At 35.9% G+C, this 72089-nt stretch overlaps 1 protein-coding gene across 2 annotated transcripts; it reads right to left on the bottom strand.

The window, feature by feature from the left end:
• Positions 1-19689: 19689 nt before the first annotated feature.
• LOC113228786 (neural/ectodermal development factor IMP-L2) lies at positions 19690-38470 on the bottom strand. Of its 2 annotated transcripts, none has more exons than XM_026462169.1 (7): positions 38390-38470; positions 28499-28668; positions 24981-25144; positions 24436-24601; positions 23180-23367; positions 21574-21710; positions 19690-20086 (listed from the first exon to the last, which is right to left on the bottom strand). In XM_026462169.1, the coding sequence occupies exons 2-6, from the start codon at positions 28617-28619 to the stop codon at positions 21579-21581; spliced, it is 771 nt and encodes a 256-aa protein (XP_026317954.1). In that variant the 5' UTR covers positions 28620-28668; positions 38390-38470; the 3' UTR covers positions 19690-20086; positions 21574-21578. The 2 variants fall into 2 exon arrangements, with proteins under 2 accessions (XP_026317954.1, XP_026317953.1); XM_026462168.1 differs by having other exon boundaries at positions 19692-20086; positions 23180-23370.
• Positions 38471-72089: the final 33619 nt, after the last annotated feature.

Raw genomic sequence — 72089 nt, 5'->3', positions numbered from 1 at the left:
AAGAACTGGTACCAGAAGCGTCGGCCACCAGAAGGCTACATAGACTCATGATTACTAGCAGTATATCTCCTAGTGAAAGAGTTCTTCCAAGGAAATATTGCTACCTTACCTATTTCAGACGCCAAACGATATGTGAGCGTTAATGCGTTCCTGTTTCGAAGGGTGCCTTTGTAATTACAGGCACATGGGACTTGTCAACTTATGTCTCAGAGTGACGAGCGCGTCTTAGTGATTTAAAGCTCTGAGTGTCACTGCAACTGTTATGGAAAGACGTGTCGCTTGCTTTCAGGAGCATGATTTATTCGTCCCGTTACTTGGTATCATAAAAAAAATCTTTTCCAACGTATATCAAACGGTGTTTTAATCATACAATGTTCATTTAAGACGCCATTTTGTTTTTTCTTACCCGAGACTGAATCGGGAGAAACCTGACGTCGTGCCCCCAATTGCACCACAACGCTAACAGTTGATGAGTAAAGGTTACTGTATGTAGGCCTAAGTGAGTGGCCCTTTGGTGAATGGTCCCGTTTTGATCCCTTTCTAAACGCAGCCTTCGCTTGTCTGCATTTGTACATTGTGATCTGGTTGAGTGCATTGATGACCAGTAAGAATCATCATTGCATATTTTGTTATATTTACTTTCGTCTGAAGAACATTACACATGAGAAGAGTCAGCGTTCAATGTTCAATATTATTTATTTCACCACAATACAACGAAACTATTTTTCTGGATTTAAATCGCGTGCATTTGTTATTTGAAACAAACCAATGTTTCAAATCACGGTTGACATGGGATTGTTTGAAATTACGAGCACATGTGACTTGTCAACTTATGTCTCAGGGTGACACAGTGCCAGTGACCCTGAGATCTTTGCGATTTAAAGCTCTGAATGGCACTGCAACGGTTATGGATAAACGGTAATGGAAATATGGATGTCACTGACCACCAGGTGCACGACTTATTCGTCCAAATGTAAAAAACAAATCAGGAAAAATAGTTTCATTTCCTATGTGTAACAATCGCGTAAGCAGAACTCGATATAATACAAGAAGCTATATGAATTAATCTATAGATATATTTTACCCATATCACCACAATACATCAGTATATTACAAGGAGGTATTTTCGCATTCTGTACAAGGTTCCTGCATCAACAATAAGGAGGGATCAGTACACACACAAATATGTATATATATTTTATTTAAAAAAGTGCACATTTATAATAGATCAATTTCTTTAGTCTTTGAGGGTCAAATAAGATCCCACTAACGAACATTGGTTACGATCCTGAAAGCGCCCATTTGCTTTATCAGGCCCTTGTCAAACAGTGAACGGTGTGCGTTGAATTATCGTCACCGGTCTCTGGTACATTAAATTCTAACGGCCGTATTAAAGGCTAATAATTAACATAAATGTCAATTTTAATAACAGGCCTACTAAAATCCGATAAACAATTTGCCTAGTACAGATTTAATCAACTGATCGTTTGATTTATTGATTAGATTGTTGATATGGCCACGTACGCGGTGGATGGTGTGAATTATGCCTTTAATTTGGTAACGGATAAATATTTATAAAAGTAATCCTAAACCAGAGAGAGGTCCTCAAACTTTTTTATCACGTGGACTACGCCATTTTTATTTTAGGTAATCTTCCTGCTTTTGTAATGTTGTTTCTCGTCGTGCCACTCTGGAACGTGATAGTTTTGCTTTTGAACAAAACTCTTATTGACATCGGACCAACTTGGCCAGCTGCAACGCACAAAAATTATTGCTCTTTTGTTACTTAGGTAAAAGCAGTTTGTTATTACATATAATATGTGGGATTGCTAGATTTTAACACATGCATCGTTATAATTTGGCGATTGGTGAACGTATCTAAACGTGGGAGTGAGAGAGAAGGAGTATGCAAGAGAGAGGGATGTTTCGAAATTATAGAATAGAACTGAGTTTCTCATTTGGTGGGTCGCGACCCGGTACCGGGCCATCAAAACAAAATATCGGGTCGCAACATTCCCACCTTGTTTCAGAATAATACTATCAACGCATCGTAAGTATTCGTAAACGGCGCCTGACTGACTGACAAGAGAGCGCCAGCAAGAGCGCCAGCCGAAGAAATATTTAACTTGATTAACGATTATATCAACAAAAATAACATTATTTTACTTAATGTAACCAGTTTGGGTTTTAAAGTATTGAGAAAATCTACAACAAATTATGCATTCATGTGTCACTTTCCTTGCTATATTCTACCACCTACGATGCAGTACTTATGACGCATAACTGATAGCAGCGACTGGGGTCCGCATGAACAACCTGTGATAGTGCTGGAACAATAACAGAGTTACATGATGAGCTGCATGCAGTAGAATGGGGTGTTTGATTTCATAGCATAGTTGGAGTTGCTTAATCTACCACCGACACGAATGACCTGCTCTTCAGCTAAGAATGGATTTAAATTTTGTATTTGGGATTTGCCTGAAAGCTGCCCTTTGTGAAAGAAACTATTATATTGTTTAGCGAAACAATCCATTTGAACGATTTAAGATGAGATTGGCGTGATTCAGTTCAAGCACCTTCAGATATCCTGCATTTCTATTTTCACTTTCTTTCATACTGACCCATCAGTATGAAAGTTACCGGGCCATGGCAGAACAATGTTTGGGAAACACTGGAATAGAAGACGAGCGCGATGGGATTTGTTTTATATTTTGTTTGATATGGACGACGACGAACGACGGAGTACGCAAGAATAAACGATTTCAGATCTTAACCTTTTCATTGATTATCCCGCATATATTAAATTTATTTTTGTTTGTCTGTTTTCACTGCTAATTTAAATTTTCGTTTTGTATCTGTTTTTTCTTTATCTATATTTATATCATATTCTTGTATGTGCTTGTAGGTAGACATTAAACGTTTTATCTGCCTATTTATCTTCATTCAAACATTATTTTATGTTATAAAAATGTTTACTTAGGCAATTTATATGTGTATTATAAGGAAATATTACGTAAGTACCTACTTAGGTTATGTGGATTATGCAATTTATGGATGTTCAAAATTTTGGCCACGACCTGCCTTAATGGGATCCACTCTCGCGGACCCCCTTTTTTCGCTGACATTGACCCTTGTACGTCTGAGGTCGATACCTATAGATCACTTTGAGAACCATCGTCCTATATTAAATAAAGCAATCCTGGAATCAGATTTAGGTCATGTAATAAAATTACCTAGTTTTTTGTATTTTTTTATAATACCTAGTGAGGGGTCGAACAAGTCGTGACCTGGTGGTAAGCGACACGTCTGCCACTGCGCCTGTCACCCTGAGACAAGTTGACAAGTCCCATGTGCCTGTAATTTCACCAGCACCCTTAGCAATTCTACATTACTGCTTGGCGGCAGGAATAGGTAAACTGGCAGTACTTCCCTGGACGAATTCGCTCACAAGGAGCTCTACGGCTGCTAATATAATATTGGTATAGCAACAAAAAGATTTTTTTTAATAAAAACTGTCCGTTTCCACGCAAAATAACGAAAACATAAAAAAATTAACTTATAATTAGTGTTAACTTGAATATGCTATGTGAAACCTAGTAGGACCTTTGTCTTTTTTTATTATTTTTATTATTAAAAAATAAGCGCGCATTTTACCTCCATCTCACCTGATGGAAAGTGACGATGAGGTCGACGATGTAGTATACATATCTAAATAATGCCTATTCACTCTTGGCTTAAAAAGGCCCAAGGTATACGATCAGGGAACAAATCTACAGGCAGGAAATTTCACTCTATAGCCGTTCGCCATATTTAAGTGAAAGCAAAACGCCTCTTGCGAATCCTTGAAATATATACATCATACGACATGAAACTCGGCCTACGTCTAGTCCCCTGATGACGGAAAGAGCAGAAGAAGAGATTTCTACTTGAGATAGTGGGTGAAAACTTAAAATAAATTGGTTCATGCCAAACTATATTTTTATAGTATCAAGTGACGGGACGAACAAGTCGTGCCCCTGGTGGTAAGCGACACGTCTATTCATTTTGCAGTGCCACTCAGAGCTTCAGATCGTCCCTGACACCCTGAGACATAAGTTGACAAGTCCCAGTTCCTGTAATTTCACCAACTGGTCTACCGATTTGTGTCATCGAAATAATCCAAAATATTTATGAACGAGTATAATTAGGCCACGAGAAATGTTTAATGCCAGTTAAATATAAAAGGTTTTTGTTAAATATAAAAGAACTTTGTTTTGTAAATCAGAATAAAACAATAAATTTAGATGAGAATGATTCAAATTTTTATTGTATTAAAAAGTAAGGTTTGGCAATTATGAATGAGAAATGATATCTGATAAATGTCCACCACGACCACAGTTACAAATGTCGATTCTGTCATCAAAGTTTTTAATCACTTTCTGGCAAAATGGTGAGTGTATTTAGTTAATCACTTCACGAATTTTGAGTTCTAAGGCTGCAATCGATTCGGTTGGCTCCGTATAGACTATGTCTTTAACATAACCCCAAGAATATAGTCTAGCGGTGCTAAATCACATGATCGACCACTTAACGCCTGAATTTCGTGAACACTTAATAAAATCCAGACAGATACAAAATACTACCTAACCAAACATGTTTACTAAATCTGCGCTGCACTACATGTTCGCTCCCACAAAACGGATTGAAACCACCCAACATTGAAAAAATGTACTGGTAAAATCATTAACTTACAAATAAATGGACGACGGGTCTAATACAAAAACCACGAAAAAAATGTCCCAAGTCAACTTGTTTAAACGTAGTGACATGTAAAGGAATATGAAAAAGCTAAAACGGTGAATTTAAATTGTAATGTCATCGCAGTACTATCTAATTTTGCTTGCTTCGCTGTCAGTCGAAGAAACGAAAACTGAAGCGTGAATGACGCTCTGTATACGATTTTAACGCCCTATAAGTTCGGACACTTTTTAGCACGGACCCGACGTCCATATAATTGTAAGTCAATGGGTAAAATCAACTAATTTTGTTCCAATCTTTAAATCTATCTCCTAAGAAATTGTCACTTTGCAGATACGGCCTTATTTCACAACTATAAAACAATATTTATTTATCCAGAATGTACGTACATACATACGATGATCTTTTAAAAGCCTTGACGCGTTGACATGTCAGTTCTCACATTTCAAAACAATAAGAACAATGGTATCGGCTCGAACAAATTCGACTATTGTCTTAGCGAATGTGGACCAGGAGAATTTCGACAATTCCAAACAATGCCTGAACGAAAGCTCTAACCTTGACATAATTTTTTGGGCTAATTTTTTAATCGTTGTTAGATTAAAATGGCGTATATTGTATTGTTTTCACGCTTCTCTATTGCTACGGTAAACGATGTGTGTTTCCTGTCTACCAGATGGTTCAATTCAGAATTAAGTATGTAGAATTAAGTATAACATATCGCACAGCTAACACAATAGTGTATTAACTCAAAATGTGTATTTTTTTCGGAATCAATGACTGAATTACCCACTTTCCGTGACAGATTATTATAAATTAAGTGTAAAGGCACTTACCGTCTCACCTGATGGAAAGTGATAATGAGGTCGACGACGTAGCATGCACACCTAAATAATGCCTATTCATTCTCGCCTTGAAAAGGTCCAAGTTATAGCGTTCGGGGAACAAGTCCGCCGGTAGGGAATTCCACTCTCTAGCCACTCACCATATAAATATGGAAGTGAAACGCTTCGAGCGAATCCTGGGAATATCCACAACATAGGGGTGGAATCCCAGCCCACGTCCAGTCTCCCGATGATGGAAAGGGGAAGGCGGAATCAAATTATGCAATTTCATTGCACACTCTCCGTAATATATCCTGTAGAATACCGATAAGCACCAATAAACAGGCAACTTTATGGTGGTGTTCAAGGCTCTGCAGCTTCGCCTCTAATAATTTCCAGTTACTTATAAGCCTCTTGGCATACTTGTCAATTGAATTCAAGGTGGCCAATTGGTGTTTAGCAGAGCCATCTCAAAGGTGGCAGTACTTCATACACGACCGGACTTGTGCTTGGTACAGCTGAAGAAACTGTCCCGGTGTGAAGTAACGCCTCACCTTGAAAAGGATGCCAAGTTTCCTGGCTGCTTTTTTGGCCATGGATTCAATGTATCTGCCAAAGTTCAGATTGAACGACAGGTCCATTCCAAGTAGTTGGAGACGGTCAGCTTTCGCTACAGCTGCACGGAACAAGGATCTCGTGCTCAGGTTCAATCATGTCCGGAAATTGTTAACCCACTAAGTACGCCTTCTTCCAGGTGGTCGTTTTCCCTGTATCTTCCCTTGCTTAATTAGTCGGAGTAGGTCGTATTTGTTATTACGCAGTATAAGACCAAAGTACTGTAGTTTGCGTTTTTTTACAGTACTCCTGTGACCTCTAATACAGGCATCTAAACAATTTGCTACTTGTCAAATATATTTAAAAATAAAAAGATAAAATATTTCATATTTTTGAATAAGGACCGTTTCGTACAGAACTGGCTCACAAAAAGTTAATTTTATTTTGAGTTAAGTGAATGTGTTTTAATTGTTTCTCACAATATTTTAACGATGATTGTATTGACGTCTAGAGATTGAAATGCTATGTTCAGCAATAGAATAATCTTGAATTTCACATATTTTAAGTTACAACACTATTGTAATAGCAGTGCGATAAGTAATGGATTGGCCAAAAAGTTGATGCGGTTATTGCCTCTAGGTAACATTAACAACATTTTTTTTTCTTTTGAAATATTTATATTGTCTATGATAATTTTAAAAATACTATTTTAGCGCGCATTTAAAAAAAAGGCGGGAAAGTTTAATCAATCAACATGGCCGATTTAAGTTATTTTTTTAATATTTTTTATGTATATTTTGATTGATATAAATAAAATATATGAATATTAGTTTAGTTTTGGTGATTACTGTACATTGACACGTGACATTGGGAGCTGTAAACTGCCTGAAATGTTGCTTTGTTAGAAAAACCAAATAGATGCAATTTTAGATCGGAGAAAAAACACACACACCGTTACATTAGTGGAAAAGTAGTAAAAAAAACCCTGGAATAATAAATCTTCTTTTTCAAATTATATAAAGGCAAAAAAATTATCGACTGTCAATTACTGTGACATTTTTTTCATTAATTTGTTTTAATTCTCGTACTTTAAAAAAAATATAATTGGGTCAACAAACAGTAGACGCAATTTAAACTTGGATTTTTACAGTAAATATGTAATGAATATGCCACCAACATCGGTAACCGCTAATTACTACAAAAAACTGAGAAGTGGTGCTGCGTTTCAAAATGGAAACAACTAAAAAATAATAATTAAAACATAGACATGTCAATTCAAACCAATAAACTTTCTTTTAAATTTTTTAAAAATTAGTTGAAAAAGTTTTATGTTTATTCAAATTTGATTTAATCATACCGTTTGTTACAATTTTTAAATTTTTGTCACAAGTTTCTGCTTAATGGCACATGGGACATGTCAACTTATGTCTCAGAGTGACAAACGCAGTGACTGTTAGATCTCAGATCTTTGCGATTTAAAGTTCAAAGTTTCACATATTAACAAGCCGTGATCCCGAAACGTCTGTTTGCAAAGAACAAATATATGCGAATTTAGATCCGAAAAAAATTGTTTCATTTTCCGTATGCTGAGATGACATAGTATACACTTGTATCCGTATATATAAACCCTTCAGAACCGGAATACTGTAATTCTCACATTACTGTTTGGCTGCATAAATAGGTAAGGTGGCAGTAATTTCCTAAACAAATTTTTTCACAAGGAGATTTGCTATGGATAATTTAGTAGCAAATTAAAACTGGTGGTACGGATATGCTATACGGCTAGGCAAATGTTAGTACGTCGAATCAACATTCATTGCATCCCGCCTTCGGCTCTTTAAGCTATAAACAAGCTACATTTGTAGCAAACTTAAGTTTTAAGATAATTCCTAGCACTGTAATCATTACATTTGGCATGCTCAAACTATGTAATGTTCCGTCGAATTATGTATTTTACTATGAACAGTATAATACACAATTTTGCATGAAAACATAGTGATGAAACTCGTATTGTGGGGTCGGTGACTCTCGATGTAATAAGGCAACAACTGAAAAATGACAACTTTTTAAGACGGATGTTTAAAGCGTCTACGAACCAAATTTGTAATTAATTAATTAAAAAATAATGACTTACTTTCTTTAACAGTCTGTACTACCTTAGTTCGTATCCAAATTTTTCCTGTATTCGAGCGGTAGGGACATTGGCTTTATTCTTTTACAAACTAAATTAAAACCATTTGAAAAATGTATATCGTATAGTACACGTGTACTATTTAGTTCAGATGATATAAAAAAAATCGTTGGTATATGTAAACTACCTAATAAATACATCGGTTTTTTTGTAAAATTTCTAATTATGTAATTAATGTAAGTAATTATGTAAGTTTGCGTTTTTTTTCAACTATGAAAATGTTTACGTGTTTTCACACCTGATTTTTATACTAATCAGTGTATATCTACAAATTTACTATATATTTTTTCCAAACTGATTGATTCAACAATTTCACTATTATGCAGAATCAACCAAAGCCATTCGAGGTTGTTCGTAAGCCCCTCTCCTCAAAAGTTGTCATTTTGGAGATGTGGCGTTGTTACACCAAGAACGCGAATTGTTCATCTAACGAAACTTTCGTGTGTTGTAGCGCCCATGAAGTATTAGATCTCACTGCTGGATACGGGTCTACTCAAAGGCCAGGCGTCTTTTTTAAATTTTGTTTTAAATCAAAACAAGTCGTGCGACTGATGGTAAGTTGCACGTCTATCTATAACGGTTGCAGTGTCACTCAGAGCTTTAAATTGCAAAGATCTAAGGGGGACTACCACGAAGCCTGTCACCTTGAGTCACAAATATGTATAATTTTACCAGCACTGTTTGGAGGCAGCAATAGGTAAGGTGGCAGTTCTGCCCTGGACGAACTATTGCACAAGGACTGCTACTAAAAATCTGCATCTTGAATAATATAGTAATAATATTATTATCTCATAGTCACGCACTAGGAAAACCCTGTATCGCGTTTGCCATGGATACACACATAGACAGCCACAAATGACACCCAAAATCACGAGAGAAATAAATGTAAGTCATATAAATATTTCTTTTTTAAAATATTTTACCTGATTAAACTATTGCCAAATCACGTAATACGTTCTTCATCTATCATCAACCAAATCGCCATCTTAGTTTATAACACCGGACTCTTTCACAAAGGCCATTTTTATAAGACACGACCTTTGGTGAAATCTCCTTTGTCCCATTTATTATTTTCTTATTTGTTATTATTAAAACAAATCTATCCACCTTGTAAAATAAATCTCAGGAACGATTATCTTTGTGCAGATTCGTAATGTTAAAATAATTCGTGTTCAACAAAATTAACCAAAACCTTTAACGAAGTTAAGCAGGTTAAACAGTTAAACATCTAACCACATTATTTACGTAAAGTTTCGGTCTTGAATACAGGTCTTCCGCATGAAGACCCGAGTCACTTAAAGTTTTAATAAGGAAATGGCGGGACATTACGTTCTGGAGAGATGAAATATCACAGCCTAAAGCTATCTACATGGTAAATGACGGTATCTTACGGTGACTTGCTTACAAATACCATGATCATCATCATGGTCAAGTCATTATATGACTCACTGCTGTATGAGGTTCTCTTCAAAACAGAGTTTAGGCGGTTTAGGCCATATAGGGGGGATATAGAGTACAGATAGATCAATTGCGAAGTCAACAGTTCGAGTCCTGTGACGCATGTACGATGATTTTTTCATGTACGAAGTTACGTATACCTACTGTTGGGTAATATTCCAAAAAGTTCAAATAGTGGAAATTTTTCCACAAAATTTCCGAAAAATTGGAACAACATAATTTCGAAGGCTCATATTATTTTTTAAATTGTTTTGAGTCAATAATAAAATAAACTTGTATAAGTAATTGTTCATTTAGTGAAAAACGAGATTTAAAATAATTTTACAACAGCGTAAAAAACCTTATTAATTGCTCCATCGTTTTCGTTCAGTAACTTTAACTTTTACAGGTGACAAAGTGAAACGTGGAAAATATTGGAAAAATATCCTGAAAAATGTTTATTTTTCCAAAAAATATGATTTTTTCAAAATGGTAATATTTCTATGACCCGACAATAATACCAGCGAATAATACGAACAACATTAAACAAATTATATATACATTATATTTTATAATTCTCCTATTTTAGCATAAAAAAGACATCGATTAATCGGTCTTACAATCTTAAACATCTTTCCTGAAAAGTTAACATTTTGCAAATGTGGCTTTATTACTCAAAGGGTGCCATTTGAGAATGCTTGGTAGCAATATTTCTCGCCATCAATGAAGGCAAATTAAGTTATCACCATCATCAACACTTTAAACGCTCCACTGTTGGGCATGGTTCTCCTCAAAGGAGATGGTTTAGGTCATGCTCCACTACCCAGGCCCAATGGGTTGGGGACTCTTTTTATGATGGTGGTGAAAAGCGACACGCCTGTCCATAACAGTTGCAGAGCTACTCAGAGCTTTAAATCGCAAAAATCTGAGGGGCATTCCCACAGCGCCCGTCAACCTGAGACATAAGTTGACAAGTCCCAGGAGCCTGTAATTTTACCCTTCAAAACTGGAATGCGATTTTGGCGAGTTGTGGAATGCACGTCGCGACGATTGATGCGCTTCGATGTAATAATTAGTTTAATGAAATACCCACTTATTATATTAGATTAATTATTCGTGTAGTCATTGACTTACAAATAAATGGACGACGGGTCTAATACAAAAACCACGAAAAAAATGTCCCAAGTCGACCTATTTAAACGTAGTGACATTTAAAGGAATATGAAAAAGCTAAAACGTTGAATTTAAATTGTAATGTCATCGCAGTACTGTCTAATTTTGCTTGCTTCGCTGTCAGTCGAACAAACGAAGACTAGAGCGTGAATGACGCTCTGTATACGATTTTAACGCCCTATAAGTTCAGACACTTGAGCGCGGACCCGACGTCCATATAAGTGTAAGTCAATGAGTGTAGTTTATTTTTTTAGCACCTATGTTGAACTTTTGTTTCTGGTTAATGGTTTGGTTAAATTTTGTATCAGTATTGAGTCAAACTAGTTATGGTTTTTACAATACTGTATGCACATGATAGCCTTATTGAAATGGGTGTTAAATAAATAAAAAAAAGAAAACAAAATAGTTAAGCTTACGTTATTGCTTGGCGGCAGGAATACGTAAGGTGGCAGTACTTCACAGGACGAACTCTTTCACAAGGAGTAGGAGGAGGAATTCTGCCGCTTCTCTATTTCATCTTTTGTTTGGTATCCGCATATCCGTATTTGATAGCCGCTACAGCATCTTGATAACCGATTCGATAGTCTTTTGTTATGGTGCCTTATGGGGACCATAAGTGTAATTTTTAAATAACAAAATAATTTGTTGTTGGAAGGTTTTTTGAAGGTGCTGCCTCTTTCATTTTAATAATCTTTGCTCAGGCTCCTGTCCACCTAGTTTGAAATTTCGAATCGTTCTTTAATTCCTTATCTTTGTCACTCTTGCTTTTCTTCTTTCCGTCGCCACTTTCTACTAAATTTCCGAAGCGAGCACACGTGCTTGACTTCATATACAATTTTTACCAGTTATACCATCTAAAATCATGTAATCTAACTACTTTGCAAAGCATAATATTATAGTAAGTTCCTTTTTCTATCTAACCTGTTAACCTGTATCTAATTTAAGTAGGGAGTGTTTTTATATGTTACAGTCATTTACGTCTTTACTTTACCCTATTTTACAATAAATGATGCGGACCGTGCGTTACTTACTTTCATTACTCGACTCAAAACTCTCGGCCACTATTCAAAGATACAAATACATTCGAGAATATCAGGCATTTGTGTGTCCTAGTTTATAGATATATGTTAGCAATGGGAATATATAATCAAATAAATGCGACCAATCGTGACGTTCCCGGTCCGCCCTTCGATTCGATGCGATCGCATCCGATCGGAAGAAAGGTGCGCCGACGCCGACGACAGCCAAGGCGACGCTCACATTCTAAGCACACAACAAACTATAGAGACTACATAAATAATGTTATTTACAGAATAATAATAATAAAATCATTATTTCCTTACAACAAACAAGTACAAACTAAGTCTAAGTTTAATAAACTACCGGATGCTGTAAAAGAATTTCAATATTGTAGGCAATTTAAAATGAAATTGCATAATTTTGTTACTCAATGCTACAACAATATTGATGATTTTTTGCTTGATAACATAAAATATTAAATTTAGAATAGAACAGAATAGAATCCATTTATTACATAACGCCACAACACAATAATACACAGTAAGAAATAAAAAAAATAAAAAATAAAACAAAATTAAAACAAACAGAAAATAGAATAACAAAAAAAAACTAAAGAAAATGAATTAAAAATAAAATCTTAGTAATAAGTAATTAAGAGACCACAAAGCTAGTCAACACTATTGTTATACTAAGTAGATGTGTGCGGCTGTGGCGTATGTAATAGGATCCACTCAGCTAATGTCACCGCCGGGAAAAGGCTGTGACGCTGATTTTCAGTGGACCCTTTGAATTTGAATAATGTTTGTTACATTTTTGACTTACTAACGACACACTCTCAAAGGTAGTTTATTGGTTTAATGCTAACAATTTATTGCTCAAATATGCCCGTAAAAATATACATAATTTCATTAAGAAAGTAGATATCATAATATTCACCTTAGAACTAAATCCAAACTCATGGTACCACGATTTCGTTTAACCAAGGTAAACGATTCTTTTAAGCGGAACTGTATCCGTTTTTACAATAAGATTCCGGTGCATATATTAAGATTACCATTTCCTAAGTTTAAAACTTACATTAAAAGTATTTTAATTGAAAAGGCATATTACAAAATTGAACAGTATGTGTTAGATAAAGAAGTATGGAAAGACAACAAGAATCTAGATTCCACACAATTATGATTCAAAAAATATCCCATAAAGTTTATTTGACAAGAGCCATCCCTAGAGTTTCTTGCTCGTTCTTCTCAGGAAGGTCAGCGCAGTGAACGAGCAGTAGCTTAAAAAATGACGTTTCCAAGTGTAAAAATGTTACGTATGGAATAAATCATTATTTGACATCGACTATTTTTGTAATTTACAATTAAATTCTCTAATTGTTATTTATGCTGTATAAATTTAACTGTAAATGCATGCTATATCGATACACCTTTATTGGTAACTACATTTTTTAGCGAATAATATTCTTGTATTCTTAAATTAGATTATGTATGTATTTATAATGTGCAGAATATACAACGGTTACGTGATGCAGAGGGAAAGCATTTTAAATATTGTAGATAGGACACCCCGCTCCATGAAGACATTACCTTATTTCCATAAGCAAGAAACATTGCTTTCAAAAACTTGACTACCTATTATAACTATTAAACTCAATATTAAATAACAATTAAATATAATTTAGTTACATTAGATTTAACTCAAGTCGGTTCAATGAAGTTTAAACATATCAGAACTAAACTAAACCTAAAGTTAATTTAAGAAACTATAACAAAGTGGTTTTAGAGTTAGAAATAGTTGAATTTATGTCGTCGAGCTTAAAAGCTCTACTCACAAGCTTTCTCTGTGTTCAAAGCACGCCGCTGACCGGGTAACATTTGACAAAGGTTAAGTTTAACCGTGGTTTAGGCTAACCGTCGTAATGGCGATAATGCGCTAATATTGGCAAATAAAAGGTTCCGATGGTTATAGGTTCGGGTTGGCTTTAACGTGCTGTTTAGGATCATTCGAGAAGAACTCATCAGTAGTCAGAAATGGCAGTTTTTTTGCAGGAAAAATCAAAGACGGGGTGGAGTATGCATTTTCCTTAAAAAACTGTACATTTTTATAAACTGGAATGGTTACATGAATTTTCTGTTGTTATTATACACCTTCTGCGTACTTGGATGACAAAAATCCGTAGTAGTAACCCGTTTAGCTCATGGAGGTAGTCTCGATCTCTGATGTTTCAAATAAAAAAATAAAAATATTGTAAATGTTATTAACGAAGAGCAACCCCTAGAGTTTCTTGCTCATTCTTTCTCAGGGGAATCTGCCTTACGAATGAGCGGTAGAGTTTAACCATTGTGACGATTTCAAGTGTAATAATGCTTACCTATGAAATAAAGATTATTTTGAATTTGAATTTGAATTTGCTGTAGAGGAGAATTTCGAGTGTTGTGGGGTAAATATTACTGACTTGAAAACAATAATAGTATGCCTATATAGGTCTGGTAGCTACAAAAAAAATTACTTAGATTTACACATAACTTGTGAAAATGACGTTATTGATGAGGTAAATAATACTAAATTTCATGGTATTACTATAGACAAAAACTTAAATTGGAAACATCACATAGATGTGCTAAATAACAAGCTTGGTAGTTATTGCTACGCTTTATCTGTATTGGTCGATGTAGCGTCGGTTGAAGTCGCAAAAAACGCATATTACGGGAACGTATACCCGTTACTAATGTATGGTGTAATTTTTTGGGGAAACTGTCTATGCGGTTAAAATATTCACAATACAAAAACGATGCTTACGCATAATCTATAGTAAACCCAGTGACTATTCTCTAAGAAGTATGTACAAAGGAAAGGGTTTCCTGACTTTAACAGGATATATTTTGGAAATATGTCTTTTTGTACGTAATCACAGTAACTTCTTTACTGAAATATCTAATGTACACTCCGTTAACGAAAACCGCTATTGAATATAGCGGTTTTCTTGTAAAATTTCGAGGTAAGATTGTGTATTTTTTCTATTGTGAAATTATTTACGAATCGTGTTTTCACACCGCATAGTAATCTTCAATTTTACTATATATTTTTTCTAAAAAGGTTGATTCAACACTGTCACTGTGTTGTGCGGAATGAACCATGAATCTTAGAATAATAACGCATAGAAACCTAGTCCGCACACGCTAAGTGAGGCAAATTGAAGCGCGTCAAAAGGGCCTACACGAGCGGGCGGGCCTTCAGTGCTCAAGGTCAACTTGCACCGCGAACAGATCAAGAATTTTAGCTAAAAATTACGAAATGTGTGGTAAATGAGTGTAAAAATACGTCAGACAAACATAAAATGGATACTAACATCACATTCCACAAGGAAGTAACGCGTTTCAACTTGTATTTTTATATAAATATTCACTAAAACCGAAAATTAACCTACTACTAAAACTAGCCTACATGAATTTGGTTTTTGCCTCACTTGTGACAGTTCGTTTGATATGAAACTATCATTCTATGCGTTATTATTCTAAATCATGAACGAACCAAAGCCATTTGAGGTTGTATTGACTCTTATGACATATTTAGAGTTTTCCAAAATGTTTTATTTCGCCATTAATGCAAGTGATTATCACTTATCTAAATTCCGCAGTTTTTTAAGTTAATGTTCTTGTGTAAATTATGAATCTTGTAACGCACAGTAAGCAGTTAAAATGTCACCATATCGGAGCATACCTTTCGAACTTTCAATTGGAACGTGGGAACCAGAATTGTGCGAATCTACCATGTGAAGTGATGGTTCAGTGAGAGAACGACTACATTGCTATTGTAGGGTTCTAGTGTCGATTACTGTTAAAAGTTTTAACGAATATATACGTAGACTAGATGAATAATCGTTGCTAATTAATCATTATTTAATGGTGGATAAAAATATCGTTCAGAAAAAAAAGTGGTAAATCTCAAATTTACTAAGTCCTTATCTTTATCTACTGTCCTATCAGAACATTGTACACTAATCATAAGTCTACTCGTGTTGCAACGAACAGCATATTCGGCCTCAGGAGCGTGGCATTGGCGTGGAATAGTCGCATATTCGGCCAAACTATTCGACTTGTTTAAACGCACGAAAATTGGCATGCAAAATACCATTTATTAAATACATAATATTTAATAGTGAAACAGAAAAGGTAATGAAACTTTCAAATTTCTACTTTTAATGTATAAAATCTTAATAATGGATATAATTGTTTATTTCACTTCAGTTTTATTACTTTAATTTTCGAAAACTTATTTTATTTTGGTTTGCAAATAATAGGTAGGATGATCTGTTATTTTTGGTAAACATATTTAAATACATTTTTACTAAATATTCGTATACAAAGCACACGCGTAAATTTAAGTTTTCCAGATTTGGTAAGTTCCCTTTGAAAACTGAGGGTCATACATGCTGTAGCTTTTTATTTATTTCTTTACAAAACTCAGGACGAAAACACTTAGTTGCCGCTTCTACGCTTCAGAACGAGGACGAAGGTGGTCTATTTTTTTATCCCACCAAAGATGCTATCCAAATATGCTGAGTAGCAGAGTTAGAGATCCGAGAAATCATGATCAAATCAAAACTTTACACGAAGCCGACATTAACCCATATATGCCCAAAGGGTCATTAATGACCCACTTATTCTCGGATGACCAAATCGTTGTTTGTACTAAAATTAAGGTAGTTAGCGACATTTGACATCACGTAGAAGATACGTTATAAACATACCTTAGTTTTTGTCTACCGCCGCGTGAATTATTTTTCTGCGGTAAGTTATTTTGATGACTTTAAAAGTTGCTAAATTCTGATTGTGACTGCCGGTTCCAGAATTAGAAATGTAAGTATTTATTATTTGTTTATGCTAAGGTCTTAATATTTTGGCAGATTCCCATCGATTCATAATTGTATTATGTATTTAAATTATTTGAATCCTATAAATCACTATTTTTTTCCTTATTTTCTGCATAACTGAAATGGGTCGTTAACGACCTTTTGAGCAAATGTCTGACCTATTGATATTTTATTGCAGGAGTAGACGTGCGCCTACTACCTTCGAAATTCTGGAGGAACTAAACAGATTTGCTGACGAGGATAACGTAGGTCATCTGGATATTTATGTTGACCCACCAAATGATGGCCAAAATTCTTATTGTAACTCAGGAGCCGAAGACTGTAATGATCCAGATCGACTGAATCGAGCTCAACTTCAGGCACCCGCAAAGTTAGTCATCAATAAAGGGCAATATTTTCAGGAAAGTGAAGAGGAAGCTCTCTTCCTGAAGATGAGATATCTCAGCCACGTGGTACATGTCGATTCTATTATAGCCGGTGGATGTAGCCGTCAATAATGCCAGCCTTCTAGCTAAGTCTTACGGTGCTTCTGTAGACACTTTGGAATTTAGACTATCTATAAGCAGGACATTTCTAATGATTTATGGAATGCCGAGAGTGATGCCAGATCCTTCAAATCCTTTTACACCAATACAGATTCTTTCTTCTATCCGTGCTTATTCAGCTGATGACATGATCCTGATGAAACAAAAAAGAAAACGTTGTGCTGTATGCAAAAGTAAAACTACAAAATGGTGTAAAAAATGTGGCATTGGATTACACGACAAATGTTTTGTTCTATTCCATCAAAAGTAGCAATAGTTGGAATTTACAATAAAGCTATTTTCACTTTGATATCAATTAGTTTTAATTCTCTACTAAACTTGTAAAGGGCAGGTATGTGCCCAGTGGGTCGTTAGTGACCCAGCTCTAAAAACCATTTTCCAGTATTTTTTACACAAAACTGATAATTCAGTTCCATTTTTATTTACATTTACTCTAATATTTATATCCGAAAATAACAAAAATCGAAAACTAAAATAGTTACGGGCATATATGGGTTAAGTAAACCTTAAGTTACTTTAGTAAAATTTTAGATATTTTGTCAGCAGTAACATTTTTTGTTGTCTTGCCATGCACCAATTTGATCAATCACCGACGAAAAACCATCTAGTAAATTTAATTAAGGCAGTTGCAAGTTCATATATTGACGTGCGTTTTCCTTATTTAAGTCAATAGATACGATCTTCTATTACAAAAAGACAGTTATATAATAAGCTTATATTATATCAAGGACAATACTTTTAATATTTGAAGTTGATGAAAAATTAAAGTTTATTTTATTAAGTAAATAAAATTTCTTAAGAACAACTTTTAATAAAGGACATCTATCACAACTATCTTGTTTTGGTATTTTTCTACTGTATTAATATTTCACGACTACTTGTAATCAACGAATACTTGAATCGATTAATTGAACGGAATACGTGTAATCCGTTCAATCAATCGATTTAGCGCGGAAGGAGGTTTCCCATCACTAAATAGTTCTTGTGACGTCATGGTGGATACATAAAATGTGGCACGCTCGGTTTTCATACAAATTGCTGTACTTGCGGCGTCTACTAGATATATGTCTGTGGTATTTGGTATTCCGAAAATAGTGGCACAATATTCGGTATTCGTTCGAATGTTATTTGTAGAAACCAGTGTATTGTAAGTGTATAGACAAACATGATTCTTTAATAAAACATTTATTATTTCAAATCACAGGGAACAATATCATTACACATGTAACACATAATTTTATTATTTATTTTATTTCTATTATAATAAAAAAAACATCAAGCTCACGATTTCATAAATTAAAATACGTATTAAGTCACAAGTATATTTCTTAAATTATAAAAATAAAATATAATATTAATGGCCTTCGTATCTTTGTACAATAGCTTTTTACAACTCGTGAAGTCTTTTATGACACGTTGGGCCGCCAATTCGTTATACTTTATTATTAAGGAAGAAGCTTATAATATGTTTTGCTTAAATATTGAATTTTATATAATTTAAATTTTCACGTAAAATAAATGCCCTGAGATCCAACAAATCGTTGCACAACAGTGACTTACAACAGATTGATTAATATTATTATTTAAATGTGTGCAGGGTAATTCCCAGGCTAGTTTTGTCTGCCTAATTTCGGTGGCAATTTTCACTATTTAAGTATTCCAGATATTATCATGAAAAATTATTTAATATTCGAGTGCAGTAATCTGAAATGTAGTACTTAAGTAATAAAAATTGCCACCGGAATTAGGTAGAGAAAACCAACCTGAAAATTACCCTGTACGTATTTCGCGTAAACTGAGAAGCGAAAGATTAAAACATCTCTTTTTTGTATTGTCATTAGACTTTTACGCTTCAGGGGGTTACCGCAGATCTTTAAAACGATTATGATTTTCAGTCATATAATATAAACTCTGTGTAGAATTTCTGCACCGAAGCAACAAAATACCATTTTTTTTTAAATTTATGATATACGTGTACAATGAAGAATGAAAACTTTTGAATTAAACATGTTAAGGAAACTTTGGAATGAAAGATAGAGATAGTTTTCTATAATATAAAATAAATCACTCTAAAATGTCGTCTTATTTTGAAAAGTGTGACAAGTCTCAGGTTTGAATGGAAAAGTTATGAATTAAATGTTTGATGTTTGGGCAATTTTCAGCTCAGTTTTTTCTATTTCGGTGGCTAGTTTTATTATTTAAATATTGCAGAGTATTATCATGAATCCTGAAATATTGCTTAATATTTCACGATAATACACCCTAATACTTAAATGATAAAAATTGCCACCGAAATTAGATGAAGAAAATTAACCTGAAAATGAGTAATTTCCAAAAAAATTGCCTTTTTACGTCTCTGGTCAGCCCCCTGGTGACTTTGAAGTCAATTCGACATAAGGTATACTTATAAAGTCACAATGTTAAATTTTAGGCTAAATTAAAGCTTGTTAAAAGTTTTAAAAAAATATCTCGCCTACTGTAATTTGTTACAAATAGAAATTGTCAAATACGGAATAGTTAACTTAATTAAAAAATAAGTTTAAATTAAGTACAGAACAACTTAGGGAAACAACGTGAGCTTCACGTCCCGTTTAAAAATGTGTATTAAACTTAAGTCTAATTAATAATTTAATAAGTATTTTAAGTTATATAGGTACACTTATTTATAGGAACATCGATATTCTTCTCGGCGGGTAACTTTAGTCGGTTTGATTTTGAAATGAGGGATCTGTAAACAAAAAAGTTAAGTTAAAATTTAAAAAACTCCCGGCACAAAACAGTGTACTCCAAGAAATCAAGTCACCATTCCGACTATTCAAGACCAATGTAATGAGCCTAAAGACCATAATTCTATTCTATTTGATACATATTTTCTGTCCTATAAAATATGCAGGTAAGGTACAATCAATGTTTCAACACTTGCTACTTTTTATATTAAGTAGGCAGCATACAAGCATACGGCCCGTCTGATGAAAAGCGGTCATACCGTTGCCTATGAACGCCTGCAACTCCAGAGGCGTTACGAACGCGTTGCCAACCCTTTAGAACCCTTCTCAAACCCCTTTTCAACGACTCCATGCTGTATTCCTGCGAGAATACCCCGATAGGGAGTTCATTCCACAACCTAATCGAACGTGTGAGGAAGCTCCTTTGAAACCGTACAGGTGGCGACCGGTGCGATGACAAAATGTTGCTGTCATGTCAAACAGTTCTTCAGAACATTGGCCATTGTACAGGCGATATAACCGCCATAGGGAGGCATAGTCTCTCCTCGAAGAAAGTGATTCAATATAGTTTATACGCACAGGATCGTCAACAATTGTCATAGCACGTCGTTGAACCGCGTCAAAAGGGTCTAAGTTCGCACCCGGGAGCTTTCGCCCAAAGATGGCAGCAGTATTCCATGTGGGGACGAACTTGTGACTTATAAAGTAGCAGACTCTGGTCCGAAGTGAACTAAAACTAGGATTCAATTATATGAATTAAATTGAGAACTCGCGATGCCCTAGATGATGGCATCCCCTTTTGTATAACTACGCTAATGCGTTTGGCAAGTTAGCAAGGGTTTCTCGGACAATTTATTTATTTTTTGAATAAAATTTTGTACAGACGAATGGCATCAGGACTCCAAGAGTCAAGAGTTTCGATTCCAAAGGCTGTAAATAGTAGTCGGAGCCGAGGTCCTATTACTTGTTACTCTTTATTCCTTCCACCAGCGCAACTGTGGAGCCAGCCTTCTTGCTGGTGTACTAGAGATGGGATGGGGCAAGAGTGTCGGCACACGTGGCGTCCCTCACCAGTGTAAGAAGCCCGGGACATACTCCAAGGGATGAGTGTCATTCCATTCGAGCGTTTTCGAAATTTTTTTATAATAACAAGTGACGGGACGAACAATTCGGGCGCCTGGTGGTAAGTGACACGCATGTCCATAACAGTTGCAGTGCCACTCAAAGCTTTAAATCGCAAAGATCTTAGAGGCACTGACTCTGCGCTTGTCACATACGTTGATAAGTCACAAGTGCCTGGCATTTTACCAGCACCCTTACCTTCAAAATCGGAACGCAGTAATGCTAACATTACTGCTTGGCGACAGAAATAGGTAAGATTAATAGGTAACTGCTAGTAAATATTTCTACACGATATTTGATAAATAAATAAGCGAATACAGTTTGCAAAAACTTCCTCTATGTGAAAGAAATTTTAGACGTAACTTACCTGTTTTAAGACGCCTTTGCTGGGTATATGAAAGTGCCGACGGAGTCTTTGCCGTACATGTTTTTGGCCGTGCAAGTGAACACACCCATGTCGTCCCATCGCAGGCCCGTTATCAGCAAATCGCCAGATGATAAAATCTGGAATATTTACGATGCTTATGAGTTGTGTCGTTAGGCAAGGTTAGATGTGTGTTGATCCTTTAAACGCATATAATATCATATTGTACATCCAGTCTTGAAGTTGTTACCCACGAGACAGGCTTTGCGTAGTGTATGTGTAATTATATTAATTGAGATCAGTTTTCTATATTTGAGCAATAAATTACTTTTTTTTATTTATAGATGGGATCTAGTTGTGTACAGAAAGTAATAAATTGAATGGAAAAACACAGAAAAGACATATGCTTCTGTGGTCATGCAAATCATCTCAAAAAATATCTACATCATCAGATGAAAAATTAAATGTAATAGGCAAAGGTACATTCAACAGTGTCATCTGAGTAAATTCGAAATTTCCTTTTTGTAGGCCTATAAGGCCTGAATTATAATATTATCCGGCGTAAGTCTATCCGTCAAACCCAGTGAGTTTGGTTCAGTCGGATTATGGAATCAGGTGAACTAGCTCCAGATGAGTCAGCCACTGTTGGATCTCTATGGTTTGTTTGGATTATACCAATTTCATAATAATGACAAATTTCGTGGGCCTTACACTCTAATCAATAGACGCCTTGCGTGTATAGTGTACGGTTCGTCGATACTCTATGACAATTGCCAAAAATGCCCAAAGTACCTCTAAATTGTTGTGTGTATACTTACACACAACAATTTAGAGGTACTTTGGGGTAGGTGTTACACATAGAGCTTTAGGAGAAGACTATTGCTTTCCCAAGGCTATTGCTCTCCCAACTGAGATATGGAAGGAGTCAGCAGATCTTACGAATTTCCTCATGCGCCTGCTCCAGATTGTAATTTTGTTTTAAAACGCACCCTTTTTTAACTAATCGTGGTTTATTCATTATAATCAACACCTTTTAGGGGATCTGTCAGTAGGTTTAGTGGACAGAAAAATATATTTGGAAGACTGACAGTTGCGTCTATGGTTACCACATATCTTTATTTGTATTTATTATAGACATCACACCTACGTACAGACGACAACACATTGACGGATCTTGTTCCGTTACATTGGAGGCGATATTTCAACAAAAGTTTAGAGCTTGACTGCCTTCATGGCCGAATGGTTTATTTCTCTCGTGAGTTTGGGTGTAATTTGTGGTTGTTTATGTGTGTGTCTATGGCACCCGCAATACAGGGTCTTGGTGATATCAGGGTCTTAGTGCGAGGCTATGAGTGTGTGCTTTATTTGTTTATATACTTAGCTTGACGAGCTATTACCTGTACTTGCTTACTTGTTCAACTACTGTATTTCAATTTCAACTTTTTTTATACTAAAAACTAAGTGCGCATTAGACTTCCATCTCACCTGATGGAAAGTGACGATGAAGTCGACAATAGAGCATGCACACATAAATAATGCCTTGTTTTGCCTTGGTTCAGGGAACAAGTCTGCAGGCAGGGAATTCCACTTCATAGCCGTTCTTACTTACCCGGAACCTCGAGTTTCCGTAAATAACATTATCGCCGTTATCTTCCCAATACACCTGCGCCTTGGAGTCACTGTGTACCCTACATGGCAGCACGATGTTCGTGCCCACAGTCTGGATCACCTCGTTGTATACAGATGTTATCACCGGCTTCATGGGCGGGACGATATCTAGTGGCATTAGGTCTGGATCTTCTGGAAATTGAAGCATATAATTAACAAAATAATTAATGTTTTTTATTGAACTGAATTGAACGCTATACCAACTAAGCCACGGAAAGAACCAGCAGACTTCACGAATATTTCTATGTCTTTGTTCTCGTATTTTCGTATATAATTTTTAACGACTTTTTAGCCGCCATATACGAGAAATCTATGAAAGTATTTCGTAACCCAGTTAGACACCTTTACAGCTACCAGTCCCGGCTAGAGATGTCGCTATTCACTGTATTTAAATTTATTTAAGGTTTGAATCTGGCCGTATCGAAGGATTTTTTTCTGAGTGTCTTTGTATTAATAATTTTATTAAAATATTAATAATAATTAATACAGTAGCAGTTCAGGTCCTTGTGAAAGAGTTCGTCTAGCGAAGCGTAAGAGGTTAAGTTGCAGGTACATGGGATTTGTCAATTTTTGTTTCAGGGCGATAGACACAGTGGCAGTGCCCCACAGATTGAGTGGCACTGCAACACAGGCGCTAGACTTATTCGTCCCGTCATTCGGTATCTTAAAAAAAGTTTCCGAACTCACTGTTGCGAACGCAACAGAATTTTAGTAATAAAATGTAATATAACTTTCGAAGCAGTGACCAAACGCTTATCAAGGGCATTACGTAGTCCAGGGGTTCTATTTTGAACCAATCAACTAACATCACATACATGTTATTTCATCTCTACCACAATTTAACAAACTTTTTGTACGAACTAAAAAAGATAAAAAAGGAGTTCACTTTTGAATTGTACTTCCATATGAAACCAATAACCTATTGCCAATATATTACAGTCAAGTTAAATCGTCTTTCCTTTAACGAGCTCGTCGATATCCTCCACATCTTCTACTCGGGTCTGACGGCTACACTCACTATACCTTTAACAGATACTTTTCTATACTAAAATACTATTCTTAATTAATCCTAACAAAAGTGTTTTATCCAAAACAATCACTTATTTATTTGCCTTTACAAAAACATCAGGCGATTAAATCATTATTACACTTTTGCAAAAATTGTGTATCTTTGAACGTTAAAAATATGATACTGACCTTGTACGGAAACAGTAGTTGATAAACTCAATTGATTGACACCCGACATTGCAACACAGGTATAGACGTCTCCGTCGCGAGGCGTGGACACCACTAACTTGGCAGTCATGTGCGCGATGCTGAACGGTTGGACAGCTGATATCTCATTAGACTCTTCTTCGAATTGCTGTGAAACAATATAAATTTGTTTAGGCATGATGTTAAATGCGTTAACTCTCACTTTATATTATAGAGTAACTAAATTGAAATAGATAAAATATATCGAGCTCTTTCCGGATTTAAATCGCGTGTATTTGTTTTTTCAAACAAATCAACTTTTCGGGAACTTTACAGGCCTCATTGTCATGGATTTCTCTCTTCTTTTTAAAACTTCTTCATTTAATATTTTCTCCATAAATTTTCTTTTGTTCATTCATTTCATTCATTCATTTTGTAAAATGATTCCAATCTCTCTGCCTAGCTTTGTGATTGTTCAAGTCTCGCATCCAACAGTCTTGATTTGTCCTTGGACATTACATATTCCCAAAGAAGGATCAAAAACTTACATCAATCGGATCTCCATTCTTCAACCAACTAACGTAAGGGTTAGGCGAAGCGTAGACCTGGCACTCCAACGCAATTGGCTCACTGCGGATCAGGTTTATGGTCTCCGGCATGCCCTTGATTCGCACGTAGGGTTGCACGAAGGTCTTCTTGCGAGGTGGTACTACTGTAAATAGAAAAAAGTTGACTATAAAGAACCGTGTTTAGGTTATTGAGTTCTTAGATATTCCCGACATATAGTAAATGAGACTATTTTTTTGAGCACTGGACCGGGGGTATACTCTTTATGTCGTTGTCGTTTTCAGCGCCTTATTATTCCAAGTGTGCGATATAATACCGGTGATCACGGTAGATAATTGTTACAATAGGGTGCACGAAAGCAGCCTCCTCACCAGACGTACCATTACTTTTCTCGGGGTCCATCCTATTCTCCGTCCGTTATCCGTCCGAAACATTTAAAGTCCATGAATCCATAGCCAAAAATGCAGCAAGGAAGCTTGGCATCCTTTCCAGGGTGAGGCGTTACTTTATACCGGGACAGTTGCTTCAGCTGTACCAAGCACAAATCCGGTCGTACATGGAGTGCTGCTGCCACCTTTGGGATGGCTCTGCTACATATCAACTGGCCACTGGATTCAGTTGACAATCGTGTCAAGAGTCTTATAAATGACTCGGAATTAGTGGAGGCGAAGCTGCAAAGCCTTGAACACCGCCGTAGAGTTGCCTGCTTATCGGTATTTTACAGGATATATCACGGAGAGTGTGCGATGTATTTGCACGATTTAATACCGCCTTCCCCTTTCTATCACCGGGGGACTAGGCGTATGCTTGGCTTCCACCCCTATGTTGTGTATATTCCAAAGATTCGCACGAAGCGTTACGCTTCCACATTTATATGGCGAACGGCTATGGAGAGGAATTCCCTGCCTGCAGACTACTGTTATAACTTGGACCTTTTCATGGCGAGAGTGAATAGGCATTATTTAGGTGTGCATGCTCCATTATCGACCTCATCGTCACTTTCCACCAGGTGAGATTGAGGTTAAATGCGCATTTATATTTTATAAAAAAATGTAAAACTCGATCAAATTAAAAAACAATGTCTTGTATGAAGCTTCATTCGCATTATGTCTTTTAATATAGTCGAGTGCCTATTATTTATTTGACAGTAATTGTTTAGGACGGATATCGGCGACCCCTTGTACAGTCAAGAGCACATCAAGCTTTGGACTTTGGACCGTTCATATTGCAAGCGGCATAGAGTTAAATTTAAACCTTTAGTGTCAAGCTTGACGTGCTCTTGACCCTGTACGTATAGCGCAGAGTTGCTGTCCAGAACAATCGGCGAGTATCTTACGCCGATTGGTAAACCCTTTCACCATGGCAAGGATTATAATGTATGGCATCGATATGATAAGAAGAATTATTATACCGTATTAGTAGCAGTAGAGCTCCTATTGATAGAGTTCTTCTAGGGAAGTTCTATCACCTTACCTATTTCTGCCGCCAAGCAACCCAATGCTCAAATCAGGACTTGAGTATGATTTAAAGCACTAGAAATCTTACTCACGTCCTTGCTATTAGGGTCGTATTTCCAGTGAAATCATACTCAAGTCTTCCTTAGTATCATAAAAAACAAAAATTAGAAAGACAAGCGCTGACTGGATTCAAGTCATGACACCTAACAAGGGAAAGAACTATTCATTCTCGAATATCACAAACATTGAATACTGAAATTTCGAATATGTATGCAAAAAATTAAATTATACATTCAATTTTACTTTAAAATGGCCCCAGGAGCCGGACGGAATTTAGCAAGTCGATGAAGCCAGCTGCGGAGTTCTGGGTAAAAAGTAATTTGAAATCCTAATTCTTTTATAGGACCAACTGAGTGAGCCGACTGTTAGCACCAATAGTTGCGAAACAAACCCTTTATATTTCAGTTATATTGGTTGACATTCCAAGAATTATAATTATTAACACAAAGGTCGAACACTCAGGAACAAATTCTTTCGATCCGGCTGGATTCGAAGCGATGTCTTCTAGCTTACCGTGCTAGACGCTATACCGACTAAGCCACGGAACGAACCAGCGGATCTCACGAATTTTTCTATGTGCTTGCATCGTATCTTTGTATTTGGTTTTTCAACGACTTTTTGGCCGTAGCGCCATCTATGAGAAATCTATGATATGATAACTGATTTTGATGATTCTTTTTTGTTGGAAAGTATTGGTTTTATATGAAATTTAAGAAAATAATCCGCCTCTAAGGGTGGCAAACTAACCCTAGTTGATGAATCCGGTTTGTCGCACTTTCTTTTTTTTTTAATTTATTTGGTCAGTCAACAATTGTTACACCAATAAATGATCAGAAAACTAACATGCGAAAAACTTACTAGTAAGTACACAATTTATTATAGACCGACACTACATACACAATAAATTATTGCAGAGTAAAAACCACTTACAAAAACAAGTAGTGTTAATATCTTAAGACTTAGCGAAAGCATAAAAAGAAGTTAGGAGACTTCCCGTTTATCGATCCAAATAAAACTTGGCTAATAGGTTTACTAGGTTAGACTTTGGAGGTCTTTATTTTACTAAGAAAGATATAATTGTAAAATTTTACAATCAACAGTGAGACAATTCGTCATAGTTTTGTTGGTTCATTGTACAAACTTTCATTTTCTATTTCACTCGCTTTAAGATTTATTTTTGTAATAAAACATAGCTTCCATCTCCCAGGTCTCCATCTCCATACCTAAAGCCATCAAAATGGATTCAGAGGTTTAGGCGTGAAGATGTAATAGACAGACAGAGTTACTTTGGCATTTATAAAATTAGTTTGGACGATGAGTTAATTAAAAAAGAATTCTTGAGTTTTTTGTGACAAATGATTTACATAATAAATGGTAATTTATATTTTATGCCAACTATCTCTCGTAAATGTTGAAATCCCTTCAAGTCACTCTTATATTTGGTCCTAATTCTCATAAAGTATTGGAATTCAAAAATTTGCGATCTAGATTTGAATAAAATTGAATTTCTTAACTTCTTTGTTGAGACACAGTATTTGGCTAAAGCAAGGATCAACCAAACCAAACAATCCCACTGCTGTATGTATGTAGGAAATGTATTGTCATCTCCAAAATTTTTGTTGGAAAGAGAGTACCTCCATTATGGTCCCCTTTAATTTTGAAGAAAATCATCCACCTCTAAGGGTGGCTGTTCACTCATGAAGATTCATTAATAGATAGCGCCTAAATTTAATTATAAGCATCAATTATTATAATACTTGATTTTGCTATTCTCCAATTCAATGCGTTTTTCTCTCTCAATATACTTTGAGTAGTGAGAACCGATTTTTATTCTCCTGTGTGAAGTCCACGTTTGGCAGGCAGGTTGACACAGTGATTATTTTTTACCGTTCTCACACGAAAATATATTCAACGTTTGTAAGTTAAATAGGTCTTAATCGCTATAAAATAAGATGTAACACAATATAATTAATTCCACTCACCATTAGCCTGTAAATTGTTATCCAAGTTAATATTTTGGCGATCAAGTATCGCGGCGTATGACTGGAAACCGTAGTGCGACATCAGCGCCGCGGTGACTAGAAGCGAAAGTATCGAAAACATTGTACAGCTACTCGACTATAGATGGCGTTAGTTGTAAGTTAGTTATCGTCTGAAACAAAATGCATTCATAACTTTAGACGGTATTAAAAAATCTGTTTTAGTTTGTGTAAAGTTTTTATTAAAGGCATTAAACAGATGTTGTGTTCTATTAAAATGCAGATTAAATAAATAAAGACGCGGTTTTGGTGTTCTTGTAAATTGTGAGCGTAAGAAAGTACGTATCTATTACGTTACGAGGCTAATAGTCGGCCACGCCTATAGTCCACTGCTGGGCGCAAGAAACAAGAGTATTTGACCATTATCGCCATGATTGGCCAGTTCTATAACGACTGCTTTTCATATAATGTCAAGCGATGTGCAGAACACGTCGTGCGCCTGTTGGTAAGCGACACGCCTATCCATGACAGTTGCAGTGCCATTCGGAGCTTTACCACCTCAATCAACCATGGGACCTGTAAAGGGCCCGAAATGTTGGTTTGTTTGAAAAAACAAACATACGCGATTTAAATCCGGAAAAATTGTTTCATTTCTTATGTGTAACAATCGCGAAAATGTAAGAACTCGATAAGCACTAACATAGTTGTTAATTCTTATTAACACACTACGGGTACTTTTCTGAAATAAAGTATTATTGTTATTAATTAGATCGCTTTATAACTGCGGGTGTGTTATATAATTGACTTCGTCTACTCTGGTGATATAAACACTGACGTCAAAAGTCAATATAAGCCCCCCACCGTTTCAAAGTCCAGTGGTAGTTAACCTTTCATTAAAAGTCTCGGTAGGGGTCAAAAGTCTTCTTTTTCTTTCTGTCCTTATCTCACGCTAGGTGGGGTTGGCATCACATGTATTTTTTTTCCACTCTGATAGGGGTATCAGCCGTCATTTCCATATTCAGACCTTTCTTACCTATGTTATTCTCCTTATATCCCTCCACATTTATAGCTAACACTGTTCTCGTCACATGACACTCTTCCCTCCGCATGACATGTGCATACCATGCTAACCTACTCCTCATCTTTTCCGTCTCTGGAATCTGGAATTCCGTTTTCCGACTCATTCCCTATCTCATCCTTTCTCGCCATTCCACATAACCATCTCAAAATTAATAGTTAGTTAATCCTTCCTTCTAATCGCCCAACATTTTGATCCATACAGTACGTCAGGTCTAATCACGGTCCTGTATATTTTCCACTTTAGCCTAATAAGGGGCATTCGCCATGCCTGTGACCCATCGTCATTTCATTCATCCTGCACCTGTCTTGTTCTTAATTGATCATTGAGCCATACGATGCCCACTACTGGGCAAAGGCCTCCCCCAATGATCTCCACGACGATCGGTCCTGCGCTGCCCGCATCCACCGGCTTCCCGCAACCTTTACCAGATCGTCGGTCCACCTGGTGGGGGCCAACCCACTGAGTGTCGCCATTGAAGAACCTTTCCGCCCCAACGGCCATCGGTTCTCCTAGCTATGTGCCCCGCCCATCAAGCTATGTCGGTTACCTTAGTTCTCTTACGGATTTCTTCAATTCTGATTCTATCATGTAGGGAAATACCGAACATCGCTTCTCCATTGGCCGCTGAGTGACCTTGAACCTTCTTATGAGTGAGGGACCACGTTTCTGAACCATATGTGATCACTGGCAACACATACTGGTAAAAGACTTTCGACTTAAGATACTGAGGTAATTTGGACGCGAAGTTTTTTTTGTAGTTTCTGAGGTAATTAATTTCAATTATGTTTTTAACGTTCCGGTCTATCTCGCCGTCGTTCTGTATCAACGAACCGAGGTACCGAAAAAAAAATCAAAATAGGGTCAAAAGTCATGGTCATAAAATGTAGATAGATAGATAGATAGATAAACACTTTATTCACTGATATAACACAAATACAGTTTACGCATAAAAGAAAAAACAAAACATGATTGTCATAGCAGTGAAGCGGCGCTGACTCAGCATATGCCAAAGTTTCCTAAGGCGCTGGTTTACGACTACGAGTAAAGTTATACATTGACAATAATAATATACATAGTAAAGTGTAAATAGTGCATCTAAAATAACCTGTTTAACATATAAGCATATAAGTGCATGAGCAAATGTGAATATAATTACAGCTGTAGGTGTAAGTTATGACTGTAAAGAGGATTTAATGTTGTGTAATGTATTTAGTATTATAATATAATTATACACATACTAAGAATAGATCAAAGCAACAACAAAATTCGATTCTAGACAGACTACGTTAAAGAATAACAATACACTACACAGATTTTTGAAGTTAGAGTAGGTGTTGCCGATACAGTGCTTTGAATTTGGGTTTGGATGTCTCGTTGCGTATAGGTGGTGGAATATTATTCCAGCACTTTGAGGCCGAGTATTTGAAACTACCTCGAAAAGCTGCAGTTCTATGTTGTGGTACCATAAGAATGTACATAAAGTCTAGGTTGCAAATTGATCACGGTAACACCAGAGATTACGTACGCTGACACTCCGATCATCAATTAGAAAGAAAAATGTGTTATTATTTTTGAATTCCATATAAAAAGGTACATTTATCTTATTGGTACGTTTTAGAAGGTTGAGTCATTCCAAAATAGATTGTCTCCGGAATTCTAGCTCGGACCGTTACGTCTGTGAGGCCCCAATATGCAGGTGCTCAATTTACGTTATGATTGCAGTAATGTGATAAAAACGGTTTGTCTTTTCAAATATTACACTCTATTTCAAACTATATACGACATGACGAGACGGACAGGTTGATCGACTGGTAGTAAGGGACAGTTACAAAGCCATTCAGAGCTTTAAATCACAAAGATCTGTGGGGCACTGCCACTGCGCCCGTCACTCTGAGACATACGTTGACAAGTTCCACGTGCCTGATTTCACCAGCGCCCTTAACATTAAGATGGCAGTTCATTCGTAGACGAACTCTTTCACAAGAAGCTCTACTGCTACTAAATCTTTTTATGTTTCAAATAAGATAGTCACACAATTTCATGTGGTCCGTATTACTTTTATGACCATCATGTGATAAAAGCACTTACTGATGATCACATGTGTTTTATTATACCAAAGACAGGGTTCAAGCATTGTGCTTGGCTGTAACAAATATCTAAGACCATACGTTAGGTGACGGAGCTAATTATATAAGAAATAGAAATAGAAAGCATTTATTGCAATGCCACATTTAAAAAAAGACAAAGAAACTAAAAACAAAACAAAGCGTAGTTTAAACAACAAGTTGCACTATTTCCAATAGCATAATATTGCTGTGGCGTATACAAAAGGACCCCATTCGGCTAAAGTCACAGCCAAAACTAGGCTGTGATGCTGGTTTTCAATGAGCCCTAGCCGAATGAGTGACAGACGTGTGTGTCATTATAACATGTTATTTATGAAAAAAATATAAAAATCCCACGATTCAAATGTTTTCTTCTCGCCCTACAATATATCTGTCAGTAAAAGGACATGATAAAGTTTGATATTTTAGAATTTAGATGTTTTACAAAATATTAGCTTTAGAATGCTAAAAATCGCGCAATGGTGAAAGTTATTAAGTCCTATCGTCGTTTGTTTTTTATTTAACATAGTTTTATTGACCTTTAGATGTCTATTGGACTTGTAAAACGCCCTGTAACAAGAATTACTATTATACTTCTTTATCTCTCATCTTCAGATGTTGCAGTTATATTATAATTATGTGCTTCGCAAACTACAACAGTTGGTACTTTTAAAACACTTTTTTTACGACCTGGTAAACAGCAGGCAGCCAATTTTAAATAAAGAATTTTGCATTATAAAATACCTTAAATTCTTTTGTCTTTGTAAACTGAAATAGCGCGAAAGTAGTTTTTAGGCAAATTTTTATTTAATTAACATTACTGTTTTCTTTTCTCGCAGTCAAAGTGATAACCAGAACGTTTAAAATGTAATTATTTTACGTCTTTAGTTAACAATCTGAGCAAATTAAAAACAGAAAACACGGAAAACTGCCATCTTGTATATTTCTGCCACCAAACAGCAATGTGAGAATTACTGCGTTTCGGTTTTGAAGAGGTTACTGGTGAAATTATAGGCTGATGTGACTTTTCAACTTAAGTCTATAAGCTCTGAGTGGCACTGCAAAAAAATATTTCACGAATTCACAGTAGACTTGGGTCGAGACGAAAACAGACTTAATAAGTTTAATGTAGAAACCCTTGCCCGCCATCGAGTTACCAGTGACTTATGTACATTGCACAAAATAGTTAATGGTGGATTTGGTGACATGTTACTGGATAAGATCGGCATAACGGTGCCAACTCGTTTAGTTCGCCGACGTCAATTATTTGCTATTCAAGCTTTCGTAAGTAATATTTGTTGTAACCATGATATATTCCGTGATAGCCTTCCCGCATTCAAAACGTTCGTCGTTAAACGGCTCATTTGACCTAGTTTTAAGATCTTCTATTTTAAAATTCTTCTATATTGTTTTTATTAGTTTTTGTTCATGATATCGCACAATCTATAGTTTTGTGAATACTGTGTGCAGTTATAATTGGAATGCTGATTTACTGATGTTTCTTTTTAAAATCAATTTTGTTTGAAAATACTGCTGTTTTTATATATACTATATAAGTTTCTGATCCTGAATATTTACGACATTCAAGTGTGGAATGATCGTAGATCCCTAATGACTACACTCAATAAAGCCAGATCACGAAATAGCTAGACCGAATATAAAGTGGTTTTATTTTAGGGAAAGTAAAAAGCTATCAGCGTTGCCAGTACTGAAATTAGATTTATGGCATAATTAGATTCTCTGTGCTGTAGCTAAATTCAGCGTTATTGATTTTGTTATCCGACAATAGACGGAGTATATTTACTTTAACTTCAAGGAAATTACACATAGAATGGATAATACCTCCCACATGTGTTTTTGTTTATTTATAATACTACGTGATAAAATCAATTTAAAAAAATAAGTTGTGGTTAAAATTTGTTGTTCGCCAGTTGTTGCTGTGATTCCTTTGAACATTAGCTTGTGGGGGTCTCTAATGCTTGATAATAATTTATGATCTTTTTCAATATGGCCGTCATACAAGCGTTTATAACAATTTGCTCTAATTCATTTGAAAACCTGCAGGTAGGGGTTTTTTCGCCTTTTTTTCAATATGGCTGCCATACAAACTTTTTAGCGGCAGCTTTTTTAAATATGGCAGTTATTAAAGAGCTATTTTAATTTTTAAAACAAAGTCATGAGTGCCGAGCCAGTAGGCCGAGGTCCGCGGAGGACGAAGCCCGAAGCATCCGCACGCCACCGTACGCAGGTAATACACAGAGGCGTAATAGATTACGAGTACAAAATTTCACAATTGTGAAAATGTAGGGCATAGTTCCCGATGTAGTGGAAATGACATTCTTAATAGCGTTATTGTATCTCGATCGTCTCTCTGTTAGATTCCTTTAAGAGAAGTATTTAGGGGGAAAAAATGCCAAACTTCTGCCGAATTTCCTGTACTATGAATACCAGAATAACAATAAATATGAGGGCAATACCCAGAATACTTAGACCAAAACCAACACAGAAATGTTCGTTTCTTAAATTGGCCCAAATCGGAAATAGAACCTCGTCAAGCACCTATAGTACTAACCGCTGTGCCACCGAAGAGCATGAGCGCACCCCGTAATCTGAACCCGACCACGTACCGCGGGCCGAGCCCGACACCACCGTAGATGACCCCATCTACGGCGGGGTCGGGACTCATTAAATATGTGAGCTTTGCCATCGAAAGGCCTTCTAGTTCCTATGACTCAAGACGCGGCCTTTAGAGATTTTTCTACATTAAAAGTATTTTTCCTACGTATGGTACGAAGAGACCATGAACCTCCCTTGCTACGTTTCTGACAAACATCTTTCTCCTACTTCACATCAGTCAATACAGCATATTCGTTTTTTTGTTTTCTCTTCTATTTTAAGCGTAATACTAGACGTAGGTTGCGAGTCCACCCCTAAGTTGTGGATATTTCAAGAATTCGCAAGAAGCGTTACGCTTCCATATTTAAATGGCATTTAGATCTTATGTATATAGCGTTCAGGGATACAGAGTGGTGAATTGAACCCTGTAGTTCAGTTTATTAGCAGTAGAGCTCCTTGTGAAAGAGTTCGTCCAGGGAATTACTGCCACCATTTCTATTTCTGCCGTCAAGCAGTAATGTTGGCATTACTGTGTTCCGGTTTTGAAGGGTAAGGGTGCTGGTGAAATTACAGGCACATGGGACTTGTTCAATTATGTCTTAGGGTGACGGGCGCAGTATCCTCAGATCTCTGTTTTTAAAAGCTCTGAGTGGCACTGTAACTGTTATAGACAGGCGTGTAGCTTACCATCAGATATTGTAAGAAAAAGATCAAAACGCCTTGGAAAGGCGTTGTTTAGGTTTAAAAAATGGTTTGAAAAGCATATTTACTACATTATTAAATATTTTATTCTTTCCTGTATTAGAGAAGTTCTAAATGACTGAAGTGATACAATTATAGCATTGCTCTTACAACAAGCGGCGACGAAAGCCGATAAACCAGTAGAAAGGTCTGTAACCAAAACACAAGAGAATTTCGACAGCTCGGTAACTTAACCTGTGGCTCTGTTGGTAAGAGCAATGCTACGGTGCAGCATGGTTGTCGGTTCAAGTTCTACCGGGTCGAAGAAATTTTTCTATGCGCTCGATCTTTGTTTTAATAATCTAAAGTGGGTGAAATCCAATAACCGGATCCATCTTTTTTGATCCATTGCTATCCTTACAGGTGGAATGTTTTCTTCAAATTTGAATGGTATTATTAATCTCCTTACATGGAAGAAATGACTCATCCAAATCGGTTAACAAATCGGAGTAATTGCTTAACATAACACAAAAAACACAACTTGGGCCTTTGCACGGCGAGAGTGAACAGGCATTATTTAACTGTACGTCGTACACCTTATCGTCACTTACCACCAGGTGAGATGGAGGTTAAATGCACACTTATACAAAAAAGAATACAGTTCAATGGACTGCCTTTTTTGAAGTCGGTTTAAAAAGGTAAGGGGTGCATACCTTAGTAGGGGAGCAGTAGGGTTCCTATTTCTACCGCCAAGTAGTAGTGCTACCATTACTGCGTTCCGATTTTGAAGGATACGGGTGCTGATGAAATTTCAGGCAAATGGGACTTGTCAACTGGGTGCAGTGGTCCTCAGATCTTTGTGATTTAAAGCTCTGAGGGGCACTGCAACTGTTAGGGACAGGCGTGTCCATCAGGCGCACGACTTCTTCGTCCATCACTTAGTTATTATTAAAAAAATATTTTTTTGACAAACTTAAGTGTAAAACCATAATATGTTGTACTAAAATCCAGTTGCTTGTAAGAATCGAATAGATAGTATAATATTCTACAACATTATATATATTTTTTTGAAATCAGACAAAATAGCTAAATTATGACGGTTTTTGTGAATTGGACTGTATGATAAAAATTACGAAAACTATGTATGTCACAAGACAGATCACAGTGAGTCAAAATGCATTTTTGTAACGTTTTCATTAGTATATAATACATATAAAATAAATAAAACTATTTAAAATTTCAGCTCAATCTGATGTAAGATAACAGAAAAAACATATATAGAACGCTGCAAGTTAAACTGAAGCTTTGAATATGAAAAACAACTTGTCATAATTTTGTTTGAACAAATCAGTTTTGACTCAAGTCCATAAAAATAAATATACAGCGTGACATTTATTTTGAGATATGACAGTACTTTTCACAAAAAACAACAAAGTCGAGTAAAGAAAATCAATTGTTTCATATAAAATATTCTGTACCTAGCAGATTTACGAGTATATGTATAGAACACTGCATTATCATCTGATTCTAGACCAGTGAGAGAAGGAAAATATCGTCATGAAATGCACGTAGAAGAAGGTTCACAAGGTAAAGTCTCAAACCGACAACGGAGCAGCGTGGTAAACTATAAACCTTCTCCTTAGAGAAGACCCGTGCTCAGTATAACAAGTTGATAATGATGATAATAACTCACACACTCATAGCCCTGCACTAGGGGAACCCTGTGTTACTGGTGCCATGGACACACACAAAGATATCTACAAATTACACCTAAACTCACGAGAGAAATATATGTAGGCCATATAAATATTTCACCCGACCCGGGAATCGAACCCGGGACCTTAGCGTGGCAGTCCAGTAGAGTAATTGTTCGGCCACGGAGGCAGTTAATGAATGATAATGATAAAAGATAGCAATAAAATGTCAACATGTATATTTATTTTTGTAGACTTAAGTCTCGAAATTTGATTGTTCATATTTCCGAATCGCGTTTGATGTATTAAAGTCTTCCTAAAGGCCAATGGACTTATAAAACATAACATTTTTAAAGGCAATTGGTTTACATAAGAAATAAAGAGATTTTGAATTTAACCGGAGACCATGCGCGAATCTAAGTCAAATAAGGCTGACGCAACATTCAGTGGAACTAAATCATATATTCTCGACTATGAAGCAATTGGAGGGTGACTCAAGGACCACTTTCTATGAAGGACAAGTCTATTTTTAGTACAGTCAGAATTATTCAATGGTGAATGTAATTTTGGAAGTTATTTTTAAAAGTTTATAATTTCGAGTTCTTAGGTTTTCGCGATTGTTACACATCGGAAATGATACTATTATTTTGCATCTAAAATTCTGTATATTTATATTTGTTTGAAAAAACAAATATATATTCGAAAAATGGTTTAATTTCTAAGTTTATTTATTATTAGGGGAACACTAAAAAAAGGTTGAATTATGATAACAATGTTCATACAAACCGCTGGTCACGTATACCAGAACGTTTGATTTGAAAAAAAGAATCAAAGTCAAAGTTAAATAATTACATATTTATTCCTTATGTAACATTTTTACACTTGAAAACTGTAAACGGTCACCGTGCCGACTTCATTGAGAACAACGAGCAAGAAACTCTAGGGATTCCTATTTTCAAATAAACTTAAATGCTATAGAATACATTTTGAATTATATTTGTATGGAATCTACACTCATGTTGTCTTCCCATACACTTTTATCTAACACGTAGTCTTAAATTTGGTAATAGACTTTTCAATAAAAATACTTTAAATATAAGTTTTAAACTTAGGAAATATAAAAGGAAAATGACTTCAATAATCTTTTGATTTTGATTGTGGTTCATATGAAAGTTGTTATCATGCAATTTTTTTTCAGCGTTCTTCTAAATATGTCCAAGAGAATGCTTTTTGATAAAACAGTTTTTTTATAGAAAAAGTATGACTGGAAGTTCAATTCATGTGTTCTTTAAATTACACAGGATTAATTTATGATGCACGACTGTCAATGACATTTAATTTATAGTGTATGTTTAGTGGTTATGGCGGAATATCAAACAGGGCTAATGTAATCCGTAGTCCTTTCTGATAAGTATGTTTATTTTTATTGTAAATTTTTTTTGTGTTACATATCAAATAAAATAATTTAGAATTTTAATTTGACGATGAAAAATATCACAGTTTAATTCTTTTTAAATGCCAGAAAAAAGTGCACTAAACTATCCAAATAAGAAAAAAAAATCACGTAAAAATGCATCATCATCAATCAATGCATTATCGTAGTTAAATATTCGAAGAGATAACAAGTTTTTCAAAGAAAAATACCAGCGATAAGACAGCGTAGACATTTTTTCCCCCAAAAAAATATAACTAATCAAATAAAAGTAAAAAAACTTACCTCTTGTAAAAGACGAGAAAAATCTTTATCGAAAAACAAAGATGCACAAAGCACGATCACTGGAAGTGTCACACGGAGCGAATCTGATGAACTACGACCAAAGATGGCTTGTTTCTCCTTTTATACCGAACAGAGGCGCGGCTCACACCGGCGTTTTCTCGTGTGGACTTCTATTTACGGGATGATTACGAGACACGTGTTAGGGAATTTAGACGCAATTTGTACTAAATTTTTTTTTTATCAATTTAATTGGATACGGTTCATATTTTGATAGCTGTTAGTGTTACATATTTATATTTAAAAATGAAAATAAAATCTTTTTTTCACACCATATTTGTATTGTAAAAAAACATTTTTTTTTCCATTTTTTTTCAATAATCCATTATATTACATAAAATACAGTATAATATTTGCAGTCGACTAACTCTCGTGGAACGCATTTCTATGTATTAATTATGTGCCTGTAATATCGTTTAAAACTACTGACACGCCCGTATTTCTTGCAGCTAGTCGGTTATGTGTAACTAAAAAGTCGCTAGTCATATAATCGTAAATAACAATAAATGCTGGTAAAACAATAAGCATGTCTATGTTTTTATATTTTGTTTATACGATATATATATTAACTATCAAATTTTAGCTTATGGCACCATTTTTAAAAGTAGCAACAGTCTTTTTTTGTTTGGTTTAATTGTTAACTGATATACTTTTAAATAAATAACATATTGAACTTTCTGATTATTGACTTTGCCTAATGTAGGTTTATTTGGAAAAAATATTCCATTTAGATCTGTTTTTTTTATGATATAAAGTGATGGAACGAACAAGTCGTGAGTCTGTTGGTCAGGGACATAGTCGCAAAGCCACTCAGAGCTTTAAATTGCAAAGATTTCAGGGGTACTGTCATTGCACACGTCACTTGAGACTTAAGTTGATAAGTCGCACGTGCTTGTAATTTCACTAGCTCCCTTACCCCTTCAAAACTGGAACGCAGTATAACGGAACACAGTAGGGATCACATTACCGCTTGGCGGCAGAAATAGGTAAGGTGGCATTACTTCTCTGGACGAACTGTTTCACAAGGAGCTGTACTGTTAGTAAAGCTTTAGTCTCCAAATACTTCTTACTATCTGTTCTTGTGGAAATATCTAGAAAACTTTGCTGGCCTCATGAGTACAAATCTAAAGTAATATTAAACATGCGCAAATAATTCTGTCTGTAATGTTTTCACGCCTATAAAGTTACACCAATTTTGATACATTTTGGTATAGAGGTAGATGGCACCTAGGAGAAAGACATAGGCTACTTTTTGTCATAAAATTAAACGGGGTAAAATAGGGGATGAAAGTTTGTAAGGAAAAATAATTTCTCAAGCAAGAATTTCAATATGAATTTATGCCTTTTGTAAGAAATAAACAAACAAAAAAATAGTATATTATGTACAATAGCCTAGTACTTGTTCTATACAGGCGAAGTCACGGGCACCAACTAGTTTGAAATAAGTTTCATTATTTCCTTATCGTTCATATAGAAGATAAAGTTTGATTTTCAGAGAATTTTTTGACGTCATGATGTCGTCATGCAACTAATGTTTCATTGAATGAAGTTATACCAGCAAGAGCCATTTCTAATATTCACCAGTTAGTCATTTGTCATTTGGCGCCGTCGGCCCGTTGCTACTTCCTGTAATTTAAAAAAAAGTTTGCCAAGAACGACTTTAAAACTATACATTTTAGGGTTCCGTACATAAAAATTCGTAATCTTTACGCGGAGTAAATATAAGATAGTGATAAAAAATGACTAATTTGACATATACAAAGGAATTACACAATGCGAATTGAGATTGTAGACGAAGTATACTGATTTTTTAACTGTGACCAAAGGCATGTAAAGGGCCCGGAACGTTGGTTTGTTTGCAAAAACAAATATACGCGATTTAAATCCAGAAAAACAGTTTCATTTCGTATACTGATTTTTATTAGTAAAATTTAAAAAAAGTGTTCAATAATGTGTGATATTTAAATTTATGTGGAGGCTTGAACAAATAATGTGTTTACGAATATAAAGCACAATTCTTTGTTTAAAATTATTCTTAATGTCAGTTTTTAAATCGTTCAAATTTGCTGTTTAAAAATGTTTAGCTGAGCAGCCAGGTAGGCTGAGTGATGAAAAACTTTCAGGTTTCTCACAGGTGGCGTTACGGCGCAAAAGTCGGTAAAATCTACAAACAAAGATCTGCAAAAAGCACTTAGAGAAAGCCGTAAGGTTTGCTGATTCGTTCCGTGACTCAGTTGGGAGAGCGTCAGGTCGCTCTGGTTCGAGTTCGGCTGAATTTTTCGGAATTTTTCTTTGTATTAATAATGTTTAGTTTCAGTTAAGTTTTTATAGCAGGATTTGAAATTGTATTCTCTCCAAAGACATAAAATAGACATTGTCGCCCATATAACAACAAACATATAACTAATTATATTCGTTAAGAATAACCTATTAGACACCAATTGCATTGCAATTGCATGGTCTGTAACTAGGGAATTCGCAGTACAATGAGTCGCAGAGGAACGATATTAACTTCATTGACATTAACACGAAGACCAGAATCAATTGAGATAACTTCGGTTTTGCAATTGGTTCTACCGGAAATCGACGCAAGGTTCTCATCAAACTCTCTTATTGCAAACACACAGAGATCATCACAAAATTAATCTAATTTCTTTTAAACACTTTGATCGGTCGATAAATCGTGATAGCCACGAAAAGCGACAACATAACGTATTTTTTATTAGAGATAAGAAACTGACGGCTAATGTTACTTTGAAAAATAATATTGCCACGTTTAATGAATAGTTTAATAGTTTGTTTCCGTTCTGAATGAAACCACTGAAAAAAAAATCAGTAAAAAAAAGCACCTAAATATTTTTGACATCCAATCTGCTAAACAACACTTCACTTACATTTACATTACGTAGATACATTAAAGGCTGCCATATATAGACGATTCCGCGTGGCGATCAATTGTAACGATAATCGTATCGGTCTGTCGCTACTCCTGTGGCGTTCAAGTTAATCGCTAACGAAAAATATTATTTTTTTATGATATCAAGTGAGGAACAAGTCATACGCCTGGTGATAAGCGACATGCCTGTCTGTAACAGTTGCAGTGTAACTAAGAGCTTTAAATCACAAATATCTGAGGGGAACTGCCACTGCGCCCGTTACCCTGTTACATAATTTGGTAGTCGCAAAATCGAAACGCATAGTAATGCTCACTACTTGGCGGTAGAAATAGGTAAGGTAGCAGTACTTCCCTGGACGGACTCTTGCACAAGGAGTTCTACTACTAAACATACACTATCGATTCGTCGTTTCGATAAGTCCGAAACGACGCATCGTGAAGGCAAATCGTCTCGTATGTGGGGGCTTTAAAACTGCTCTATTTCTATTTTATCAAAACGTAACAACACACTAAACGTATTATTATCTCTAATTAAAATTCCAATCGTATTTTGATCCCTGTTTTCAGAAAAAGAAATCATAATTACGTCTATTAAGCAACTTTATCAGAAGCGACTTTAGTAAACTGCCATTTAAGCATTTCTTTTAAAAAACAATTCACAACAGAACACTAAAAATAATGAGACATTTCTAAGAACCCAAATTGTCAAGTAGCGACTAGTTTTAAATATTATCCACATTAATTTTCACTCTAATCACTTTTTATCTCAACTTTACGACATTGCAACATAAGGTTGAAAATAATAGAAACGTGTGGCACTTAAGCAGCAAATTACTATTTGTGAAAACCACGTGTCGCGTTATCGGTGTAAAATCCGATTGCGTTGACATCGTACGATATAAAAGTTTTGACTTAAATAGCCTTTGTGGACATGACAGTTGTAACTCATTGGCAGAACCGTTATTTGGCTCCCGCAGGTTGTCTCGATCACGATAGATCTATTATATATATCGGTATTATTTGGACCTTTTCAAGGCGAGAGTTAATAGGTAGTATTTAAGAGTGCGTGTGCGTGTTTAATCTTATAAAAAAAAAGTCTAAAATATAAATATTTAAAATAGATTCGAACGATTGACTTCTCAATTGAGAATTAACCATTTCCCCATTTGACGACGACAGTTCTCGAAGTGTATACGTTTTAAATCCTGATTTAATATTGTCTGTAAAATTATAAGCATCAATGCGCAAACGCTTATCCCAACCCTTGTCTGATAAAATTCAGAAGGAAGTGCTATGTCAGCATGTCTGTCAAACGAATTAGTATTTATTTAGACAAAGTAAGCATTGATTAACAAAGTACCGCATATGCACGTTACGTACGAAGTCCCGGATTCGATATTTGTAAGAATGAATCAAGAAATCACCAATTTTACCTATCTATCAACTTATTTTGTAACTCTATAGCACAATTTGTATTTCGAAATGGGCACATTATTTACATGAAAACTTCATTTCTCGCAGTCGAAAAATCGTGTAGTGTGTAACGCGGCTTCTTAATCGAGAGTACAGTGGTATCCAGCAGTTTTCATCTTGACCTGTCTCCGCATTTCAAACTTCACAGAAACTAGTTTTTTTACATCGTTTTATTGGTAGACATTAAAAGCAAAGTCATACCTAATTATATTTGCTTACATTTATGGAAGACAACATTTATAAATATAAATATATTACGCCTAGGGCATATCTTTATGGCAAAATGATTATTTTTTTTATGATATCAAGTGCCGGTACGAGCAAGTCGTGTGTGTGGTGGTAAACGACACGCCTATCTATAATAGTTGCAGCGCTACTCAGAGCTTTAAAACCAAAGATTTTTAGGGGCACTGCCACTGCGCCCGTCACCCAGAGACATAAGTTGATAAGTCGCATGTGCATGCAATTACACCATAGATGACACACACACTCAACATAACACACACACTCAACATAGAGTAATTTCACACAAAAAATAATTGAAAATCAATTGAATAAAAAATTAAATACAGTGAATAGCGACATCTCTAGCTGGTAGCTGTAAAGATATCTAAGTGGGTGACGAAATACTTTCATAGATTTCTCGTAGATGGCGTACGGCTAAAAAGTCGTTCAAAAACAAATACAAAGATACAAGAACAAGCGTATAGAAAAAATCGTGAGGTCCGCTGGTTCGTTGCGTGGCTTACTCGGTATAGCATATGGCACGGTTTGCTAGAGGACATCGGTTTGAATCCGGCCTGATTTAAGGAATTGTTTCTAAGTGTTCTTCTTTCTTCATCTTTGTATTAATAATTATAATTTCATTTGATTTCCCTTTTGAAGTGAAAAAACCAATTTGTAACCTTTTTTAACATGTGACGTTATTATACAAAGGTACGTTATATAGAAAGCTCTATACATATCGAGTTCTTAGGTTTTCGCGATTGTTACACATAAGAAATGAAACTATTTTTCCGGATTTAAATCGCGTATATTTGTTTTTTCAAACAAACCGACGTTTCGGACCCTTTACAGGTCCCATGGTCACGGTTGACTGAGGTGGTACAGTCTTCAACCAGTTATGTCTAATATTGATGCAAACCACCTTATTTTTTCACTATAGTTACAATAGTTATTAATTAAATACCTTATTTTTAATTTTACAAAGAAAACGTTCCAAATTACGCTACATTAAGTTTTACAAATTATTTTATTGAATGAATTTTTATTAAGTTCAATTTATTATTAATTAATAATATAAATTAGAATAAACTAAAACATATTAATTAGTACTGCAGTCTTATGTCTGTTTGGGATTGTCAAACTGGTGGTACTGAGAAACCATCTTCCCTGTTGAAATTGTTTTTAATTTCAGTGGCATCTCGCAGCATCCTGGTTAGATAGCGGACTTCTTTTGCAAGGACCTCTTTTAAAAGTATATTCTAAACCAATTAAGTTTATTTGAAAAGAGCAATCCCTAGAGTTTTTTTCTCGTTCTTCTCAGGGAAGTCAGCATGAACAAGCAGTAGCTTAAAAGTGACGTTCTCAAGTGTCAATTTATTTTACCTATGGAATGAATGATTCTTTGACTTCGACTTTACACGTATTGCGTTAAAATTTTTAGGCGACTTTAAAAATTTATAGATTTTATTGTGATTCTTCTTTTGTTGGAAAGAGGGTACCTCAGTACTGGTTCTATTTCAATTTGAAGACAATATTTCACTTCTAGGGATGGCAAATTACTAGATGAATATGATTTATTGAATTTCACCCACTTTCCCCTAACCAATGTCAATAAAACTTGGTAACTAGATGTGATTCCACAAACTTTCGAAATTGGTTTTTTTTATAGTAAAGTTATGATTATTTTTATTTACATATTCCTATGTATAATTTGCCTGTCCAACTTCTGCCGCCAAGAAGTAATGTGAGAATTACTTCGTTCCGGTTTTATAGGGCAAGGGTGCTGATAATATCTATAATGGAATCTATAATAGAATAAAGGGCGTAGTGGTAGTGTTCCTAAGGTCTTTGAGATTTGAAGCCCTGGCAGTGTCATTGCAATTATTACATACCCCAGCTAAATATCACTAAAAATGCTCTATAAACTATTTTTGTAATACCACTTACGTAAATTTAATGTCATTCTTGTAGAATTGTAATATGTAAGCAATTAACCACAAGAAGTGAACACTTAAAATGGCAATTAAAAACACATGTTACGACAAAACTTTAGATCAGCGCAGGATATCAAAAAAAATAAAAAAAAAACGTGGTACGTAAGACTGCAGGTGCAAGAGGGGTTCCCGTTCATGGATTACATTCCCGGTAGAACCAATTAAGTGAGTCAGTATTAACATTTAAAATACTTTTACATTGCACGTTCAAATTTAATTTACGGTTGGCAAATTATCCGTGGAAGTATATACTTAAAACATAGTACATGAACTATAAACGTAGTATATAATGCTCTTATGGTATCCACAATATAAACTTTTTCTACGCATACAAATTCCACTGCTCGTCACTGGTGATTTTTAAGGCCTTAAACACACCACTCTGGCCATAGACGGTAAGGAGATCTCGGTACGATGATTTTGACAAACCTATTTACAAAATCGTTTGTAGTCTGGGTGTTCTGAGTACTGTACTGGAGTTCGTATCGTTGCTCTGGTACTCATATTACAAGGTATTAAGGATTACCTTGTTGCAGACCAAATAAGTGGTGTAACTTTACTTATTACTAATCTATTTTTAACATACTTCAAGAAAGGAGTAGGTTCTCAATTCGACTGTCTTTTTTGTTACTCCAAAATTTGTGAACTGTGATTTACCATGAGATTACGTGTGGTGATACGTGTGGTGTGTTGTCGTCCATACAAACACACGGAATCACACCCACCGCGCTCCCGACCCGACATGCGCCCGACCTGCACCCGCTTTCAGTGTGTTGCACGCTTTATCGCTATCGACCGCGTAAAATGTTCCTATACAAAATATAGTTTGAATTTCACCCACTTTCCGTTAATCGATATTAATGAATATCGAGTTCTTAGGTTTTCGCGATTGTTACACATAGGAAATGAAACTATTTTTCCTTATTTTAATCGCGTATATTTGTTTTTTTCAAACAAACCAACGTTTCGAGCCCTTTACAGGTCCCATGCTGTGAAAAATAGATTCATTTCCTACGATATTAATGAAACTTGGCACATGGATGTAATTCCAATGAAAGTAGAATGTTACGGTGACCTGATGGCGGAAATGGCAGGCAGATGAGAGGAACTCCTCAACAGTGTACAGAAGCTACCTTCTATGTGGGCTCATATTAGTCTTGTTTTCTTGTACCTTAAAATGTGACAGCGGGTGCGGCGGTACAGCACCCCTAGCGGTTACAAGAACAAACAACATTTTGTATAGGAACATTTTACGCGGTTGCTAGCGATAAAGCGTGAACACACAGTGACAGCGGGTGCAGGTCGGGCGCAGATCGGGTCCCGTGCCCGTTCTCTGTGTTGTTAACGAGACTGGCTGGAATGAAATTTGTTTGCCGACAAATCAATTGCAATTACTTCAGTGGAGGCCACACCCCATATGTCTGCGATCTCGTGCGCCAGATCGAGGTCTTTCCGATGTTTCTTAGCTTCGACTATCCCGAGATATTAACAAAAAATACCCTACTACTACATTTTAGTAGAGCTCATTGTGAAAGAGTTCGTCTAGGGAAGTACTGCTATCTTACCTATTTCTGCCGTCAAGCCGTAACGTGAGCATTACTGCGTTCCCGTTTGGACGGGTAAGGGTGTTGGTGAAATTAGAAGCACATAGGATTTGTCTACTTATGTCTCAGGGTGACTTAATGCTCTGCTCGGCACACGACTTTTCTGTTCCGCCGTTTCATAATAATAATAAAAAAATGTTATTCAGGCTGGTATTTGACAAGGTTATTAAGTTTGTTGAATGCCACGATGTTTGACCACCATGTTACAGTTGTGAAATAACTCCAAATAGATTGTTATAATTATCAATAATTAATATATATAATGAGGAAACGGCCGACAGTAAGAAAAATTTCTTCGATCTGGCTGAATTCGAACCAACGAACTTCTTACAGCAAACTGTGCCAGAGGCAAGGCCAACTAAGCAAACCAAATTTGTGTCTATGCTTGTTTGCAGATCTTTATTTTTGGTTTTTAACGACTTTCTTGCCGCAGCGCCATCTGTGAGAAATCTAACAATATAAAAGTTTTGTTATGAACAATCATCGACAAAATGTTTTTTTAATACAGTTGCCCAAAACGTGGTCTTTTTCGTACCGAAAGTTGGATTTTTCGCACTAATGCTTTTTACTTTTCCATTTTTGTTTAATTTACTGTTGTTTCAAGTCTTAAACATAGACCTAAAGAGGTTGTATATTCATTTATGTGCTTTGTGACGTAAGTCATTCGTCATGAAAACTTATATTTACTTACAAACATCTTATTTGTTAAAATTGCATAGGTGTTTTATAAAACAACAGGCTATATTTACCAATACCAAAATATTTTCCATAAAGATGGCTGATTGAGTATTAACAACGACCGGAGGTGAGTGTTACGCGAGATCGCTGCTCGCCGCGCCACTAAAATAATAATTTTAATGTGGCTAAATACTGGCAACAGTTGCCATTGTACTCTGAATTTTAATCAGTCAAAGAAATAAAATGGTTTTTTTAATACTGTTTTATTTTACTTTCAATGTAGTTTTTTCGCAAATGTATTAAAAAACGTCGTCTGGTACACGTGCGGATTTGTCATTTTCACTTGTCTCGGTGAAGCCTCGAGACTCGTGGATAATGACTAGCTTTCCGCACTTGTATCAAAAATAACTATTCTATATTTGTCAAAATTACAAAGATGGAACATACAGAAAAAAATTTGTCGACTCAGGTGCAGTGGATCCGTGGCTCAAATGTATGGCCTACATTTATTTCCCTCGTGAGTTTGGGTGTAATTTGTGGTTGTCCATGTGTGTGTTCATAGCACCCGCGATACAGGGTTTCGTAGTGCGGGGCTATGTTGAGTGTGTGCGTTATTATTATTACTATTATAAATTAACGTCCTGCGTGATTTACAGGTACTTAAGAACAATCGTTAGGACAATCGTTATCTTTCAGGAAGATTATAGAATGGGTCTAGACTATAAACGGATAAATTTAGAAGTATGAACGTGCATCTGTATAACCTAAAAACTAATTCATATTAATAATTATTATTCTTATTATGATAACGAACCTAGTGGAGTTATTTAATAACAAATCTCAATAAATACAATATAAAAGCTTTTATAACAATTGCAAGAACCTTCAACATACTGGTTTTAAGCATTATTTTCCTTAAGGATGAAGGAAAATACTCTCAATTAAGTATAATTTCATGATTAGATGAGGCAGACGTTTAAAAATCCAAGTGACATATTTATCCAATCAAGCAAAATGTTTCCAGGTACGATTCCAGACTGAGATAAAGTTTCCAGCCAGCCTGTCTAGAACAAACAACAAGTACTGTTCCTAGAAATCTAGGCTCAAGAGCACGGAGGGAATTCCTAGGCATTTGTTGAATAAGATTTAATTGATCAAGGCCTTTTGGCTTAATTATAGGAAAAATTACAATGTCGTGGTTATTATATGCTTTTTACAACCTCATCTTATATAGTAATATGTTTACATAGAAGGTTGGCCTCGGTTCTTGGTACGATTCCAGTTAGAACCAATCTGGGAAACAAACTGCAGTTAATTTCTTAGGCTGTGATTGTGAGGCACTACAATTTGTTTTTAAGGTCTTGGAATGTGATATCAGTTTGTGTAATTGTAAAAGTATGAGTTACATTGTAGTAATATTTTTGGTCATTGGTTCAAGTCCCGTTGCACATGCTGCAATAGTACACGCTGTAGCTGATACAGATCTGTGACCTGCCGACTGAGAACTGCCACTGCGCCCGTCACTCGTCGCGTTGAGACATAAATTAAGTTGACAAGTCCCATGTGCCTGTAATTTCACCAGCACCCTTACCCTTCAAAGCCGGAACGCAGTAATACGAGCATTACTGCTTGGCGGTAGAAATGCTCCATTTTCTCACTTACGGCCACTCTACTGCTACTAATGCTTGAGTTAACACATCAAACATACCTTCATTTTTCCATAGAGGGCGCCATGCCATAAAGTGCTATCACATGAAAGTCATACAAACTCACTAAACAAATTGAATAATGTGAAATTGTATAACTCCCCTATGCATAAAAATTAATAGACTAATTTCGTTCGTAGAATCTTTAAATTTCTCTGCCGAAAACTTGTGATTTTTCAGATGTAACCTTATTACATGTGACCTTAGTAAATCAACGGTACACTATGTAACATTTAAGCTCTACAAATGTACGCATTAGCCTTAAAAGCACAAAAAAATACTCGCTTTTTGTAAACTTTTGCAATTATAGTTTAACTTTAAACTAAGGTATTAATTATTACTTAATACCATATTATTATTAAGTACTGATAGAAATTTAAAACGTTTTATGACGTGTTCCGAGGCTATTACCTACCAAGTTGAATAATTAGTCATACGGGTAGGAAGGGACGTTACAATGTTGCACAAATTGCATCGCCCCAATAGAGATTGGCTGGGTATGGCCACGTGCACCGCGTACACGTACTCTTGAGTAGCAACCCATATTGTTTTTGATTGATCCCGCCAGAGACAAACTGTGTTTAAGGGCGTCAGGTCATTGCCTCACCGTAATGAACGTACAGTTGTCTATTATCGATTATACATAGTTGTATTTTTAGTAGGATTATTTTGCTATATAGATTCTGAATTATTATTCATATAGAGTAGATTGTACCTCCCTCTGAACTGGCGGAAATATTGTATTTTAGTTCTAAAGCGTAATTAGTAATTACTTTACTGTGGTTGTATATTTTGCAGGACAGTTTTGTAATATAATTAAAAGTAATTTGTTTTGATTTCTTGCTTTTTAGAGAGAGGTGTTAACCACACTATGTATATTACTTCAAGTTTAGGTAAATACAAATAATAGTGCACTTGTTGTCTGTACATACTGTTGTTAAGGCTCAGTCTGTTGTTCGTGTATATAGAATGTTAAGTATATTATTTTCTGAGTGTAGTGGTTGTAAGGCATTCGTTAGGTTTCTTTAAGACTCAATTTACATATCGATACCTCCGATGAAAACTACGCCAATTACATATGTGGTAAAATTCGGAAAAATAAAAACAAAAAAATGCAAACTACTGTCAAAATTCCCCTACTCTGTAAAATTCGTTATCTAATAAATACTTTTAGTTAGGTTCAATACACTTCTTCATTTGTAACATTTGTTAGATTACTAATATAGAAATATTCAAATTCATATCAAAAAAATAGTAATTCATATGCATTGACTTACAAATAAATGAACGACGGGTCTAATACACAAACCACGAAAAAAATGTCCCAAGTCAACCTATTTCAACGTAGTGACATGTAAAGGAATATGAAAAAGCTAAAACGTTGAATTTAAATTGTAATGTCATCGCAGTACTGTCTAATTTTGCTTGCTTCGCTGTCAGTCGAACAAATGAAGACTAAAGCGTGAATGACGCTCTGTATACGATTTTAACGCTCTATAACTTCGGATACTTTTTAGCGCGGACCCGACGTCCATATAATTGTAAGTCAATGTTCATATGTCATTTAATACTATTGTAATAGTCTATTGTCGTTAAGATATTGTTTTACGTCGGGTTTCAATTGTGTCATCATTATATTATTTTCTATGTCTTTGTTAAAAATACATGTTAAATACTAACATCGAAAAGTATTTTTTTTATATAATGCCAAGTGACGGAATAAACCTGCGCCTGGTGGTAAGCGCCTATCTATAACAGTTGCAGTGCCACTCAGAGCCTTAAATAGCAGAAATCTTGGGGCACTGCCAATGCGCCCGCCAAATCTGATGTGCTTATAATTTCATCAGTATCCTTACCCTTCCAAACCGGAACACAGTAATGCGAAATTCAAATTATTGCTTGGCGGCAGAAATAGGTAAGGTTGCAGTACTGCCCTGGACAAACTCTTGCCACTACTGCTATAATGCGTATTATTTATTGAAATTTGAGTACATTGGCGACAAATTATTAATTCCTATTAAGTGTTTGCTACATATTATCGTCTCAAAAAATTATATTGTCGTTGTGTTTCTATCGGTTAAAAAACAAGAGACAACTTTCCTATATCTACAGAGAATATCTATATTTCGGAATGTTTAGAAAATAAACAGAAATGAAAAAAATATATGCATTCATGAAATGTGTATGACGAAATACTTTCACACATTTCTCATAGACGGCACTACGGCTAAAAAGTCGTTAAAAACCGGATACAGAGATCCGATAACAAGCACATAGAAGATTTTTTTTCATGAAGTCCACAGGTTCGTTCCGTGGCTTAGTTGGTACAGTGTCTGGCACGGTTTGCTAGAAGACGTCGGTTCGAATCCGGCCGGATCGAAGGAATTTTTTCTGAGTGTTCGATCTTTGTATTAATAATTATAATAATATATGCCATTCCGATCACCTTGCCACAGCCGTCGAATATATTACTATAGGCGCGTATATCTAACCAGATATACATTTAAACATCATAATGGTAATACTTGGTACTTGGTGCAACGGGCTGGTATCCGCAACTCGGCGACAAGGCGCCTATATTGCTTGTGGTGGATGCAGGGCTCCCCCAGGAATCTCAGCAGCCTCCTTGGTTTGCTGAAGACTTCGGGGAGCGACCTTGGCACTCCAAGGTACTTCGCCATGTAGTTGGCCACGCCGGAGCACTGGAGTAGGATGTGCGCCCTCCATACACGCTCTGCATAGAGGGCTGTCTGTGATACCTAAATTGAAAAGGTGTTTATTGTATGGACCATGACCCGTTAGGGCGGCAGTTAGAGTGCGAAGCTCTTGCCTTTTAAGTTTAATTAATATTCGAGATAGACTGACATTGAGCGCTGGGAGTGCTTCCCTCGCCTGTCTACAAACAGTGGTGGTCCATGTATTATTATGTGAAGATTTTATACCTTTGTGTATAGTACGGAAGACCTCCTTTCTATTCAAGCATAGTGACATGTAATGACGTGTGTCACTGAGATAATAATATTTTTAAATTTGCTGCAATGTGGTACAAAATATTTTTGTGGTACAGGGTCATTTAATCACAGGTGTAAACACATATACTTATATACAATAAAAAAGACAACACAAACACACACACAAACACACACATACATACACACAATTACTTACACGTACTCACATTCTAACATATTCACACCATCCGTACTCACACATTCATTATAAATTACTATTTTACTTTATTTTTATTGTTTTTCTCGGTTTAATTTCTACTTTAATCATTAAGAGTTATACACTAAGTTCATCCAATATTTTAAATTTGTGTTTTATAATTAGATTTGCTGCAATCTTGATTTATTCTGTTAAGCTCAATCATGTCCGGAGGTGAGAGCCTGGAGATCCGTGACACAGGTCCATACCTAGTATGGACTCCAGCCTCTTACAAAGGTATTTCAGACATTTGTATATGTATATTCTCCTTAGCAGATTAGCCATAAGAATATAGTATTAATGGAACGCCTTTGTAAAGAGATAATAAAGATGATTATTATTATTATTATTATAGTTGTTCTGGACCATTGGTAGGGGAGGGACACTATCGGTTCTGGTCCTACAACGTCCATCTCCGACCCTTTTCTGGCTAGTTCATCTGCTGCGTCATTGCCACGTGAGTCACTGTGTCCTTTAATCCACTGTAGACTTACGTGGTTTTGTATACATACCTCCATGAGTGCTTGATGGCATTCGTAAATGAGCCCTGAGTTTGTCATAGCTGTTCAGTACTTGAAGTACTGACATACTGACGGAGAGTATTCGAATGGAGTAGTTCTTTACTCTTCTCGCTATGATTGTTTCTGCCGCCAACTTGATGCCCATGCATTCAGCCTGGAATACTGTGTTGTGGACACCAAGCGGTGCTGATATCCTGATATTGAGGTCTTCTGAGAATACCCCAGTACCTGTTCCTGGATTTGTTTTAGATCCATCAGTGAAGACTCGGACCTCTCTGGGGTTCAGTCCTTCGTTGGGATCTTCAAACAATTGTATCTTGTATTTTTTGTCAAAGATGAATTGTTTTGGGATCCTATCTACAACCGCCTCCAGTAGCGGTTCCTCATTGACAGTCTTATAAAGGATTTCTGTATGTGGGGTCCTCATGTGCTTCCAAAGGCCGGCTCTGTTTAGACGCACTGCTGTTGACGCCGCTTCCTGTCTGAGGAACAGTGGGAGGGGTCGAAGGTCCAGCATCGCTTCGAGGGCCGCAGTTGGAGTTGTCCTCATGCAGCCGGTCGTCGCCATTCAAGCGTTTTTTTGGAATTTGTTCAGCTTGTCGGTTGCGATTGTCAGCTTGGTTCGTGGCCACCGTACTATCGCGCCGCAACTGATCATGGGTCTTATCACCGCTGTGTAGAGTCATAGTGTTATCTTGGGTAATGGTCATAATGGTAACAATAACGGCTTATATTTTTTATTCATTTCTCATTTGTTTATTAGTGGGCTCGCACCGATTATTACGATTAGGTAGATAGAGGATTCCATCTTACCTAGATACCATTAATAAGTACTAGACATTGTTGTTCATATCATCTATTGCGATACAAAATTTAGATAAGATTAAATATGTGTGTTTGTCTTATCTGACTACAAAGTCTTGCACGCTTTCGACACACCCTCGTCTGGCTTTAGTGGCATCAGTACCTAAGATCGTGATGCTAATTACGGCGTGATTATAAGCCGTGTAGAATCGTTTTTGCCCTACTATATATAACCGCTCACGCGATGCGCTCCTCCTACCGCAAAATGGCTGATATTTGGTTTCGCAAATTTTGCTAGAGTAGTTACCGAAATAGGAATTAATATTAGTTCTTTTACCTGTTATAACTTCGATATCCGATAAATCAGTATAAAATCATCACCGGCACCTCTAGGTGTGGTATGCGTCTACGGCTGCATGTATCGCGTGAGCGGATATTTCATGGTTACAACTATAATATTTTCCTGGTCTCAACTTAGAAATTATACCGCTATTAGGAACTTGAACCTTCCACCATACATTAAGATGCAACCGTTGACGCCTTACTGAAATACCCGAATGAAATTGTAAAAAAAAAGCCCCTCTTGGAAGAATACATAAGTGGAGTTACGTTAAATATGTTTATTGCTCTATTAGATACAGAAAAATATAATCTACATACTCTCCAATTCTTGTAACTTTGTATACTATATTAGTCGATAGAATTACGGGAATTGGAGAGGATGTGGGTTGTAATTTTTTTGTATCTAATGGAGCAATAAACGTTTTTGACGTAAATCCACTTATGCCAATCTTCCATGACGGGTGCGAAGACTAATTCCATTTTTTGATAAGTCATATTCTAATAGTCAGTTTTTTGTTAATATGAGTTGAAAAATTTGGGCTGACCATCTAGGTGGCCTAAGAATTTGTACTATGGACATAGAACTATTACATGTGTAACCAACGATATGTATGTACTAGCGTAATAAATGCGGCGTTTCATATAAAAAAGGGTACCTCAGTATTGGTCCCATTTAAATTTGAATAAAATATTCCACCTCTAAGGGTGGCAAATTAGGGAATGAACCTGGTTTTGCGCTCTTTCCGGTAACCGATTTCAATAAAACTTAGTAAGTAGATGTAATTCTACAAAGTTTTGAGGTCTTTTTTTATAAAAAAGTTATAATTATTAGTTGATGTCTTAACTTTACTTCTCAAATTGACTATCGCACACGTGTTGTTTGTTCCTAGATGAAATGGAACCTAAACGTGTCCTGAGTTTATATATTTTTTTGCCCTGTATAAGGTCAATAACTCCATTGTATATCTTCATAAAGGAGGCCATCACTCAGGAAAAGTTCTGGCTGCTACCTTGACAGTAATAGATTCCCATTTGATGTATTTTTGGATAGGACAGGACAAGATTCGGTTTCAAAGTTACTTAGCAACCAATCATTTTACGCTTTCAGGAAAGGTGCTTCGAGGAAATAACGATAAAATAAGAGATCAATGTTACATTGTTATAGGACGAATGAAAGGGTCAATTAAAATCATGAGAAGAGGGTCAGGTTTGCTTAATTTGGCAGTAAGATTGCCGTGCCCCCAACTTACATATGTAATTTGCCACCTCTTTGCATTGAGAGAGGCTTTTTTTGATACCTAGTGCCGTAACTAACAAGTCGTGCACCTGATAGTAAGCGACACGCCTGTCGATAACAGTTGCAGTGCCACTGCGCCCGTCACCCTGAGACTTAAGTTGACAAGTACCATGTGCCTGCAATTTCACCAGCACCCTTACAAACCAGTACACAGTAATGCTGACATTACTGCTTGGCGGCAGAAATAGGTGAGGTGGCTGTGCTACCCTGGACTCGAACTCGAACGAACTCTTTCACAAGGCGCTACTTGCTGCTATTTTACAGTTACTTTCGCATATAATATTAGCTCGGTTTTTGATGTAACTTGCAAAACAAGCTTATAGCATCCCTCTTTTCTTGCTAAAGGTTGAAAAATAACCAAAAACAAACCTTGGGACTCCGAGCTTACTAATCCTCATAAATACCAGCTTATAGTTGAAGCTACGACATATATACGGGGTAAAATACCCTTCTAGGGATATGAGACTCATGAATTGCGGCTTCTATTGGGGAAGTATGTACACTGTGCAGCTATCATCAAGTAATATGGCGTCGTGTGAAAACTAATTTCAGCAGAAAGCTTTACAATTTGACCCAGATATAGACTTTGTTTACATGTAACAAAGCGAGGTTATTGATGCAAGTAAGAAATGTCTCAGGGTGACGGGCGTAGTGGTAGTGCCCCTCAGATGTTTGCGATTTAAAGCTCTGAGAGGCACTGTAACTGTTATGGACAGGCGTGTGGCTTACCATAAGGCGTAGCTTGATGTCATAAAAATATCTATAATTAATTTGAAATTTTCAAAATAAATTATAGCCATATTTAATTTGAAATTTGTGTGTCTACAGCGACGAATATACTTTACTGGTAGTTCTACATTATATACAAAGTAATGTCTGAAAACCATCAATTGCTGAGGCTGTTAGCTTTTCTTCAACACAGCCATTTCAACTGCCTCTGCAATTTCCCGCGAGAAGCATCCATTTTGCTGAGTCGTGTCATTTTCTCTTTTGCGCCACTACTCACACTTATTAACCAAGAAATTACTACATAAGTTACTTGTTCATTAAAAAAAACAATTTAATTTCATCATATTTATACCGCGGGCTCACAATTTGAAAAACTCAACAGTAAAAGTGTTTCTGCATTTTTCATGTACCCTCAATTTTTCCAATCATTTGAACTGCACTATTTGAAACCAAACCAAGTCATTGAAAAGCGAGACCATCGATTTAAAAAGCAGATGTTCCTTTAAATAAGTGTTCTTTTGAATTATACATGAAATATTTCCGCGGACAAGATGCACTGTGATGCTTTAGCTGATGTTTGTCAAATGTTATTTACTTCTTAACCCATTTCAAAAAGAGGAGGTTTTTTGACATTTAAAAACTTATAGTTAGGTCTTAAAAAGTAGATATGACTTTAGGCCGATAACTGGTCACGTTTTAAGTCTTTAAACCGCTTAGCTTCACAAATATTAAGGTAAAAAACAGGAAAAAACTAAAAAAATAACCTTTTTATAATTGTTATTATAATAAAAAATATGTTTTTTGTAGAGTTTTTCGTCCTTCGGGTCAGGTTAAGTCGTTTAGTCATACGCCATCTTAGATTTTAATGTTTGTGAACCGGTTTCGATGATGCTGTTTTGATGCAAAGGGGGTACCTACCTCACTAGTTTTCCCATTCAAATTTGAAGAAAATATTTCATATCTAAGGGTGGTAAATTAGGGGATCAATCCGGTTTATTGTATTTAACCCCCTCTCAGTTTAACCAATTTCCATTAAACTTGGCAAGTAGATGTAATTCCACATATTGTTAAAATCGTTATTTTTAATAATATACAGTGTTTTTTATTTAAATGGGCATACAAGGTATAAGGAGACTGTCTTAACAACCATTAAGTTTTTTTGCGAAAACAATTGTGGCACAGTCAATATTTTAATCAAACTTAATAAAATTGATCAAAATCTTTTTTAGTGCTGATCGACTCACGTTATGAAGAGATCATTTCATTGCATCGAGTATATAACGACACCCGTCTATTGTTTTGAATTCGGGTTGGCCAATCGGAGCGCAGTTGTCACAGTAATGATTTGGCGGAATAGTTTTCAAACAAATTAAACGACATTTCGTCTCTATTTCTGGTTATGTACTCGATATTTCATTGTATTGGACGAAAAAAATCGGGCCAGCAGAAGATGGTCAAATTTCATAACATAATTTTGACTTTTTTTAAAGCTAATAGCATTGACTTACAATTATATGGACGTCGGGTCCGCGCTAAAAAGTGTCCGAACTTATAGGGCGTTAAAATCGTATACAGAGCGTCATTCACGCTTTAGTCTTCGTTTGTCGACAGCGAAGCAAGCAAAATTAGACAGTACTGCGATGACATTACAATTTAAATTCAACGTTTTAGCTTTTTCATATTCCTTTACATGTCACTACGTTTAAATAGGTTGACTTGGGACATTTTTTTCGTGGTTTTTGTATTAGACCCGTCGTCCATTTATTTGTAAGTCAATGGCTAATAGACTCAGTTTTCTATAAGGATACTTCATTGTATTGGAAAAAAAATTGGGACTGCAGACAGACCTGGTCAAATTTAATTTTCACTTATTTCTCTCGTGAGTTTGAGTGTAATTTGTAATTGTCTATGTATGTGTCCATGGCACAAAAATTTTGGTTAAATGAATTTAGTTAAATTTATAGTAAAAAAAATTGTTTCGTGTAGTTTTTACAACTTTCATGTGATAAAAATGTCACTTTTGACATATCGACTCATCCGTAGAACAAAGGTCTATGTGCAAGACTACTTGTTCTCAGGACAGAGAACATTTCGTTCGTTCTTCTTCGCTGTGGATGTCAGATTGACCGTTGTTCGATTTTATATTTCCGAAACGAAATAAGATATATAAATAATCAAAACACATTTACACAGGCCTTAGTTTGAATAACGAAATTGTTCTCGTAACGTATTTATTCTTTTTTCGCTATATAATCACATCGGACTCTATTATTAATTATATTAATTAATTTTTATTAATATGAATTAGTTTTTAGGGTATACAGATGCACGTTCATACTTCTAGATTTATCCGTTTACAGGCTAGACCCATTCTACAATCTTCCTGAAAGATAACGATTGTCCTATTTCTTAAGTATAAACCGCACAGGAAGTTGATTAGGGAGTATTCCATTCTCCGAAATCTATTTTTTCCAGCAATAATAAGTATCATCTGCTTCCCACTTAGATGAGTTAACCTCCTGCCGATAACAGTGTGATACAATAATCTCTAATTGGAATAAATATACCAATTATAATTAATTTATTGCTTGTACACGCGGCGAAATGGATACGTTTGTATTACATGACAAATTTCGTAATATAATGTTCCTTAGTTATTTATTTATTTATTGAAAAAACTTGAAAGCTTACAGTATTTACAATACTAAAACGCTTACAAGTCAAAATAATTAAATAAAAAAATTAAAGAAAAAAAAAATAAAATTAAGAAAAATAAGATTGGAAATGAAACTATTTTTCGGATTTAAATCGCGTATTTTACGCGAGTATTTATTTTAGTATACAAGGTTTGTTTGAAAAAACAAATATACTCGATTTAAATCCGATCCGACAAACAAGGTTTGTTTGAAAAAACAAATATACGCGATTTAAATCCGAAAAATAGTTTCATTTCCTATGTGTAACAATCGCGAAAACCTAAGAACTCGAAAAATGAGATTATAAATTAAAACGAACCACACTGCACACAGTATGCTACCCACTCTACAGGACACCAGTGTTTAAAAGGTAGTTCACGAACAGAAGCCTCCCGCGCCAGAAATATATATCTAAATTCTGATAATGGGTGAGCAAGTCGCTGAGGAGTGAAATCGCACGCGAAGTAGGTGTGTTGTCGAAGTTGGCGAAGAGGCGATAGGCTTATGATAGATAGTAGTTAGAACTTCTTGAATCTTGATATTTATTGACTTATAGCGTGTCAGTATCACAACTAAAGTCTCCACAATGTGCTACCAGAGAATTCTGATATATTTTGGTACTAGTATTTATGTGGTCTGTGTTGCTAACCAATAACCTGACAACCTTGACATACTGGATGCGGCGAGTAAGGTGGACGGAAAGAGAATGTGGTCGATCACCTGTCGATGGAGTAACTAAGTGACCATCCTCACTATCATCACTAAGTGAACAGCCTCCCTATAGTAACTGCCCTGAGGGAAGCCGAAAACAGAACTAGGCGGCAGGAAATCTTCCATAAAGTCTCGAACACCTTTCGGGGACATGCCTTTGGCAATAAAGTCCACGATCGAGAAGAAGACAGAGTGTCAACCCCACCTAGCGGGCCCGAAGTGTATTTGCAAGCGTCCGACCCGATGTCGCCAAGACCCGAGTGACAGAATCAATTAACCTTTTTGAAATTAGATGGCGTTTCTCGCCACAGGATACTGTTTCACTAAAATATGACCATTGTTATGATCAAATATGGTAATGACCAAACCATTTTCGGGAACTTCCATCGCAAGTGTGATTACCGGCCTTCACCCCCACTCGTCTCAATTAGTATTCGTGAGTGCGCCATAAACGTATGTCCGAGGTAGAAAGTTTTCATGTGAGCGCGTCTTTTCTCCGAATTTATTTCCTGTTTAAATGATTTACTTTTACGGTATAGTTTCTGTAAATGTCAATGCTCCCTGTTTTTAACCATACCCGTAGTACTATACCGAATGGTTTATTTTATTTAGCCTGGTTATGGCTGTAATTACATTTATTCTCCACAAAAACCGTTAATATACAGTTTATGCGTATACTGTTGTGTTTTGTTGCAGCGTCATCTTGTATCTTATGTTTTTAATCGTGTGTACTTCTGATGCTTATTTGCTGAGTCATAATACTTATTCATAAAGGTTATTATTTCTCGAGGAAGGGATATTGCTAATAATAGCAAGTAAATACGTTGTGAGAGCACGGCCTTTAAAGAGGTATTCATATTTTTACACACATACCATCACGCCTGTCACCTACTGGGGGAGGTAGAGAACATGAATCAACGCTACGTTCCTGACAAACCTCTTACACCGGAGAGTCGATCTCTCCCCATGTTTTCATCTTATTTTTTAAACTCCCTCGATATAGCAGTGTACAGCAAAAAGCCATTACCTTGCTTAATAAGCTAACACCTTGTCGAGACCAGCAGTTCAGAAGTTCTGCCACCAAGCAGTAGTATGACGGGTGCTGGTGAAATTACGGGCGCATGGGACTTGTCAACTTATGTCTTAGGGTGACGGGAGCAGTCTTCAGATCTTTATGATAATTCATACTCGTCCAGCCATCCCTAACTTCCCTTGCTATTGCAGATTTGCACACGCAATGGTGTCGAAATTATAAAAGATTAGACAGTCTATGTTGCGGTACAAACTACGGTGGTTTATACCCAATATTCTATAAAATAGGTAAAACATTTTAAAACAGCGTGTACTACGAAGTCCAACGTCGCGTGATTGCACGTTGCAAAATATTCGTCATCAATAAAGATTTATGATCATTGAGTAATTTGTCGAACGGAGAGTGGTGAAATTACAAGCACATGGGACTTGTCAACTTATGTCTCTGGGTGACGGGCGCTGTGACAGTGCCCTCCGATCTTTGCGATTTGAAGCTCTGAGTGACACTGCAACTGTTATGGACAGGTGTGTCGCTTACCACCAGGCCCACGATTTATTCGTCCCGTCACTTGGTTATATAAAAAAAGTAGATGTTTTTAATTCAGGCAATTACAAACACTTGAGAGTTGGTTGTATGAGTTTTTCTTTTATCTGTTTACATAGTTCATTAATATAGATTTAAAAGTTTAAATGTAGCAGTAAGGGATTTTTATATTTACTTTGCAGGCATTGGCCGGTCCATGAATGACAAACGTTCCGTGTTTGTTTTTTGGAACTAATGCAAACGTTTTTTTTAACGCACACACTCAACATAGCCCCGCACTAGGAAACCCTGTGTCGCGGGTACCATGGACACACACATAGACAACCACAAATTACACCCAAACTCACAAGAGAAATAAATGTAGGCCATACAAATATTTCTCCCGGCCCGGGAATCGAACCTGGGGCCTTTGCGTGGCGGTCCGGCATGGTAACCGTTCGGCCACGGAGGCAGTTATAATTCCGAATATGTTTGAGAAATATCATATTTCTAGCAGTAAAACTTTTAATATGAAGACAGTTTGCAAAGTTACAATGTCCTCCAGAGTGTCTTTGAGAGAGAAGTTTAAAAAAATTAACATTCTTACAATACACTAGCGTCACAAATGTAATTTATGTAGAGCAAAATGTGATTTTTTTATGAATTACTTTTTCCATAAAAAACCCGACTAGAAAAGTTTGCGGAATTACATCTATTTGCCAAGATTGCAATCTTATAACCCGGATTTATTCCCATTGAAATAAATCGATACAAAAAATCGATGGATCGTTTGCACTTGACGATTCAAGATTCGAGATTCTTCATCAAAAATCGAATCATAATGTGCATCCTCAGTAGTAAGAAGCCACAGGATTTCCGCCCATAATTTTTGGGCAGAAATGGGTTAAAATCCGGTTATTTGGGTAAAAACCCATATAAGACCCGGGCGGATTGATTGGCTTTTCTATTCACTGCCCATCTCTGCTCGCGTTGCATAACACTGGACGTCCCGAAGCGCTTTTCATTATTATGCGAATGTGTGCATCCGTATTTATACTGTTACTTTGTACGGATTTACTATAGAATATAATTATTTATTTCAGGCATATACCCATATAATTTGTTAGTAACATTTTCACTTGGAATAGGTTAGTATACAGAACACAACGACACAACATAATATTTATTTCATATAAATATAAAACATATTTGATTTGCCCAACCCAGTACTTTAGAATTGGACAATCAAATCTGCCAGCAACCATTTTTTAGGCTATTTCTGACACGGGACATTAGCAATACTATTTTCATCCGCATTATCGCATGGAAACCGTCTACTTGCGCGTCGGCGAACACGCCTGATCCACTGTACCATCTTGGTAGTCCCAACGGCATCCTGAAAGCGTTATTATATTAAACCAGGACAGTTGCTTCAGCTATACCAAGCACAAGTCCGATCGTGCATGGAGTAATGCTGCCTCCTTAGCGATAGCTCTTCTATATCAACTGGTCACTTTGGATTCAACTGACTACCGTGCCAAGAGGCTTATAGGTGACTCGGAATTAGTGGAGGCGAAGCTGCAGAGCCTTGAACACCGTCGCAAAGTTGCCTGCTTATCGGTATTTCACAGGATATATCACGGAGAGTGTCCGATGGAATAACACGATTCATTTCCGTCTTCCCTTTTCCATCCCCGAGGGACTAGGCGTAGGCTTGAATTCCACCCCTATGTTGTGGATATTCCAAAGTTTCGTACGAAGCGTTAAGCTTTCACATTTATGTGGCGAACGGCTATGGATTGGAATTCCCCGCCTGAAGACTTGTTCCCTGAACGTTATAACTTGGACTTTTTCAAGGCTGAATGCTCCAAGTCGACCTCATCGTCACTGTCCATCAGGTGAGATGGAGGTCAAATGCGCACATATATTTTATTTAAAAAAAACGCGTAGGGCGTTGTAAGCTCGTTTCGTATAGTTAACCAACAGACCGCTCGAGTAAAATGATTGGTTGTAAACTTTGAATAAAGTAATTTTAACAACTTCCCTGTCCAACGAGTCATATATGACTTATGGGAACCTTTTTCTCTATGATGTTAATATTAATATCTGACCTTTAGGTAAAAAATTTGAACTCTAACCTGAAACCAAAAAATATAGCATTTTGTAAATCGTCTAATATAGATTTTTAAAAAAGAAGTTATTAAAAAAAACTCTTTGTAGAAACTCGATGGACTTGAGATGGTATACAATTGGCTTGTATGGGGACAGGGAAGTTGTTGTTACTGATGTAGCATATCGCGAACCTGCGAGCCAGCATATTGCATCTCACCTACAACGCCCTACGTTTCCTTTTTATATCTTGATCATCCCTTAAATCGTTAGTATATGACTAAGATGTTTTTTATTTACAAACTGTAAGTACTTCTCCCATTTTACTATGGTATAAATTTGTAACTAAATTATGCCAAACACAGATACCTAAGTATGATGTTTTAAGCCCTGGAGTCCTAGTGCCCTTGCTTTGTATAAAATGATATCTAAAGTAATTAATGGATTAATGGAACGAATTGTTAGACGCAAAGGCTAGCAGATTTTGCCCAATAAATAATTATCTTAGCCACACAAAGGAGATACGCGTGATTTTAGGTACTTACTTAGCTATAGGGACTTTATTCCATCCATTGAATATAGATCTAGTTTGCCTTTGTATCTTGGTTAGCAAATTATTATAAAACAGTACATTTATTCAAATATTTTGTAGGCCCGTAAATATACATAATTTCATTAAGAACGAATTTATCTTAGAACTAAGTCCAAACTCATGGTACCTTAATTTCGTTGAGTTAAGTGTAACACTTACGTTAAAAGTATTTTAATTAAAAAGTCATATTTCAAAATTTAAGAGTGTTTTAGATAAAGAAGTATGGAAAGACAAGAAGAGTCTAGATTTCACACAATTATGATTCAAAGTATATTCCATAGCATTTAAATTTATTTGAAAAGAGCAATCCCTAAAGTGTCTTGCTTGTTGTTGTTGTGTGAGGAAGGTTAGCGTAGTGAATGAGCAGTAGCTTAAAAAGTAACCTAAAAAAAAATTGTATGTAAAAATTTTACCTATGGAATAAATGCGCACGCACGCGCGCACGCACGCACGCACGCACGCACGCCCGCACGCACTCACGCCCGCACACACACACCCACACACACACCCACACACACACACACACACACACACGAACACAAATACATACACACACACACACACACACAAGCACACACAAATACACACACACACACACACACACACACACACACACACGCACACACACACACATACACAATAACGACAATAACATGTTTACTAATATTATAAAATTTATAGTTACGTCTCAGAATTTAATAGAATTCGCTACCATCTCTCATAATAGTTCTATATACATACATGAATTGTGACCATTAATTGGGAAGGTAATGCCTCCCAAGATATTGACATGTTTGCTTAGTTTGGGAGATAGGGTGATAATGTATATGTACTTGCTGTTGTATCAATAGATATTTCATTTCATATCGATGTTGCCTTACTATAAAATTACCATGGAAATTACTATGCATATCTTCTTTCTATCTCGTTTGGATAGCAATTTATATTAATACACTATGCTATAAAATCAGAATACCAATCGTATTTACAACAAAGGTTTTGAGGGGCACTGCCATTCAGTCCGTAATCCTGAGACACAAGTTGACAAGTCTCACGTGTCTGTAATTTCACCAACATCCTTCAAAACCGGAACGCAGTAATATAAGCATTACGGCTTGGCGGCATTACTTCGGACGAACCCTTTCATACGACATAGAACATACTAAAACAGATTTCATAAACAAAGGAATAATATAAAAAAGAACAATAAATATATACCTATACGATTTATATGTGTCTGATGGTAAATCTGTTTTCCCTAAAGAAACACTCGCTTGACGGTTTCAGGATGTTGTTGGGATTACTACAGCACTGTGGCGTATGCTGGATGTTACATCAAGCGGGAGTTGATGACTTACGCTGTGAAGCAAAAAAAGATGGCGTCGCTGCTCTTGAGACTGCGTTCCAGATCTAACAGCATGATAAAAATGTTTGCTGCTAATCTCACCGATGATATTACGTCTTTTCATTCATATATAGGTGAGGTGATGTCGCAGACGGCTCCTCGAGCGACTCGTAGATATATTTTGTGTTTTAATTATCATGTAATTGTCATACAAATAACTACTGCAAACAATCAACCACTCGCTGCTTGCTTATTCCAAACGCTTACAAAGACATCCTAACCTACTTGCAAGAAACTTAATGGCAAAACAGTCTAATCAAACATTTCAAAGATTACTGAGACAAGTTCCCCAAGATCTTTTTCTAAATGAAAATGATACACAATGAGATGGACATGTCGGTGGACAATGTACCATACACGCCTTAGACCAAATGTTTAACCCCCAGCTGTTTGTCGACAAGACAGTTTGCAGGGACAAGAAGATCATAATAAAAAAATTTACGATTATGAATTTACAGTCGGGCGGGATCTTGCACTAGTGTCTTAATTATATTGTTTTTTCTTTCAAGATAGTTATTTTATTCGTAAATTAATATTCCATTTTGCACCTACAAATAATATTTTTCAATATGCCGTCGACACATTTTATAATTCCAAATTCCAAAAAATTTTCTATTTATAAAGTTTTTACTTTTTTATGTATCCACCACACAGAACAATCCGTTTTTCCGTTAAATTGCATTAACCAGAAGCTCATTATCATTATCCGTCAATTGTAATCTTTGGGTCTCCCCTAAAGCTTGTCGCATCCATTTTCTGCCAGCAGCCTTTGGCACATCCTTACTTCATCTAGCCGCAGAGCATCCAAAACTACGGTTTCTGAGTCGTGGTCTCCTATACAGAAACTTAAAAGTTCGTTAAACCTACAGCTAATGATAAATGTAGAGATTATAATTATAATTATTAATACCTTTTTTATAAAAAAATAATAATTAACCAACTTCAAAAGTTTGTGGAATTACTTGCAAAATTTTATTGAAAACGGTTAACGCTAAGTGGTTGAAATCCAATAAACCTGATCATCCTACCGCAAAATGGCGGCTATTTGGTTTCGCAAATTAGAAAAGGATTCAGTTTAAATACAAGTTTTAAAAAATAAAAATTATTATTCTGCATTGCTAAATAAATACCCTCCGTACTACAATAAAAACATTTCAAATAAAATGCAGTAATACACCGCAAATCCTGCACTTTAAAAGCACTAATGAAATTTTTGGTGTACTTGGGTAAATATGATAATATTCCGTTTGAGTGGTTCTAATGTTTACCATGAAATTACTCCTTAAAGTATAGTTTATAAACATTTATATTCAGGGTAAACTTAAAAAATGGTACTTACGGTATGTTTTCAATAAATAAACACCGAAATCACCAGCCCAAACAATAACACATACGATTGTCGTGACGTATTTTTGAAGTTGTTTATTTTTTTAAATGACAGATCCAGGCATTTATGGTTTGCTAGAGTAGTTACCGAAATAGCAATTAGTATTAGTTCTTTTACCTGTTATAACTTCGATATCCGATAAATCAGTATAAAATCATCACCGGCACCTCTAGGTGTGGTATGCGTCTACGGCTGCATGTATCGCGTGAGCGGCTAAGTTGCTACCATTAGAGGTGGAATATTTTCTTCAAATTTAAATGACACCAACACTGAAGTACCCTCTTTCCAACAAAAAGAGAATCATCAAAATCGTTTCACAAATGCCGTAACAGTAAAATGTAGTAATCGCGTAACATCATAGACAAAGAAATGCAATTGCATTAAGAATATACTCCTTTTTACAAACTCGGTTAAAAAGTAACAAAAAACACGACTGTAAAATAATTATCTGGTGTCCAGATTATGTTTTGTAGGTTTTTTACTGTCACTGGGTTTTTCCCTAATTAGCTGTTTAAACATGGATTTACGTCATTACATTTATCTGAATAGTGTAAAAAGAAACCGACCGAAAAAGAGAAAAAAGAATCTCGAGTTTCACTTTGACGATGTAGAGTGCTGTTCCATCTTTACTACAGAAATTTTAGCTTTATATGGCAAAATAATTGGGGTCACAAAACTGCCCATTTACGCCAAGTGTAGGCTGTTCGGTCGTGCGTACTCGCCTTGGAAAAATTGTTAAAGTTTCGAGGATAATTCCTCATCTCCCTGTTGAAAAGATTCTTCAATTTCAGTTTGCTGTTTTTGTAATAATCAGCGTTTAAAATATGTTGATTACATTTACCTAAATAAAAGAAAAGTTTTATGGTACCGTAAACTGAATATAAAGCTCCGAATCAAGCTGCTTTTATATTACATCTGGCCTATTGTTACGCATGGCTGCGAAACGTGGACCTTAAAAGAAGACACTACAAGACGCCTGCAGCCATCGATGTCACGGCCTATTGGACGCCTAGTATCTTAATTTCTTCAAACTAACAAACGAGTCAAAGCGCTGAAGTGTACGGGCGCGGGGAGCGGTAAGGACTGCAAACTGATTGGCCTGTTCAAGTTCGCGGTATGTCATAAATCACAAATAGGGATGGGTATGGCTTGTAATAAATATAGGTAGTTACACAAAAAGGTACGACATAAGAAAATACTTAGTATTTCTATCAAAATTATGTTGTAATAAAAAAATACGTAGATTAATTTCTAATTATTTTTAAAATGAATTAACTTTGTATAAATTCTTCGAAGAACATTGGTTTCGAATCTGAAGATTTTGTAAGGAATGCCAGCCTTGTAGATGTAGGTGAAAAGCATATATCGGACAATTGTCTAATTTCGGATAGTAGACTATCTCTTTTTTTTCTATAGTGCCATTTATTTTTTATTTCATGTTTTAATACATAACTATAAAGGTGCCACTTTAAAAAAAGAACTGCGAGACCACGTTACTTTTCCAATACAAAATAATATATATTCTATGAAAAAGTGTTGTTTTCGTCGGGGAAAGTACAAATTATCGTTGCAAATGCTGTTTTATAAAGTCTAGCATCTATTAATACAAATAAATGCATAAATATTTTCAAACCGAAATAATGTATACGAGGTTGTAGTGAGTTCTGAGGCTCTGATGTCGATGTAGGCATTTGAGACGTGGTACTACCGTTCGCATGTTGCGCATTGGTTGGACACAACGGGTTACGAACGGAATCATGCTTCAACACGTTCATGTATCCCGGAAAATGATGCTATCTATCAAAAGGCAATAGAGTATCTCGGGAACGATAGACAGCTGATAATGATGGGCAAAGTGCAGGGAAGGAGACGCGCTGGGCGAAGGATGAAATAGTGGCTGCGAAACATGCGATAGTGGACCGGCATCGCCTCCACCGAACAGCTGTTCCGGTTGGCTGCTGATAGAGACAAAGGAAGCTGAAAGCTAAACTTCAGGATTAAAGAGACACTCTAAGAAAAAGATTTACCTAAGCCGTACACATAGAAGGGTGCCACCTGTCTCAAGAAATCAAAACAAAATAATAATGTTTTTATTTATTTATTCGTTCACATCAAGTAATTATGATCCATATGGCGCCATGACCGCTGCTCGACATTTTTACCTGAAGAGCATTTTTCATTACAAATGATATTTGAAACTTTATTGGACAAGGACCCGTCAAAATTACATCAAATAGTAACTATAGCAAAAGCTAATTTTATCGTTAGCCAAATGTTTTTAATATTTTAGTGTGACCGACAGAATCAGTGTTAAAAAATCATAACCTAGGCGACGCGATGTTGTTGCAACCGACATATAGGAACATCATAATTTTGTCGCTCACTATAAACGGCAACAAGCGTGTTGCACCTTGTCACATATTTTTAATAGCCTTAAACGCTTGAACGCCCTAAAAATCTTTAGATAGAGCTAGCAAAAATATTGTAAGCACCGATGTATGATATCCGTCGGTCAAAACACCTCCCTTATGAAGGTTTTAAGGTCAAACGAAATAAAATTTGACCCAACCACTCGAATCTTAGTGTGTATTTGGCTTTTTAAATGACTTTAAAAAAGGACTAAGTTCTTAACTCGATTGTATTTTTTTTGTGTGTTTGTTAAGCGATTACGATGGTTGAACCAATTTTGATGATTCTTTTTTGTTAGGTAGAAGATATTGGCTTCATTTCGAAGACAATATTCCACTTCTAAGGATGGCAAATTAGGGGATGAATCTGGTTTCGCGCACTTTCCGGTTTCAATAAAACTTGGCAAATAGGTTCCATGAATATTCAAGGTCGGTTATTTTTCATAAAAAAGCTATAATTATGTCTGATATAGATACTCCACTATCTCCTCAAACTTACTGGCTTTTCTTCTCTATACACGGCTATTGTTTTGCAACTGTTACTTTCACATAAAAAAATACTGCTAATCATCTGCTGTTTCATACATACTCGTATATATAATCCGTCTTTTCCGATTTGTGATAACATTAAAAAAAAGAAATAATGTGTGTAAACTGTAAATCAACAATATGATTCCGTGTGCTATTAACATGTCTTAAAAGATCTATGTAAAAGCGTTGTGTCATTACTACAACAAATAGTCGATAATGAGCTCTGACATTCAATTTGACTTTCAAATACATTTTGTAAATGTAAAATTTAAATTACGTTTAAACGTCTCGTTAACATTAATCAACTTGTTTTTCGAAGTTGATTTCGTATTTATATATTAATTTTAAATTAAGTATAATATATTTTGGTAATGGGCAACGTTATACATCCTTCTGCTCAACATTGTTGATGTTGACATTTCGTATTAATCGATAAAGATTATTTTCAGAAAGAAAAAATTATGATAAACTTTGTGTTACGCTTGCTAAATCAATTTTTGAAATGAAGAAAAAAATTTTAACTATATTACGTTAAAATAATATTTTTTTAATTAAGCGGAGATAAAGTAATGGATGTTATCTTTTTAACAAAATTTTAATAATAGTGACCTGTTTAACATAACAATATTGTAATTATGTCATAGATGGTTCAACAGTTGCTGTACGTGATAATATTGATATGAGTTGTAAACGCTGATAAAGCACCTTCGCGATTCACTAACAAATGCCATTCTACACTGCGCAAGCGCGTGGTTAAGTTGTGTGTAGAATAATCTAATATATATATGTATTTTGCACAAAAATAGTGATAATTTTACCCCAAATCGATAAAACAATTAAAGTGCGCGCCCATCACTAATAGTCTAACGGTATTCGACTGCAATTCGAACGTTCGAAAATTGATTTTGAATCGGCGAATCGGATTTTATGTTTTAGTTTTCAGTGAACACGTGGTTTTCGAAACTTTCTGGCCGGACATGATGCTAAATTTTTCTAGAATACAATATTTTTGGTATTTTGCTATAAAGTAGTGAGTTTAAAATTGTACAAAGAAAAAAGAATTTCTTCAGTCCTTTTGTGACCTTACATCTCTACATAAGATTTGGTAAGATGTTTTTTTTTCTTATGCTTTTATACTGAACGCTTTCAGCATAGTATACGTAAGTGTAAGCTCTCGACTTCGGTTTGGCTTTAGGAACCACCAAAAACAGGTTTCGAAAACGAAACTTTGTTCTTCGATATTTCTATCAATAGATTCGTAATCTACTAAATAATAATTGATAAATACTTAACTCATTAATTACCTTGCACATCTATGGCGAAATGTTGTATATTCAAACAAGATAAGCCGATTTAGAAAGTATGCAGCAAATGCTGCAATGTAAGACGTTTTCCGTTCAAGAACTAACTGCTAAGTTGTAAAATGAATTCCTAGAGATGGGAACGTGTTTTAATAACCCTTCGATATCGACATTACATCCTATCGAGAATGATTTAGCATTATCAATATATATGATTATATATATTGAAAACGATTTTATGATTCTGTTATGAAAACTTGTAGCAAATGCAATATATTGAATCAACCGTATCTAAAAGTGTTAAGCGATATATTTTATCTACAACTAGGCTACCGCGTTTTATATCTCAGCCTTAAATTATTTTCTCCTTTGTGTTGCAATTACAGGTTATCTTTTAAAATATGTCGATATGTTATCTTAAAGTAAAAACAATCGATTTCTCTGGACACTAGAGTATATAATTATGTGTACTTTTACCGTTGATTGTCGGTGCCTGGCAACATGTTGTACCTACTTTGTTTAATGTAGTACAGGGAAGAACTGGGACAACATCTCATGACCCTGTCAATCGTCTAGGTTATACGGGCCAAATCGTGGGAAATTCATGCTGTACAAGCTCAGGGATCTTTCCACCACTTACTTTGAGGACCACAATGAGGAGGTCAAGTGTCCGATTCCCTGTGGGACAAATTTGGGACTGTTATGGATGACTCAGGGCCAGGTTTCGTTACTTTTTTATTCTCTTTTGGTTTTTTTGTCACTTGGTATCAGTGATAGGACGGACATGTTGTGCGCCTGGTGGTAAGTGACACACCGGGCCATAACTATTGCAGTGCCACTCAGAGTTTTAAATCCGAAGATCTGAGAGGTCCGTCACTCTGAGATACCAGCACCCTTTCTCATTACTGCGGCAGCAGAAATTTGCTGGGCTACTTGGCGGCAGAAATAGGTAAGGTGGCAGTACTTCCCAGGATGAACACTTACAAGAAATTCTACTAAAATTCTTGTGAATATGACGATCATTCACCATGTTCACCACCTAATTTCCGTGACAATTTTTTATTATTTAAGTAGGTATTCGATTTTTAATATTATTTAATATTCGAATATTGTAGTGTGTAATATTATTTAATAATTGCACGATAGCATACTTGAATATTTAAATTATAAAAATTGCCACGGAAATTAGCCAGTGATTGATAAACGCTAGTCAGAGAATGACCGATGAGTGCTGTGACACAAATCAACCTGTGATACTTTCGAGGTAGGAGATGATAGCGGGTAATCAGCCCGCTACATTTCTTTATGACACAAATCTTTGTTCCTCGCCCGGTGACCCATTACGTCACTGAACGAGGTTCAGTGACCACTGGGACAAGGAAATAGTGAGTCAGAAACTCATTAAGACATCTGTCGATAGTACGTCGGAGGCGTCCGCAACAATAATGCAGCATCTCAACAGGACGTGGCTT

This window comes from Hyposmocoma kahamanoa, unplaced genomic scaffold, assembly GCF_003589595.1.
Source record: "Hyposmocoma kahamanoa isolate Upper Pololo Valley unplaced genomic scaffold, ASM358959v1 240, whole genome shotgun sequence".
NCBI classification, from domain to species: Eukaryota; Metazoa; Arthropoda; class Insecta; order Lepidoptera; family Cosmopterigidae; genus Hyposmocoma; species Hyposmocoma kahamanoa.
Note: the sequence above shows the minus strand (reverse complement) of the source record. Positions and strands in the feature narration are given on the sequence as shown.

Excerpts from the sequence above, each read along its gene's own strand:
- LOC113228786 (XM_026462168.1), bottom strand. The coding sequence starts at position 28,619 with ATGTTTTCGATACTTTCGCTTCTAGTCACCGCGGCGCTGATGTCGCAC. Across the intron at positions 24,602-24,980 it reads AGAATGGAGATCCGATTGAT|CAATTCGAAGAAGAGTCTAA; the intron begins GTAAGTTTTTGA and ends ATTGTTTCACAG. Across the intron at positions 23,371-24,435 it reads AACTACTGTTTCCGTACAAG|AAGATCCAGACCTAATGCCA; the intron begins GTCAGTATCATA and ends TTCAATTTCCAG.